Source organism: Nelumbo lutea, chromosome 1 (assembly GCF_056320005.1).
Source record: "Nelumbo lutea isolate HS-2025 chromosome 1, American lotus-T2T, whole genome shotgun sequence".
Taxonomy (NCBI): Eukaryota; Viridiplantae; Streptophyta; class Magnoliopsida; order Proteales; family Nelumbonaceae; genus Nelumbo; species Nelumbo lutea.
In genome coordinates, this window is record NC_142684.1 from 166,062,718 (window position 1) to 166,134,806 (window position 72,089).

The window sequence follows — 72,089 nt, forward strand, 5'->3', positions numbered from 1 at the left end:
TATCATTCATTCGAATTGGACAATCGAACCACTGGCCCAAAAACCAATGGCCAAAACAGTTCTAGTTCTGGATCAATTTTTAAAACATTGCTCTTAACCAATCAATAGGTATCATAAAAATGACAACTAATCAGGTGATATGTATCAAAATTCACGGGAGGGTTTTGATCGATCAAACCTCTTCCAGTATCATCTCTTTCCTGCATAATAGATTTCCCCTAAAATAAGATATGTCAGGTCAACCCATATTAACAAATTTGAGTGAACTAACTTCAGACCAACCAGTCCAACCCCATATATAATATTGGTCTATTGGATACTCCTGATTACCTTTTTCATTGAATTTGTAGTGAACATTGCCTTACGCAAGATGGGGACTGTAGCTGAGGTTCGCTGATATTACCATTAAGAGCCTGCAATTCCATATTTAGAGAATAACCATATCAACTGGGTCATGGGCCAGTCATGGCCTCTCAGCAACACCTATAATGTCTTCCTCAACTTCTTATTATATGCAACATTAGGGTTGTCAATAGGGATGCCCACAATTTGGTTAATCGAATTGTGCATTTATTTTTTAAATCAAATTGGAGTTATCGGTTTTTAGAAAACCAGTAGTTAAAACTAAACCAAAGCTGATCGGTTAACCGTTGGTTCGGCTCGTCTGTTTTTTTATTTTTTTTATTTACAATATATTATAGAAAAATATATAAATATATAATAAAAAAACAATGAATATATAATATTATATTAATTTATAATGTATAAAAAATATAAAATATATATAATATACATAACTATATGTAAAATATATATAATTATATGTATACCAGTCGGTTCGGTTAACCACCGGTTTTCTATTTTGGTTAACCGAAACTGAACTGACTGGTTCAATTATCCAAATTTTTTGTTTGGTTTCAGTCAGTTTTTCAATTCGATTCAGTTTTTCAGTTTTTCATGCTCACCCCTACCTGTCAAACAAAATAATCGATTCAAAACAAGCTAGAACCAAAGAAAAATCAATTATTAAGTGGGATAAAATCTCAGAATCAAAACCACACATTTGGTTTTATCGGAATTATACATCCTTTTATAGCCACTAGTAAGTGCACACGTGCTTTGCACGTAGTGGCAATTCTAGATGATGATAATTACAGTAATAATATATCCAAAATTTTCTATAAACTTCATTTACTTTTTATTTTTTTGTTTTTTATTATTAATTAGGCGTGTGCAGATTGCAAAATCCAATTCTGATTACATAAACACCTCATTCAAATATGTGATAATCAAAGCAAATTGTGAAGTTTCAAGTATCATTGACAAGTCATTCTACTTGACTAGAGTTTTCTTTTTGTAGTGTTTATCTTTTTGGTGTATCTTTTTTCTTTTGTTCATTTATCAAAAAATGTAATATTTAAATAGAAGTAATTGAATGAGGTGAAAAGTAGTAGTTCAATTTTACAATTTAAACCTTACAATTAAATATGGACTAAATTCAAAAATGAGTATTTTAGTCAATGTTGTAAAAACTAGACTAGATTGAACTGTCGAATTGTTTAGCCCAGGAACCGGTCAAGTCGTTGGTTCCATTTTGGCCCTGAACCGCTATTTTACCAAAAAAAATATTGAAATGGTTAGAGAATTGTTGGCTTGGATGGTTTAACCATTAAAATGTTCAACCTGGAAAACGGTTCTCGAGTTGCTTTCAAACTAATTTCAAATTTTTTATTTATTTTAAAATAGAAATTAGAAAATAAAAAATAAAAAAAAAAGAAACTTTCATATGTCATAATCTTGTTCGACTATTCTCAATGGAGAAATAAGTTAGGTTTTTAGTTTTTCCATTTTGAGTTTGAGTTTTCTTATTTCTATTACTTTTTTTTAAGTTGTAACAGCAAAAAAAATTGCAACTCCAATGAAGAAATCAAAAAATTGATGTAAGAGATGAGAAATTAAACATTGATCTTATATTAAAAGCTGAGGTACATCAATGAAGCAAGCAATCTGGGATTTGAGAGAAATTTAGAGAGATGAGAGATGTAAGAAGAGGGCAAATGGTGTTGTAGTGGTTATGATAATGAACATGGAGATAGTTGCCACTAGTTGTTCCTTCTTCTTCTTCTTCTTCTTCTTCTTCTTTCTCACTTCTCAGCTTTAACCAGTCGCTTCCTTCTCAAAGTCTCACACTCCCTTCCCATAATAATGTATATATGCAGTGGACTTTAACTTAATCCTAATCTAACATCAAAATAAAAAAAAATACATTATATTTTACATCTTGCTAGTTCAACCCGCTCAAACTGGACGGTTGAACCACTAACTTGGAAACCAAAAGCCAAAGTGGTTTTGTTTCTAAGTCTGTTTTTAAAACTAGATCTAATGTTATATTTTATAAAAAATATAATATTGGGTACATCTATAGTATTATACATTCATTATATTGAACAAAATAAATGTTATACATAATTAATAATTATTCATATTTTATATACTACTTTTAATAAATTTTTTATAATACAAAAATAGCAATAATTAATTTCAATTAGGTTTATTCATCAAACTAATGAAACCGACCAACCTGACCAACTCGACCCGAGTTGGTCGGTTTTCTAGTATTTTAGGCCGGCTTTGGTTCAAAAATTTCCCAATTTGACCAAGTTTGATCAATTTCACTCTGGCCATTGTAAAACCAACCAAAATTGAATGACCTAACCATGAATATATATTAATATTTTATATTTTAAATATAATTCTTAATATGGAAAAGTGGAAAGTTTTCCATATTTCTTAGTCTAAAATGTTTTATATCATAAACCTAATTTCTAAAATTATTTTTTAATAATTTCACTATAATTTTTAAATTTTAATTTAATTTTTAAGTTTAAATCTTTTTTATCCGATTGAACAAACCAAAAAATTGACCCAAACTAATACAACTTGAGTGGGTCGGTTTTCACAAAAGGTTAGTCGGTTTGAGCTAACCAACTTCTCAACCTGACCAAGTCAATTTGGTTGGCCAAATAGCCTACGACCGAACCGAACCAACTCATGAACACTCATAATTTCAGCTAAATTAATAGTCACATCTCTGATAAATAACAATAGTTTAATATCCAATAATTTTTGAAAATTTATAGCAAAAATACACAATTATTGAAAATATATTGATAAAATATAATAAGTACTAAAAATGTATTAACTTGGTCAATAAATAGTATAATATCAAATAATAGATTAATCTCTACTAAATATTAATCAATAAATTATAACAAAAATTCAATAAATACAATAATTACAATCAATTAAATTTAAAATTTTCACTAATAGTAGTTTAATCTCCAATAACTATTGAAAGTTTTCTATTCAATAACAAAACAAAATAAATTTATACACAACCATTGAAAATACATTTATCATAAAAACAATAAATAACTACTGAAATACAACAAATATTAATTTTAGTATATATCATTACATAATAAAAACATATTAAGAGATTAAAATAAATATTAACTTTTTTGGAAGTTATTTTCTCTAATAATTACTTGATATAAGTGAAATTAGTTATTTACAATATTATGTAAAAATATTAAATTCAAAATTATGTTATAGCTATTTTTCTACTTTTTAGAATTTTTTTAAATTTATTACATAATTTCTTTATTTCAAATATTTAAAATATAGTTATGTTAAATATTTTGTAATTTAAAATACCCAGTTATTTAAATACTTAAATAATATGTAAAATATTTAAATTTAATAATATTAGTTATTTATGGAATTTAGTTATCCATAAAATCATAATTTATACTATTATGACATAATTTCATTATTAATTTTATAATATATTAAATTATTATTAATTTCAATATTATGTTTTAATTATTTTTCTGATTTAATGATTTTTTTAATTTATTACATAATTTCGTTATTTTGACTAATTAAAATCTAATTATGATAAATATCTAGTTATCTAAATATTTAAATAATCTATAAAATATTTAAAAAAAAAATTTACTTGAATTTTATTTATTTAAATTTATTACATATTATTAAATATTTGAAAAGCATTTAAATTGATGATCTGGAGAAAACATAATTTAAATTATTAGAACATAATTTCGTAATATACTTTGTAAAAATATAAAATTATTTATTAGTTAATTTCGTTATTTTAACTATTTAAAGTATAGTTATGATAAATATTTAGTTATTTAAATATTTAAATAATCTATAAAATATTTAATTTTTTTGTTATTTGAATTTTATTTATTTAAAGATATTACATATTATTAAATTTTTGAAAAGCATTTAAATTGATAATCCATAAAAAATATAATTTAAATTGTTAGTACATAATTTCGTGATATATTTTGTAAAAATATAAAATTATTTTTTGGGGTTTTAATAAATATTTTAAAGTTATTAGATAATTTTGTTAGAATATTTAAATAATTCTAAATTTTTTTAATCCAAACTTTCATTAGATAGATATAGATAAAAAGTAGGGGAGAGGATAAATTGGAATTATAGATAATTTAGGAGAGAAACTATCTAGTAAATTAGAGTTGTGGAGATAAATAGGAATTAGAGATAATTGTGGAGAAAGTGGGGGAAGTAGTTTATGATCAATTTAAGGAGAAGAGATTATTTTGGTTATTGGGAAAGTGCATCTCATTGGTTGTTTCAAAACTGACATGGAATTAAAACAAAAAACAAAAAATTCAAAAAAAGGAGAAAATTTTTTACCACTTTGTTTTAATATATATATATAGATTTTATCAATGATATAAATGTAATTCAAAATTTAAAGTCAACCTAAAAATCAAACTATTTTCCTTTCTTTTCTAAAAAAAAAAACTATTTTCCTTTTTAGGTGGTGGGTTATTGGTTTGGGTGAAATGGATTAACTGATGACGTCATAATTAAATAATAAATCATTAAAATGTAAAAAAAGTACAAATAATCAAAAAATAAAAAAATTATAAAAAAAAGTATACATCTCTAATGTTATATATTAATTATATCAAACAAAAATTATGTAATAAGTAAAAATTATTTATATAATGTAGATTAAATATATAATTTAAAACTGATTTAAAAGCAAAGTTATTTTCGTATCTAGATGGTGGATCAATGATCAAACTTTTCAAATAAACACATGGTTAAAATTTAATAATAATAATAACAATAATAGTAATAGTAATAATAATAATAATAATAATAATTGTAATTTAAAATTTCCATGTGCAATCAACATGAAGTTGGAAGTGTATATTTTTTATTTTATAGGGTCATTTACTATAACACCCCCTATAGTTTCATAAATTTATTTAAACCTACCCTATAGTTTGCATTTTACTAAAACACCCCTTATAGTTTGCAACATATTCACTTAACTAACCTTTCATTAAGAAATATTTGTTTTTCCATTTGAATATAGTAACATGATCACTTAAACTAAGTATAAAATGTTCACCATGGCTGTTTAATCCAAAAAATACTCCTAAATTGAGTGGAAAATGTTCAAGGATACAAATCCATGTTATTTATTCCAAAAGTACCCTTAACACTTTTGCATAGAAAACAAAATTTGTTAAATAGAGAAGAACAGAGTGGTTATCCATGTTTTACTAGGGGAAAATGCACTTTTTTTTTTTTTGTTTAAATGGATGTTAGGATTCAAACTATCATTTTCCACTTTCATCTAATGGAAGGTCAGTTAAGCAAATTGATTGCAAACTATAGGTGGTGTTTTAGTAAATGACCCTATTTTATATTACATACACACACACACGCACACACACACACACAGATATATATATATATATAAAGAGAGAGAGAGAGAGAGAGAGAGAGAGAGAGAGATACTTCTGTGTATAGTATATTTATTTATACTATTAAAAAGATCAATGAGGGTGTGGAACTTTCTTTTTTTACTAAGCTACCCATATTTTTGAATTTAGTTCCTCTTTAATTCCAAGGGCTAACAATGTAATATCCCTTACAAATTTTCACCTTATTTAATTCCCTTCTTATTAAGCCTTATATTTAAGGAACTAATTTACATTCTCTCACATTGAATTTTTGTATTTAAGGTATTTTTTATTTAATAAATTCTAATAATTAGATCTTTATCAAATGCATTTTAACAATATGAAACCCAAAGGGTAAAATGCTAAAATCTCCCCTGAAATTTCTGACCATTATTGAAACTTCCCCTGAATTTTGGTAATTGTAATCACCTCCCCTAAACTTTTTAACACAGCTGCAAGTAAACCCCTTCTATTACAATCCTCTAACAAGAGGCACAAAAATGTCCAAAATAAACATTTTATTTATTTTATAAATTTTCCCTTCATATGAATCCCTCAAAAGTTGCAATTTTTAACTTTCTTTTTTTGTTGTTCATAAAGCTTGCATTATGATATGTAAAAATCTGCCTCAATGGTAACTACATGGGTATTTTGGATATTTCTGTGCCACTTGTTAGAGGATTCTAAGAGAGGGGGTCTACTTGCTGCACTATTAGAAAGTTCAAGGGAAGTGATTGCAATTGCCAAACTTCAGGGGGAGATCTCAGCAATGGTCAGAAACTTCAAGGTAGGTTTCAGCAATTTATCCTTTTCTAAAATTATACCAAACTTCAAGGGGAGATTTCAGCAATGGTCAAAAATTTCAAAGTAGGAGTCAACAATTTATCCTTTTCTAAAATTAACCAAAAAAAAAAAAGAAAATGAAACCATTCTTCCATCCAAGTGGTGGATAAGTCAATTCGACCATTTGGAGTCAATTGGGGAAATCCATGTGGGCCATGTCTTTGATATTTTATATTAATCATAAAAAACAAAAATAAGTGTCATTAGCAAGAATCGTTTATATTGATAATGGAAATGAAACATAAATTTTAAAGCCAACCAAAAAGTGAAATTGATTTCCTATTTGGTCCAGACCTATAGTTCAACTTTTAGTTGAAATGTGCCAATATTTGATGTCATAATTAAACAATAAAAATTAAATAATAACAATAATAATAATAATAATAATAATAATATACATAAATTTTGCAAAACGAAAACATTTGGGTGCATCTCTAATATTGTATATTCCTCATATTAAACAAAAATAAGTGTCATAAATAAGAATTATTTTAATGCACAAGGAAATTTAACAAATGTAAAAAATGTAATTTGAATTTAGTCCCTTTTTAATTGTGAGGGCAAAAAGTACAATTTATTCTTTACCCCATTCAAATCCCTCTCATTAAGTCATATATTTGAGGTGCCAACGCTTATCATATCTCATTAAATGATATATTTAAAATATTTTTTCATCAATAAATTCTGTTATTGGATCTATATCCAATACTTTTAACAATAAATCTCTTTTTTTTTCAAAATTGAACCAAAAAATGAAATTATCCTTCTGCCTGAACAATTCAACCATATAGGTCAAATGGGTCAAGTTACGATGTCATAATTAAATAATAAAAATTAAGAAAAACAAAAACAAAAAATATATGATATTTATAAAAAACATTTGAGACATCTCTAATATAAAATTATTTTATATACATAAAAATATATACAATATTTAAAATAATTTAGATGTATATTACTATCTTCATCATCTAAAATTACCTCTCTCTCTATAGTAAATTTTGATGCAATGCTAAAATATCACGTCCAGGCCCATATCAGATCTAAAAATTTCTGGGCCTGGCCTGCAATTTTTTTTCGGGCCTGCAACACATATGTGCTATAATGTCAAGATTTGCAAATAGTGATCTAATGGGGTCATTCTATTTCTAGTCTTGTACAAAAAATCACTGTCTTTCATCAGTTCATGGAACAAGTGAGAAACCTCAATTTAGTGGGACCAACCTAATGGAGCATGGGACTGGTGTCAGTCTCTCAGAACATAAGAGGGATTGTGTCATTGTGTAGTGAGAGATTCACAGTTGATTCTCATATCATAAATTTTCACTTACTAGCATTTGTCTTAAAATTTTTCAAAATTTAGATGTATTTTCAAATTTTTGCAAATAATTGTTGTCCAAATATTTTAAATATATAATCCCTTATAGGTGCTAAGACCAGCCCATCAACCGAAGATAGTAATTCCCTCTAAATGACAATTGAAGTCATGGCCAGTTGGCCACCAAATACCAATCACGACTCAACATCTCGGAGGGTGCTTTCGTAAATAAACAAAAGTATGGATGTATTTATCACCATTACCCTTAGAATACTTTTTTTTTTTTAGTACACGTATTGTTGGTTTTCCATTCCCACCTCTTCCACCACCTTGACCACTTATCCTGCCAACTTGCAGCCAAGGGGATTTGGCCACGTCAGAACAGGTGACTTGTAGAGTGCAAAGCCTTGTATTTCGTATTCTTTTGTGTATATATTTGTTTTTGTACTAATCATCCATGACAAATGAGCTCGCCATGTGACAGAGTTTAAAACATGGGTCAGACTGATTGACCCGAGAATCGATCATGAATCAAGTCTGATTTTAGACCCCAAAAACTGTTTGACCAGACTTAGGATCAGACGATCGGACTGTTTAACCCAGGAACCGGTTATCAAAATGAATCCATTTCCAGTCCGGTTTTCAAATTAAACTAAAGTTTAAAATTCCATGCTGAAATTGCCAAGATTCATCCATACCTACATACTCAACAACAACTTTTAAATGTCAAGATTTTGGTAAGACACATGTACTAACCTCCAATTGGGCCAAAAGTTGAAAGGTACCCCATCTTATCTTATATCAATATAAATATATTAAAGTGAAATTTATACGTAAGAAGGTTTAGGGTGAGGGAAATGGAATCTAACATTATTTTTTGTCTTTTTTTCATAAAAATTAATAGAATGTCATTCTCTACCAACTCTTTCTTTTGTTTTTTTTTTCTATCAAATTACAAGAATGCCACTCTCCTACCAATTCTTTCTCTCTCTTGCTTTTTTTTTCTTTCAAATTATAAGAATGCCACTCTCTCCAACTAAGGGAGACATCAGCTCGGCATCTCGGTTGCTAGGGACCTACAATCAAAGGTAGTCGAGTTTGAATTGAACTGAACTCGAACTTCTGAGCTCAAGCTCAAGTCTCTAATTCGAATCAATCTCAAGCTAGACGACACCTCAACCACTGAGGAAGACCTCAGCTCGGCACCTCGGTCACTGAGGAAGACCTCGGCTCGGCACCTCGGTCACTGAGCTCGGCACCTTGTCAACTAAGGGAGACCTTAGCTCGACACCCCGCCTACTAGGGAAACCTCAATTCAACACATCAACAACTGAGGGAGACCTCGATTTGGCACCTCGGCAATTAAGGGAGACCTCGGCTACTTAAGAGACCTGCAATAAAAGGTAGCTGAGCTTAAACTTCCGAGGTTTTGACTCAAGCCAAATTCAAGCTCGAGCTCAAGTCTTTAATTCAAATCGAGCTCGAGCCTAAAAGTTTAGGAGTGAGCCCTTGCAACACAGGGCTCCCTCCGCTAGTATATATATTAAAAGAAAATGGGTGTTCTCTCCATCATGAAATGGAATCTACTCGTGTGAGTAGATCCCACGTGCCAGCACCCATTTCCTATAGATAATAATAATCTTAATCACTGTAATAATAATTATTGATTATTACATTAATTTAAAAAATATATAATTAGTGATTATAATTAATAATTAATGTTATATATTGTTAATAACTAGATATTGAATTCAATTTTACTTTAAATTAAAATTATAAATATTGTTATTAAAAAATACTGTTAATAATTTTAGTAACTCCATTTTAATAATTACGGATTATTACAGTAATTTCATAAATATATAATTAGTGATTATAATTAATAATTACTATTATTATAAATATTGTTAATAAAAAGATATTTACTTTACTTTTACTTTAAATTAAAATTATAACTACTGTTAATAACTTTAGTAATTATTGTTATATTAAAAATAATTAAAAATGTTATTAAAAGTATTGTTATTGATTATTTAATAAATATTATAATTACTAACTATTATTGATAAATACTGCTAATTTAATTTAATTTTGGTAATTATTAATTTAATGAATATTGTTAATAAATATATTCATAAATTTAATAATTATTGTTATATTAAAAATAACTAAATAATATTATTAAAACTATCGTTAATGATTATTTAATTAAATAGTATAATTACTTACTATTATTGATAAATGTTGTTAATAATGTTCTACCAACCGACGGTTCAACCGTCCGATTCGAACAGATGGCCCATTATGACAACAAAAATTATAAACAAAAAATTATGAAACCATTCTGGCCACCGATTTTCGGGTCGACAGTTCAATCATCCAATTCGAACAAACAGTCCATTCTGACAAACAAATATTATAGGCAAAAAAATGGGTTTGTGAGGTCCACTAAGTAGTATCATACATGTTATGTCATTCGACCATGTGACTCATATGACACGAAAACAGAACTGTTCTAGCCACCAATTTTTGGGTTGACAGTTTGACCCTTCGGTTCGAATGAGGGGCCCCGTTCTCACAACAAAAAATTATAAGCAAAAATTTATGGAACCTCTGAACATTGGTTTTCAGGTCAGTGGTTCAGACGACCCACTCTGACAATAAAAATTACAAGCAAAATATTGAGTGTCTGAGGTCTATTGAGCAATATCATACATGTTATGTCATTCGAGCGTGTGACTCATACGACCCGAAAATTGAACCGTTCTGGCCACTGGTTTTTTGGTCGACGATTCGACCATCTGGTTCGAACGGACGACCCATTCTGACAACAAAAATTATATATATATAAAATAAACAACCAAAAACCATTCAACGGGTCAACAGGTTAACGGTTTGATCACTTAAGTCAATGGGTCGTTGGCCGATTCAACGGTTTTTGGCCAGGGATCGGGATTGAGCTAAAACGGAACCGGTTGCCTGGAAGGTTCCCAATTAAAAAAAAAATGGACAACTCATTCTTACAACAAAAATTATAGGCAAAATTTTGAGTGTGTGAGGTCCATTAAGTCGTACCATACGTGTCATGTTATTCAAGCATGTGACCCATACAACCTGAAAACGGAACCGTTCTGGCCACTGGTTTTCGGGTCAACGGTTCGACTGTTTAATTTGAACGGATGGCTTGTTCTAACAATAAAAATTAAAGAAAATAAAAAAATGACCAAAAACCATTGAATAAGTCAACGGTTCAACTGCCCGAGTCAATGGGTCGTTGACCTATTCAATGATTTTTGGCTAGGGACTGAGATTAAGATAAAATGAAACCAGTTGCTTGAATGGTTCTCGATTAAAAAAATAAAAAAAAATGCCAAAAACCATTGAACGGGTCAACGAGTCAATGGTTCGACTGCTCAGGTCAATGGGTCATTGACCGATTCAACGGTTTTTGGCCAAGGACCGGGTCAACGAGTCGATGGTTCCATTCCAGCCCCTGCAAAGGGCCCTCTACTAGTTTGAAGTTAAAAGGATTAGGGTAGAGCACAATGGACATGGATTGATGTAGAAAGAAATAATTTAAGTGATCCTATTTTAGCATTAAATAGAACAAAATATATAGTGAAACATTATCCATATATTGTATATGTTTGGTATCGATGATGCAGAAAATAGTGCTGTTGATGTGTGGGTTGGAAGCACCATTTTCTGAGAAAACCTTGTCTTTTTTGTTTGGAAGCATTGCTATCAGGTAGGACGTTTACTAGAGCAATAGCAACATTTTCTGTTTGGTACCAATGCTCTAAGAAACGTTTTCAGCACTGGTACCCATTATCCAGTGCCATGTCACTGTTAGATGCAATTCCAGGAAACGCCAAATTCGGCGTTACACCAAGCCATACCTTCTTGATTTCTAAGGCGTGGTTTGAAACACTATTTTTTATGGAAAAACGATTCCAAACAAACGGATGTTTCTTTGAATACCATTTTTTTTTCGACATGGCACTGATGTGGTGCTGTTTTCTGGAGAAACGGCATCGATGCCAAACAGACGCATAACTAACCCCATATAGTTGTTTAAGGCTTCCATTGTCTCATTTTTCAAACACCACGTACATGTAATAAGTTGATGCAATGGTAGAGAGAGAGATTGTAAACTAATTTTTATTTAGTTTTAATTAATGCATACAGATAACTATTCTGAGGATAACAATACTTGCACCATGATTCATGCAAGCGGGATATTTATTAATATTATTACATTACAGCAGAAAAGACAATCAAGATCTAGCCAATTTTAGGAACCTTTGTGACAGTCGCATTGGTATCAACCCAAATCCAAACCCTTGTGCAATCGAAATTTAAGATGACAGGTGTTCCTTCTAACACAATGATAGCAGTCACCGCAGGGTTCTCCTGCTCGATCGTCGCTTTTGCAACCTCCCCTTCAGCTCCCACCAGCTCCGGCCAAGAACTCTTACCTACATATTAACATGCAGCCCATTAGTAAGTATTATAGACATGACATAACAGTCGAGGTTTCATTTGGATAAGCTTCAAGGGTTTGTGCTTTCAAAGCCCAAGAGCATGAAGCCCTAATTTCAGGCTTTGTGTTATGGGCTTATAATTTGTTTTGGCTTCATATATATTATGATGCACACTCAAAAACACTTTTCGGTTCAACTTTGTTTTCCAAACAAAAAAAAATCAAAGTTTTTCAATATAGAGGCTTGCCATCAAAGAATGAGAAATTAAACAATAAACAACTTATTCAAAAACCCAATCCTCCTTTCCGGAACACTCTGAAGACATTTTGATCTTCTTTCAATAAACTTTGATTCACCTCTCTCTAGTCCTTTTTTCTTGTGATTTAGGAGGAATTTCTGGCAGAAGATGGATATATATCGAGAGAGATGAAAAAATCATATGGTCGTATATCCTCTGCCATCTCTTGAAAATTAAGCACGCCTATCTATCTGTGTTCTAATTTTGAAACGTTTAGTTCTGGATGGAGATTAGATTTTAACTTTTGACTTATTCCACACACAATGTATAAATGTTGGTAGGCTTTCCAAAGTTTTATGGTCGATCCTTATCCCAAAGGGATGGATGCTGTCGGCTCCTCCGTGTACATACTACATAGATTTGAGTTGAAATTAAATATGATGAGGTCAATCCTTGCATGTTGACAAATTTGAATGCACGACTTGAGACCATTCGGTCCAAACTCCAAACCCATATATAACACTGGTTTGTTTATTGGATAATTGGTTGCAACTCCTTCGATTTATACAGCAATCTGAGTTTCCAGCTATCGTTACGTGGTGTGTCGTGCGGCTATCGTATCGTCTTCTCCAACGCCAATTAATATTCTATGTTCGTGGTCGCAGGGGTGCTATAAAACAGAACAGCTGGGCTGCTCTCATTTTATACGCAGCTGTTGTTATTGGTTCTCCGTTCTATCATTTGAAGTTTATTTGACTGGGAGAAGAAGGTTTTTCTCCTTCATATCGCTTTCAGTTTGTTCAGTCTATCTCCATGGCCACTCGACAAGGAAATCTATACTCCTTTTTTACCGATTTCGTCAGACAAGTTGACACCGCGCCATTGTAAATAGAGAAAGAGGCGGCCTCGGCAGTTGATGGTGGCAAGGGTTTTTGGCCTCTTGTGCCTATATCTCGAGGTGAAGACGGCTCATTTGATGTTGTTGCTGGTACCGAGTTGATGTGTCTCTACAAAACCACAGAGGTTTCCATATCTTAGAAATGCTAGCAGCCACCGACCGACGCTTCAAAATCTCCAACCAACTATACTGCTTGGATGTGATTCATTTTGGAAAATCCTATGTACTGTCAGACGCTTCAAAATGCCAAGCTTTTGAGGTTTGTAGACTGCTATTCTGATCTTCTAGGTCGGGAGGGTGTTAAACATGTAGGGCACCTATTGAATCATTTGTGTTTGCGTAGCCATACTTTCGTGGGTGCGTTAGGCGAATTTACTATCACAGCGAAGGATGTGGTGACATTGCTAGCACTGCCGGTTGGTGGTGCAGTAATGCACCACTAAGGGAGACCTTGGTCACTTAAGTCTCTAATTCGAATCGAGTTCAAGCTAGACGACACCTCAACCACTGAATGAGACCTCAACATGGCACTTCGGTCACTGAGGGAGATCACGGCTCAGCACCTCAACAACTGAGGGAGACCTTAACTCGGCACCTTGTCGACTAAGGGAGACCATAGCTCAACACCCCGCCTATTAGGGAAACCTCAACTCGACACGTCAGCAGCTGAGGGAGACCTCGATTTGGCACCTCGGCAATTAAGGGAGACCACGGCTACTTAAGAGACCTGCAATAAAAGGTAGCTGAGATTAAACTTCCGAGCTTTCGACTCAAGCCAAATTCAAGCTCGAGCTCAAGCCTCTAATTCAAATCGAGCTCGAGCCTGATAGTTTATGAGCGAACCCCTGCAACGCAAGGCTCCCTTCGCTAGCATATATATTAAAAGGAAATGGGTGCTCTCTGCATCAGGAAATGGAATCTACTCATGTGAGTAGATCCCACGTGCGAGCACCTATTTCCTATAGATAATACAAATCTTAATCATAGTAATAATAATTACCGATTATTACAGTAATAATATAATTACTGATTATTGCAATAATTTAATAAATATATAATTAGTGATTATAATTAATAATTACTGTGATATATTGTTAATAACTAGATATTGAATTATTTTTTACTTTAAATTAAAATTATAAATAATGTTATTAAATAATATTGTTAATAAATTTAGTAACTTAGTTTTAATAATTAGTGATTATTATAGTAATTTAATAAATACATAATTAGTGATTATAATTAATAATTACTGTTATTATAAATAAAATTAATAAAAAGATATTTACTTTACTTTTATGTTAAATTAAAATTATAAATACTGTTAATAACTTTATTAATTATTTTTATATTAAAAATAATTAAAAATCTTATTAAAAGTATTGTTATTGATTATTTAATAAAATATTAAAATTACTGACTATTACTGATACATACTGTTAATTTAGTTTAATTTTGGTAATTATTAATTTAATGAATATTGTTAACAAATCATATTCATAAATTTAATAATTATTGTTATATTAAAAATAACTAAATAATATTATTAAAATTATCGTTAATGATTATTTAATAAATAGTATAATTACTTACTATAAACAGATCTACAATCATTGCTGAATTTATGATCTTTAAGCTGCTCTTCAAGTTCTAACCAAAAAAAAAAAATCAGATTTGAAAACTTAACTTTTGAGAACAGTCACTTACAAAAACTCCAAACCTAATATCAATAAGTAGGTCTAAAATCTGTTGCAGTTAGGTCTGAAATAAGTTTGATCCCAAGAGCTTAAGACTTCTCTTTCAAGTCCCAACTTAAATGTCTTGTATGCCTCAATTGATTGCAGAGACCTGAAATCAGATCTGCAATTTTATAATGAAAGCAGCCTTGATTCATATCTGAATACCATTACATCAAAAATATGAAGCTCTTTTTGGACCTCACAAACATCAGTCCTAATCCAATACAACCAATTCAGATTGGGTGCAAGTGATTTAAAAGATAACAAAACATCAAGTTCACAAAAATTTCAGATTATGTACTTATACTGCCTCTGATTCTCATGCACTTCAGAACTGATTTTACCATTCATGGCTTAAATTTTCATCAATGAGGCAAGTCTGATGCATCAAATTGTGAATTGGGTGCTGTCACTACCCGAATTCACATCAAAATAGAGTGGGTTCAGGTCTGAGTTTAGATGAACTCAGATCTGAACCTAGCAGAATGCAGTCCTGCAACCGGCTAAACACAGATCTGAACTTCAAATCTGAGTTTCAGATTTGAAAACTCACATGCTATTTTTTCATTGTTTTCTTTTTCTTTTCTTTATCTATTTTTTTTCTTTTTTTTAAATAAATCTAAAACAAAATACAGCAATGCAACTAAAATCCTTTTGGATGAGTGCAGGTCTGATTGATGAATGCAATTCAGATCTGAACTCATTTTAAATTTTTTTTTTCGGTTGAGTGCTGCAGTTCTGCTATAGCAGATCTGAGTGCCGAATGCAACTCAGATCTGCAACACTCATGATTTTGTGATTTTTTTTTCTTTTAGAGGGTAATAACTTCAAGATAGAAAACAAAACAGGTCTCCTTTTATTAAAATTAAACTGAAACAAGGAAAATAAAGTAATCTACTAAAGAGAAAAGAAGCATAACTACAGTAATACAGCAGTTGCATTCAAAGAAAAAATGAAAAATTAAGCAAATTAAACCAACTATGAATGCAATGCTGAAGAACTACATCTACCAGCTACACTAAATCAACAATCAAATATGAAGTAGATCATCAATGGGAAAGAGAGCTAACTAGATCAGCAGTGGAGTTTCATGCTAATTGTTGTACTGTAGCAGCCATGCTACAGCTCTGAATGCTAGTGGAATGCACTGCTGCTTTCATTGAATATTTGAGGCATCACAATTATTCAATCCAAACACACATCCTCAGCAAATTTAGATTGGGTACAAGTGGGTAAAGCCAAGAATTCAGTCCACCCAGAATTCATAGTATGCTCTGTATCAGTTCAGTCCTCACATCATATCAACTGCATTTCAGATTTGAATTTCTCTAATTCCTTGCTATCCATTCACCCTTGAGGCAGGTTGGATGTATCATAGGGTGGATTGGGGTAGTGATGGCACCCAATTCACCTCAAACTTGCATCGGTTCAGATCTGAGTTCAGAGGAATTCAGATCTGAAATGAGCAGACCTGTAACAGCAGAATTCAGATCTGAACTCAAGTCTGAGTTTGCATCTGAATTCTCAATTGCCTTACCTTCAGTCATTGCTACCAAATTGCCTTTGAGGAGTAGCAGAAGTGTCCTAGGGTAAATTGGGGTGGTTATGACACCCAATTCACCTCAAATTTGCATCAGTTCAGATATGTGTTAAGAGGAACTCAGATCTGAACTGTTGCAAATCTGTTGTAGCAGAATTCAGATCTGAACTCAGATCTGAGTGCTGATCTAAATTCTCAATTGCCCCTCTTTTTGTTCATATGATCTCTTTTTTTTCTCCTTTTCACTCAATAAATTTTTTTTCTTTTTGTAAAGAAAAAAAATAAAAATAAAAGGCAGAAACACAAACTAACTAAGTCTTTTTGTCTGAGTTCTGCTGATCTGAGTGCCGAATGCAATTCAGATCTGCAACACTTATGTTGTTATGAATTTTTCTTCTTTTTTTTTTTTTTTGAAGGTAACAACACCAAGATTGAAAGGAAATCAAATCTACCTTTATTAAAATGAAACTGAAACAAGGAAAGGAAGTAATCTACTGAAGAAAGAAGAAACAAATTAAATCAGTACAGCTGTTGCATTCAAAGCTAAAATATAAAATGAAGCAATTAAAACCATCTATGAATGCAATGATGACTGAGAGCAGAATAAGAATGCCCAATGTTTCCTAATATTGCTTCCCTAAATCCCCGACAACGGCGCCAAAAACTTGATGTGTGGCTCATTGTGACACTAGCAAGTGCACTAGCCGTTCAAGTAATAAATTAGTGAGTGAAGTATCGTTCCCACGAGGATTTAGGAAACAATTACCAATACTAAATTGAGCACTTCTTATCTGATCAACAAATAAATCAAAACTTTAATGAAAGCTAAAAAAAATCCTAAATTAAAATCTATCTAAATCATTGGCCCAATTGCCTTCAAATCAGGTTAGAAGAATAAGCAGTAAATGTCAATCTCAGAATTCAGCAATCTATCAATTTGGATCATTCGAATAAATCATGATTGAGCCTTGGTTTGGTGAAACCCCAAGGTCATGAACAGCCTCTCTCAAGCGCATGTTCATCCTATGCATGAGTGACGGTTCTTCTATCTCTAGCAAGAATCTAATCCCCATGCATGCATTTCTTCAAACACTTCTAAGGCATCAATTCAAATCTGAATTGATCACCAAGTGAATTGTGCAAGTTATCTCTAACATTGCACTCAATTCAGTTCTTGAATAGTAGATCTGAATTCCTAGAGTCTCTCTCAAGCACTCTAGGAATTCCAAGCTGTAGATTAATTCGGCCAATCTAAAAATTGCAGATCTGAATTCTCTTTCAAGCAATTCAGATCTTGCAATCTCAGATCTGAGAATTCAGATCTGAGTTTTGAAGGTTAGTTGGCCGAATTAATCTACAATAACACCCTTATTCAAGAAACTTCAAGTACAATTCATGACCATTTGAATGAATCAAAAAGAATTAGATTGCTGAACTGAAAATTTACAAGCTGAAATACATCAAGGAAGAATGGAAACAAGGAGAAAGAAGAAACAAAATATAACAAAGAAACTGAATTCAAATCAAAAGAGAATGAACTACAATTGATTTATTACAAAAGATCTTTGAATCACAAACCCTCAATTCGAACTCACCTTCTCTTCTAGCTTGCTTGTCTTGAACTTCCTTCAGCCCTTCTTCTTCTTCTTCCTTGCGCCTAGCCTTCTTCTCCTCTCTTCTCTCAAGGTGGCCGAACCTCTAAGAGTGGGAGAGCCTTACTCTCAAGCAATTGAACACCTCTCCCCCCTCCTAGAGGCCTCCTTATATAGTTTTTCAAGGGGGTTCTTGCCCCTTCTTGAAGCCTCTAGAATGGGGTGTATTACACCCCTTTCTTGAACTTTCTAGAGCTCTCTTGAAAGCCTCTTAAGGGCTGCTATTTGGGCTGCACTTAGGCTCTCTCTTAGCACATGATAGGTATACATTGAGCTGCTCTTTTGGGCTGAGAATGGGCCTTCCTTGCTGGGCCGAATTCTACTCATAGCTAGGCTTTATTTTCTTGGGTTTTCTCAAGGAATTCACTTGCTCTTCTTGGGCCGAAGTGCTCTCTCTTGCTTCCACGACCGGGCTGGACTGAAATTGGTCTTTTTGAACCTTCTTTTCTTGCCTTTTTCCATCCTTTTCTTGGATTAATTATCCCTGAACTTATTCTTAGCATTAAGCTAAATTAAGGCAAAAATTAATAAAACCGGCATAAAAATCCATGCTAAAGTCCTCAAAAATTATAAATAAATTGTAAGTTCGTCAACGAACGACCCATTCTGACAACAAAAATTATATATATATATAGATAGATAGATAGATAGATAGATAGATAGATAGATAGATAGATAGATATAAAACAGCCAAAAACAATTGAACGGGTCAACAGGTTGACGGTTTGATCACTTAAGTCAATGGGCCGTTGACCGATTCAATGGTTTTTGGCCAAAAATCGGGATTGAGCTAAAACGGAACCGGTTGCCTGGAAGGTTCCCAATTAAAAAAAAATGGACAACCCATTCTTACAACAAAAATTATAGGCAAAAAATTGAGTGTGTGAGGTCCATTAAGTCGTACCATACGTGTCATGTTATTCAAGCGTGTGACCCATACAACCTGAAAACGAAACCATTCTGGCCACTGGTTTTTGGGTCAACGGTTCGACTGTTCAATTCGAACAGATTGCCCGTTCTAACAATAAAAATTAAAGAAAATAAAAAAATGACCAAAAACAATTGAACAGGTCAACGCTTCAACCGCCCGAGTCAATGGGTCGTTGACCTATTCAATGATTTTTGGCTAGGGACCGAGATTAAGATAAAATGAAACCATTTGCTTGAATGGTTCTTGATTAAAAAAATAAAAAAAAAATGCCAAAAACCATTGAACGGGTCAACGAGTCAATGGTTCGGCTACTCAGGTCAATGGGTCATTGGCCAATTCAACGGTTTTTGGCCAAGGACCGGGTCAACGGGTCGATGGTTCCATTCCAGCCCCTGCGAAGGGCCCTCTACTAGTTTGAAGTTAAAAGGATTAGGGTAGAGCACAATGGACATGGATTGATGTAGAAAGAAATAATTTAAGTGATCCTATTTTAGCATTAAATAGAACAAAATATATAGTGAAACATTATCCATATATTGTATATGTTTGGTATCGATGATGCAGAAAATAGTGCTGTTGATGTGTGGGTTGGAAGCACCATTTTCTGAGAAAACCTTGTCTTTTTTGTTTGGAAGCATTGCTATTAGGTAGGACGTTTACTAGAGCAATAGTAATATTTTCTGTTTGGTACCAATGCTCTAAGAAACGTTTTCAGCACTGGTACCCATTATCCAGTGCCACATCACTGTTAGCTGCAATTCCAGGAAACGCCAAATTTGGCGTTACACCAAGCCATACCTTCTTAATTTCTAAGGTATAGTTTGAAATACTATTTTTTATGGAAAAACGATTTCAAACAAACAGTCATTTCTTTGAATACCATTTTTTTTTTCCGATACGGCACTGATGTGGCGCTGTTTTCTGGAGAAACGGCACCGATGCCAAACAGGCGCATAACTAACCCCATATAGTTGTTTAAGGTTTCCATTGTCTCATTTTTCAAACACCACGTACATGTAATAAGTTGATGCAATGCAAGAGAGAGATTGTAAACTAATTTTTATTTAGTTTTAATTAATGCATACAGATAGCTATTCTGAGGATAACAATACTTGTACCATGATTCATGCAAGCGGGATATTTATTAATATTATTACATTACAGCAGAAAAAACAATCAAGATCTAGCCAATTTTAGGAACCTTTGTGACAGTCGCATTGGTATCAACCCAAACCCAAACCCTTGTGCAATCGAAATTTAAGATGACAGGTGTTCCTTCTAACACAATGATAGCAGTCACCGCAGGGTTCTCCTGCTCGATCGTCGCTTTTGCAACCTCCCCTTCAGCTCCCACCAGCTCCGGCCAAGAACTCTTACCTACATATTAACATGCAGCCCATTAGTAAGTATTATAGACATGACATAACAGTCGAGGTTTCATTTGGATAAGTTTCAAGGGTTTGTGCTTTCAAAGCCCAAGAGCATGAAGCCCTAATTTCGGGCTTTGTGTAATGGGCTTATAATTTGTTTTGGCTTCATATATATTATAATGCACACTCAAAAACACTTTTCGGTTCAACTTTGTTTTCCAAACAAAAAAAAAAATTTAAGTTTTTCTATATAGAGTCTTGCCATCAAAGAATGAGAAATTAAACAATAAACAACTTATTCAGAAACCCAATTCTCCTTACCGGAACACTCTGAAGACATTTTGATCTTCTTTCAATAAACTTTGATTCACCTCTCTCTAGTCCTTTTTTCTTGTGATTTAGGAGGAATTTCTGGCAGAAGATGGATATATATCGAGAGAGATGAAAAAATCATATGGTCGTATATCCTCTGCCATCTCTTGAAAATTAAGCACGCCTATCTATCTGTGTTCTAATTTTGAAACGTTTAGTTCTGGATGGAGATTAGATTTTAACTTTTGACTTATTCCACACACAATGTATAAATGTTTGTAGGCTTTCCAAAGTTTTATGGTCGATCCTTATCCCAAAGGGATGGATGCTGTCGGCTCCTCCGTGTACATACTACATAGATTTGGATTGAAATTAAATATGATGAGGTCAATCCTTGCATGTTGACAAATTTGAATGCACGACTTGAGACCATTCGGTCCAAACTCCAAACCCATATATAACACTGGTTTGTTTATTGGATAATTGGTTGCAACTCCTTCGATTTATACAACAATCTGAGTTTCCAGCTGACTGATATCCTGGCTAACTCTTCCTCTATATCACCGTCATATAATACAAGCTAAGGATTCAAATTCTTCTTCAACTTTCCCTACACACGTTAACTCAGAAAAAAATATTGTTAAAACACGTCTTAAAAACAAACTAATTGGCCATCTGTTTCTATTTAGTCAAGGAAATCCAAATGAATATCTCTCTGTATTAAATAGTTGGACTGGATAGGCCTCTGGATTTGTGTAAAAGTAAATCTCTCTTGTTTGTTAGGGAGGTGGACCAGGAAGGAACCAGCCGATTCCACACAATAGAAATTGAGAAAAGATGGCTATCGTCACTTTCTTTATGGAGAGTGTAGTTCTCTCCAACATTTCTACCGGGCGACTGATGGGTATGGGGATAAGGTGGTTAAGTAGAGATCCAGTTTTGGAAACTGAGGAGTAGTTCCCAGTGGTCAAATTAAGTGAGGAGCTCATTGGCGAAGTTGCCCCCTACAAGGCGTTAGTGGACCGATCCTCCCCATGGGGCAAAATGCCATTGGATCAATGGATGGCCTACTGGTTCGAGTGTCGCGGTGGTGGGGATGTCATGGTACGAGGTGTGGGCTCTCAGTGTCACCTTGCTGCCTACATTCTCTATGTGGCCTCCCATTTCCTATTCCCATGGATACCGGACTCCGGCCTCCGCACCGCTCTAATCCCCCTAGCCGTTTTTTGCTACTAGTGGGTATAAACTCCCCTTGCCGTAAATGTTTCATGGTTATTTGTATGAACAGTTGGATGGCATGGTTCAGCAACTTAACGACCCTAGTTGTAGGAGGCGCATGAATTACGTCTTCGCTCCATTTATTTGGATGTTTATCTGTGAGCGTTTTGAGCTCAATGTGAGGCCGCGAAATCTCCATCCTCTCCGGTACCACATTGCTACTCTCAATGGTGATGAATCGGAGGAAAAGGTTCTGGAGGTATGTAGGGGGAAATAGTGGCTTCACGCGAAGAGGCACAAAAATTTTAAAATTAGTGAGATTAGCATGAAGTTGGCCTCTTTGGACGGATATGTATGGAGGCCGTATGCTTGCACGGTCCATCATGTCGTGCCATTCTGCATCAACGTGCCTGTCCCGGAAGGTGGGGATAGCCGGTGCGCTCTCGAGATGGGTAATGCTGTTGTGAGAATGGCACGAGTAATTTTGTCGCCTGGGGTTATTGGGTATTTAGACCGTTCTAGTGAATTGCAGTTCTCTGTATATCGGCCGGATCGGGTGCTCTAGTGGTTTGGATACGATGATTTAGGCGCTCAGTTCATGAGGAACCCCGGGGATGACGTATTTTGGGTTCGGCATCATAATCGAGCGTTCCTAGGGTGTATTCGGTATCCGATTGCCGAGTATAGTAGAATGCAGGTGTGTAAGTCTCTTCATTTGTCGTACCTCTACTTGCAGCTCGTCGGGTTCCAAGAATTGGTGGACCAATTCGCGACCGCGCCATGTGTCGGCCCCTCCCCCAAGTCACACTGCTTCCCGAGGGGTAGGGGTAGCTCCTCTGCGCCTTAATTCACCTAAGGAATCGCCGTCCAAATGTGTTGGGAAACAACCAGCCAATGATGGTGCAGGTTGTAGTTATGCTCCTCTGGTGAAGAGGGCTAGGTCTGCAAGGATGGCTCGCTCTTTTTGTCACCACCACCCTTTAATGCGGTTTCGGTGCAGGTTCGTAAGAGTACTCAGGTTTCCCCAGCCCCAGCCAACTTGGATGGGTCTATGGTCATCCGTGATATCGCGGCAACAGCCTCCAGGATGACCATTGTTTCGATGTTGGGGCTTGCAGGGCTGGCGGATGCGTCGCCTTCCTCATGTGGCGCTATAATTCGCTTCTCAAGCGAGCGATTAAAGAAAAGGGCTCCCCATCGACCGAGGCAGAGCCCGAATAACGATGAGTCGGTAAGTTTTTTTGAACGTTTGTATTATCACTAGACTATGATTAGGCAAAGTTACGTTGCTTTTATCAATTGTACGGTCCTTATCGCAGCCTGTTGTCAGCAAAGGTGGGCGAGCCGTTGTAGGCAACCAAGCAATTTGTGTGGAACCATCACTTGGTCAATTGGGGCTCCGGCAGCGACCTCGGTTAGGCGAAGTTTGGTAAGTATATAAGCTTGTGTCAGTACTCTGAATTTGTTGTATGGTTTGGTAAGTTGATGGCAATGAAGCTGAACCCGACGAAGATGTTGTCGAGGTCGGTGAGAGTGATGTCTACGTACGTCATGACTGCCCTTCGTTACTCCTCTATTTTTCTCATTATTGGGTTTTGCTACGTAGTTGCGAAACTGATTGGTTGTGCTCGCTTCATCACAGGTTTTATTTGTCGAGTGTGCCGATGGCGTACCAAACACGCCCTTTTTCAGGCGCCTAGTGGAAGAACTGAGGGCGATGCAGCCCCCCAAGGTTGAGTCCATGGGCGTAAGGGGTGTGGATAGTGAAGAGATGAGAGATTCATCGTACGGACGTCCAAAACTTGTGGAATAAGGTAGGCAAATTTCAAAAAAAAATTTCTCCCTTCAACTAGGAATCACATTCTCTATTTTAGAAAAATCATATTTTTCAATGATTAATCTTGAACCATGAATCGAACCAGATTTGAACAAAGACAATAGGAGAGGATTATACCTGATACGGAAAAATAATATCTCCCAACGGGGGTGTTCACGCCCAAGGAATGATCCAAAGCTACTTCCACTGAAAATGACGCAACGTAGGATGAAGCAGAATCAGCAGCGTTCACTCCAAAAACCTAATCCTTCGCAAAAAGTAGCAGGATGGCACGTGAGCACAACTTCCTATCAGTCCCTTCACAAGGAACTGATGTCAAGATCGAATCTTGATTTCTCTCACTGAACTGGAGATCGAACTGGCAGGTGAGGCAGCAACAGGAAGGAGGCGGCAAGAAAGAATTTCGCATGGTTGCTTAATTCTTCATTCTGTGATTTCAGCTCTGAAAATGATATGAATATGTGTCTTTAAAAGTTGTCGCCTCCTCCTTCTTTTGTAACCTTAAAAGGATCAGCTCCTAATTTCATTATGAGTTGCTGATCCAAATCATATTTGGATCAAACATCCCTTAAAGTGATAAGGGTAAACCCCTATCTTATCTACAGATTGGATCAGCATTCTCCTAATCTCACTAGGAGGTTTCCAGATCTGAATCACATTTAGATCTAGACTCTCTGAGTGGATAGGGTTAAGATTGGTACATCAAAGACAGTCCAATCCGACACCTAGCACAGTATCATAATCGAGTCTAAGGGTCAAGTGTAACTTTCCAGTTTTTTCCATTAATCTCCAAGGTCCAAGGCAATACTGAAAATCTGGTCCAATTTAAAGATTTAATTAATCCTACACTGCATTTGCCTAGGGTCTCACCCTAGCGGTTGCACATTAGTGTCAGCCTTATCAGGATAGATCTCCTCAGACCAACCCACCAGCTGTAAACATTCTAAACTAACACGAGTCTCATTAAGTGTCCAGTTTAAGAGTATTACACAGAAACACACCACAGGAACATGAATCAAATATGTACTTTATTCATTTACAATAAACTCATAATGTACATTGATGAAGGAAGATTTGGCCTGACCTCTCTATTACGTGACACGTGGCAGAAACAACAGCTCGGCAAAAGGGGCCAAGCCTAGGCGGGGACAAGGGGACATGAGCAGACTGAACTCCCTACCGGGGGCCCGAACTCACCCCTTGTAACAGCTCGGGATACACTTCGCCGAACTGACCTTGTAACAGCTCGGGATACACTTCGCCGAACTGACCCACCTTGTAACAGCTCGGGATACACTTCGCCGAACTGACCCACCTTGTAACAGCTCGGGATACACTTCGCCGAACTAACCTACCCTATAGATACCTCCGAGCTCAAGACCGCCTCGCTCAGCACTTCGCATCACTTGGCACCAAAACCAAACAAGTCATACCACGCCTAACACTAAGGAAGTTCGTACCCAAGGGCGCCACGCCTGACTGACTTGGGATTTGACGTTTGGCGGCAGCACCCTGAACGGCCACCTGCCACCGCCACTGACACCGCCATCTCTAGTTAGATGATGGTTAGGCAGTGACGGTTCTGTCTCAGCAGAAAGTACAACGGCCGAATTGACAAGCACAAGGGTAATCATACCTAACCTGACAAGGGCCCCGGGACAAGTGCACGAAGTGATTATAAGAGCCCCCTACCCCCCGACAACAGATGTATGCAAAAACTTTGCGCTATCTGGTATTACCTTGCTTTTGAAGGATTCTAACTTGAGCTTCGGAGCCTCTACACCGGGTTCCCCCTGGAGCTTCCCCATCTCCTCCGTTTCAGGTTCCCTGCTACCCCGTTCGGAAGCAAGGCCGCGGACAACTAAGACCGGCCGGATCACGCTCCATCAATTGGCGCCGTCTGTGGGAACACGCTTCAAAAAGGCTCCCTCCAAACTTCGATAACCCCTTTTCTTCAAAAAAAAAAAAACCCAACACTCATGGCCTCCTCCAGCAACACCGGACGTGGCACGGATACAAACGCCACCGGGGAACAACTTCAAGTCCCCGTGGTGTGCGTTGGACAGTTCACCATCCCCCTTTCGGCAGATGGGATCCCTAGCTTGAACGCGCCACAAGCAGTGGCACCCGTAAACCCTCCTACCACAAGCATCCCCTTTCCTCCCCCCATTGAGACAACCTTCACTGAACCGACTACCGTCCCCCTGGCAGCTAGCCAAAACCGGTTGGAGGACTTGATGCAGTGCATGCGGGCAATGCAAGCCCAAATGCAACAGTTCCAGCAGCACAAGCTTCACCAGCACCAAGTGCTTCACAACATCTCCCAGTATCACTATCAACAGCAGTTCCCCCAACTGCCACTGAACCAACCACTACTTCCACCTCGCCACCCCGCTCCGAGGCCGGTCAAGGCCTCCCCGCAGGATGGACGCCCCCACCAGGCGAAGGCTTCCCGGCCCCAGAACCACCCTAACAGCCAGGCCTCATCCCCAGGCCGAAGAGAGAAAAGTGTCATCCCCGCCTCGCAACCCGTAGGCGGGTCGGGAACCTCACCCGCGAGGTCGGCACCCCGGCGCTCCAAGCCCGAGCTCCCGCTCACCGAAAACCGATTCAGCGCCATGGCAGCGGACTACCAGCATTCCAGGCCCATTGAGCTCAGTAACATGGAGGCCAGCAACGCCAGTACAAGGCCCGCTCAACGGCGAAGGCGCCGGCGAAGTCGTCGAACCGCCACCCCTGCCTTGTCGGAATCCAGAGGCAAAGACACGAGCTCAAACGAGGTAGGGGCTGCCCCGGTTCTCTCGGTTCCTTCCCCCCTCACATCGGAACTCCTGGCGGTCCCCTTACCCAGAGACTTCAAACTCCCACCTCTAGACAAGTACGACGGGTCCTTCGACCCCAACGACCACGTTGATGCCTTTCAGTCCCAAATGCACCTCGCCAGGGCCAGCGAATCATGCATGTGCGTGGCCTTTACCACCACCCTCAGGGGGTAGCCCGCACTTGGTACAGGAACCTGGCCCCCGAGTCGATAAAGTGTTGGGCCCAGTTCGTGCAGGTCTTCACCGCACACTTCGTCACCAGCCAACGGTGCCCCAGAACAGAGGAAATCATCTTCGGAGTAGTCCAAAGAGAAGGAGAATCCATTCAGGGCTACATCAAGCGATTCAACGAAGCATGCCTGCAGATACCGCGGTTGGACCCCGCAGTGCAGCTCGCGGCGGCCAAAAGAGGGGTGACGCACAAAGAATTCAAATGGCACATGGTGGCCAACCAGCCTGCAACCGTGGCCGAATTCCTCAAACCCGCGGATAAGTTCATGAGGACAGAGGAAGAAATCAACCAACGAACCGAAGGCGGGAACGAGAAAAGAAAGAAAGAAGGCGAGCTCTCCAACCCGGTGAATAGAAAAAACCCGACCCGGGAGCTGAAGCCAAACCAGTCGTTCCGGGCCCCCCTAGCAGTTCGGACGGACTACACGCCATTAAACACGAGGCAGACGGAGTTCTTAATGACGGCAAGGGGAGCACGAAAAGGATGCCCCCGAATCTAGCAACAGACCTGCCGAACCGTTGCAGAAGCAGCCTCCGGAAGAGAGGCCAGTTCGGGGAACCATCCATGTAATAGTGGGAGGTTCGGTGGTAGCGGGGTGTACCTTGGCAGCAGCCCGGACTTCAGTTCGCGAAACGGCCCTCGAAGAACGGAACCCCCCAAAGAGACCAAAGACCGAAGAACCAATCTTCTTCACGGAGGACAACACGCGAGGAGTCCACTACCCCCATGATGACGCGCTTGTCATTAAACTAAGGATCAGCGACTTCGAGGTCAGGCGCGTACTCGTAGATTCGGGCAGCTCAACGGACATCCTCTTCAAATCAGCATTTGACCAATTGCAGTTACAGAGGAGCGAGCTGAAGCCCGCGAACACTCCCCTGGTGGGTTTCAGCGGAGAGGAAGTCAGGCCCCTCGGAAAAGTAACTGTCCCTGTGGAAGTCGGCACATGGCCTTGTGCGGTCAGACTCAACCATGATTTCCTGGTAGTCGCGACCCCCTCCCCATACAATGCCATAATAGGGCGGCCAATCACGCATATCCTACGGGCGGCGGTCTCCACCTACTATTTGGCCATGAAGTTCCCTACGGACTTCGGTGTAGGGGTAGCTCGGGGCGACCAGCTCGAGTCCCGCAAGTGTTATGTTGTCGCCCTGAAGGGAAAAACCAAGGCGGCCGACGACCTCGAACTGGAGCGGCCTGCGGAGCAAGGTGAGGAACGAGCTTCGCCCACGGAGGAAACTGTCGCAATCCCAACTTTGGCTACGGACCCAGCTCGCACACTAAGCATCGGAGCTTCCATCGAGGATCCCCTACGAACCGAACTGGTGAGTTTTTTACTTCAAAATTTAGATATTTTTGCCTGGTTCGCGGCTGACATGCCTGGCATTAGCCCCGGACTGATAACTCACAAACTTAATACTGACCCTGTAGTCAGACCCGTTAGACAGAAGAAACGCAACTTAGCCCCAGAACGCTGGAGAGCGATCGACGAGGAGGTCGAGAAACTCCTCGCAGCAAACTTCATAAGGGAAGTCCATTACCCGAGCTGGGTGGCCAACCCAGTATAGGTAAAAAAGGCAAGCGGCAAGTGGCGCATGTGCGTCGACTATACCGACCTGAACCGAGCTTGCCTGAAAGATTGCTTCCCCCTCCCCAGAATTGACCGCCTAGTGGACGCGACCTCGGGAAACGAGTTGCTAAGCTTCCTGGACGCCTACTCGGGCTACAACCAAGTTAGGATGGACCCATCCGATGAGGAAAAAACCAGCTTCATAACCGGGTTCGGCCTGTATTGCTACAAAGTCATGCCCTTCGGACTAAAAAATGCCAGAGCGACTTTCCAAAGACTTGTAAATAGGCTATTTCGGCCCTTGATTGGTACGAAGATAGAGTGCTATGTAGACGACATGGTCGTCAAGACTCAGTTTTCACAAGAATTAATACAAGACTTAGATTTTGTTTTCCAAATCCTGCGTCAGTTTAGCGTGAAGTTGAACCCCAACAAATGTATCTTCGGCATCACCTCGGGCAAGTTCCTAGGCTACATTGTCAATCGGCGCGGTGTTGAGGCCAACCCGGACAAAATAAAAGCCATTCTAGATATGAGACCACCTCGGAAAGTAAAAGAGGTTCAGAGGCTAAACGGCTGCATAGCCGCTCTAAGCCGCTTCTTGTCCAAATCAGCAGACCGCTGCCTACCTTTCTTCAAGGCGATCAAAGGCAAAGGGTTCGAGTGGACCCAGGACTGCCAGCTCGCATTCGATGAACTAAAAGGTTACCTCGCTAGTGTGCCAACCTTAGCCCGGCCCGAATGGGCGAGGTCTTAGAACTGTACCTCTCGGCAAGCGACGAGGCGGTCAGTTCGGTACTAATAAAAGAAACAGACCGGGTCCAGCGACCCATCTATTATGTTAGTAAAATTTTGCAGGGAGCAGAGGCAAAGTACCCGGAGATAGAAAAACTAGCATATGCCCTAGTAATAGCAGCTCGGAAACTCCGCCCATACTTCCAGGCTCACACCGTCATCGTCCTGACTGACAAACCTCTTAGACAAGTTTTACTCAAACCCGAGGTTTCCGGTCGACTGACGAAATGGGCCATCGAACTCAGCGAGTACGACCTTCAGTACAAATCGAGAACCGCTATCAAGGCCCAAGCTTTGGCAGATTTTATCGCTGAGTGCACTTTCAGCCACAAAGCCCCACAGGTCGAGCCCGAGGTCCCCAGTTCGGGCGAACCCGGAGCTCCTAAGCCCATAGAGTCCGAACCCCGTAAAGTAGCAACCAGTGTGGCATCTCTCCTGGTCAGGCGAAGCGCGAACTGGAATGAGGAGCCATGGATCCTTCACGTGGATGGTTCCTTGAATCAGCAAGGCAGCGGAGCTGGAATAGTCTTGTGCAGCCCGAGCGGCACAAAATTAGAATACACACTACGCTTTGAGTTCGCGGCATCCAACAACGAGGCAGAGTATGAAGCACTGATCGCCGGGCTGGACCTAGCGCGAAAGGTAAAGGCAAAACACTTGGTCATCTGCAGCGATTCTCAGCTCGTGGTGAACCAAGTTACCGGCGAGTACGAAGCACGCGATCTCTCCATGATCGCATATTTGGCCAAAGTAAAAGAAGCCCTGCTCAACTTCCAGTCACACATCATCAGGCAAATCCCGAGGTCAGAAAACACTGAGGCCGACGCCCTGTCCCGGTTAGCCAGTACAAGTCACAACAATATGAGAACTGTGTACATAGAGGACTTACCTTGGCCTAGTATTCTCGGGGGGACAGAAGAGGTCGCTCCCGTCTTGGAGGCAGAGTCGAGCTGGATCGATCCACTCGCGAGCTTCTTGATAGACAGAACCCTCCCTGCAGAACGCAATGCGGCCAAGAGGGTGCAGCGTCAGGCAGCCAAATACGTCATAATAGACGAACGGTTGTACCGACGGTCGTACACGCTCCCCTATTTGCGTTGCCTGCGACTTGCCGAAGCCGAGTTCGTACTCTGCGACACTCATGAAGGCCTGTGCGGCGGACACTTGGGGGGCAGAGCACTCGCCCAAAAGGCACTTCGACAAAGATACTACTGGCCAACGATGAAAGCAGAAGCTATCGAGCTCGTTAGAAAATGCGACAAGTGTCAGAAGCACGCTAATATCCACCATCAACCTGCCTCCGACCTCAAATACCTCGCCAGCCCGTGGCCCTTTGCACAATGGGGCATCGACCTCCTAGGGCCATTCCCACCAGCAACATGCGGAAGAAAATTCTTAGTTGTTGCAGTAGATTACTTTACGAAGTGGATAGAAGTCGAACCTCTGGCAACTGTTATGGCTCGAAACATACAGAACTTCTTTTGGAAGAACATAGTATGTCGATTCGGGTTACCTCGGGTACTAATCTCCGACAACGGAAAACAGTTCGAGGATATCAAGTTCCAAGAATGGTGCCAGAACATGGGGATTCGGCAAAATTTCACGTCAGTCGCGCACCCGCAAGCAAACGGTCAGACGGAAGTAATGAACAGAGCCATTTTGCGCGGACTGAAAGCACGTCTGGATCGAGCTAAGGGATTGTGGGCCGAAGAGCTACCAAGTGTCTTATGGGTTCACCGAACTACCGAAAAAGCAGCCACGGGAGAAACCCCCTTCAACCTCACCTACGGCACTGAAGCAGTGATCCCCGGCGGAAATCGAAATACCAACATTGCGATTAGAAACATACAATGATCGGACGAACGGAGACGAGTTACGTACCAACCTTGACCTACTGGACGAGGTAAGGGACCTCGCGCACATCCGAATAGTGGCATACCAGCAGTAGGTAGCTCGCTACTACAATAGCAGAGTAAAGCAACAAAACTTCCGAGTCGGCGACCTGGTCCTTCGTAAGATTATGGTGCCCGAACCCGGCATGGGCAAGCTTGGACCTAATTGGGAAGGGCCCTATAAAGTAAAAAGAGCGCTCGGGGGCGCATACGAACTCGAAACCTTGGAAGGCAAACGAGTACCTCGAGCATGGAATGTTGTGAACTTAAGGCGATACTACCTATAAACCACCAAGCGAAGTAGACGAAATCAGGTCCTAGGTGCCACGAGGCAAGCCAAGAGGAACTTCAGCGTAGACAAACAAATAAGAGCATATTATCAGCTCGGCAAAAAACCAGTTCACGGCATAAAAGACCGTGGAAATTTAATAACCCGGATAGTGGTAGACAAAGAAACAGTTCGGGGAAGATGAGCAAGGGGAAAAAGACATTCCATTGCAAGAAACAGTACATTGACAAAAAAAAAATTACATGCCCGGAGCCACTTCTTCGCCATCGGAAGGCACTTCAACAACACCCGAAGGCCCTGCCTCTCCTTCAGAGTCCGGCTCGCTATCGGCAGCATTGGCCATCTCCTGAGTTATACGTGAAGTGGTTATGGCACTTACATCGAGGTCGGGGTACGTATTCCGGATCATCCACCGGCTCAACTTGAACCCCCTCCTGTAAGAGTACACCATCAGATTGTCAAAACGCGGAGAGGCAATGTAGTCTTCAACTGCCTTCTTCTTGGCGTCTTCAATGCCTTGGGAAAAAATCTGTGTTCTCTCCCTGATGTCCTCTTGAAGATATTCGACTTGATGCTGCAAATCCAACTTCAAGTCCGCCATATGCTTGACAACTACCCCCATGGCCTCGGCGTCACACTGAGACCTCGCCTGCCTGGCCATCGCGACGCGAGCAGCCTCTTCAGCAGCATAAGCAGCCGCCTCAGCAGCTCGGGTATTTGCCTCTGCAGCACGGAAGGCTTCTTCAGCAACATGAGCGGCAGCCTCAGCAGCTCGCGCCTGTCGCGAGCTCCTCTCCCCTTGGGCCGCCAAGGCATGAATTGAAGAATTCACCTACCAAAAGAAACAAGTGAGCAAATGACAATAGAAGCAACAGAATAAAAAAAGAAGACGAAATCTAACTTACCACCATGGCATGTGTTACGGCACGGCAAGCGACCTGATTCAAGGGAAGATCGGTCCATGCCGCGACCTCCTCAAGGAAAGTAGCGTCCCTACTCTTCTAAAGAGTGTAGTTCGGCATCAACACGCTCCTAAACTCCCCTTTAGCTCTTGAGCCTGAGGGCCCAACTCACGTATGAGCAAACCCGGAGTGAGCAGGAGCACTTGAGTACGCAGGAGCGCCCGTATGAGTGGTCTCAGCGTAAGGCACCCCGTGTGTTTCGTGCACCGGTGGAGTCACTTTGGGCTCCCTAGGCAGATCCTCCAGCGTATGGCCTGGAACTTGGGGCTCCTCATCCAGGGGCAGCTCGGTATGAGTTCGCTTGGCGACCCGCTTCCTCCTCTTCATACCTTGAAACAAGCGCCCCCCACGAGTTCTCTCCGCGTCCATGACACCTGTAGAAACGAGTTCGACATCAGAAAAAAAATGAAAAGAACAGAGCAAGCAAGAACCGCATAGCTAGAAACCTACCCGAACTCAGGCCGGCTGCAATAAGCTTGGCCTCCGTTAAGTAGTGGTGGCACTTTAAGCCTTGTCGTGCCCATTGCCGGAGGCCCTTCACCGTCTCTTTATCGAGAGTTATGCCTAAATCGGGAGTGGCCTCACCCCACCCGGTCTGAAAGGGCCATCCTTGTGCACTTCGCACGCCGAAGTAGTCTCGCTTCCAAGCCGGGACCTTATTAGGAAGATCGTGCAGAAGCTTAAAACCTTGGTGAGGAGAAAGGTAATACGCCCGTCTCCCCCCAGGAAGAGAACCCACCTGTCTCTTGAGCATCAAGATAGAGGAGAATATCTCTAAGTCCAAGGGGAAGTTCTGCTCGCAAAAAAGGGAAACTGTCCCCACCAGGTTCTGAATAGAGTTCGGATGAAGCTGACCAATGGTGACACCAGAGTGGTTTATGACTTCAACGAGAAGGGGATGGAAAGGAAGTCGCAACCCCGCAGCGAGCTGCTCTCGAAAAATCACGATCTCGTCAGGACCGTGTTCCCAAGGAAAGTTGCCCGAAGGAATAAAATATGTGTACCCGCCAGGAAGATTGTAAGACAGAAGTATGGATTGAAGCCCCTCAGGCATCATGGTCGAAGGACCAAACCTGTCTAGCATCCGACCTCGGCGGGAGGTAGACGCCAAACTGCCCGAAGCGACTCGGCCTACTGGTTCATAGTCCTCAAGCTCCACCTCAGGATCACTGAGGCAGTCTGGGGACACGGCTCGGTTGGTGGAACCTACGTCGGCCCTACTCGAAGAATCGTCTGAGCTATCAAAGCTAGACATTGGGGAAAAGATGGATTCAAGAAAGTACTCACCGGAAAGTTTGAAGAACAAGCCAAAGAACCGTGAAGACTGTATAACCAGCCTTGACGCGAGCTGGAAAAGACTTGGACGCGAGCTGAAAGGTTGGACGCGAACTCAATAGACAAACTGCAGAAGTGACAAACCAACCGGGGTCCCCCACTATTTATAGCTACAGTAACCAAGAATCGACCGTGCAGACCGAAGACGATCCAACGGCCCACGTTCTTACCGACCGCACAACCCTTAAGGTCGAGACGTGATTGGCGCACGTCTTTCTGAAAAGATGAAATGTCAGCGCACGTCTTTTTGAAACCGACGTCGCTTCGACACGCGGCTTTTCCGAAATTGACGCGCCACACGTCTCCCTTACAGTCGCCCGCGCACGTACAATAGTAGCACGCCTTTTTGAAATGACCCGCTGTCACGTCCCAGCGGCGCGAATTGGTTTGAAATTTAAAACGTGCGCTGTCACAACCACCATCGTTCTTGAGTAAGCACGTTTCCAACCTTCTCGGAAACCGAAAGAACCCTAGAAAAAGCATCTTGCGCAGTGAAGGTTCGAAGGACGGGACAAATCCACCTGCTACCTCGCGAAACTCCCCGCACCATGGCAAGACCCCCGTCGCAAGGAGTGGGGGGCACCTTGTAACAGCTCGGGATACACTTCGCCGAACTGAACTTGTAACAGCTCAGAATACACTTCGCCGAACTGACCCACCTTGTAACAGCTCGGGATACGCTTCGCCGAACTGACCCACCTTGTAACAGCTCGGGATAGACTTCGATGAACTAACCTGCCCTATAGATACCTCCGAGTTCAAGACCGCCTCGCTCAGCACTTCGCATCACCTGGCACCAAAACCAAACAAGTCGTACCACGCCTGACACTAAGGAAGTTCGTGCCCAAGGGCGCCGCGCCTGACTGACTTGGGATCTGACGTTTGGCGGCAGCACCCTGAACGGCCACCTGCCACCGCCACTGACACCGCCATCTCCAGTTAGATGATGGTTAGGTAGTGACGGTTCTGTCTCAGCAGAAAGGACAATGGCCGAATTGACAAGCACAAGGGTAATCATACCTGACCTGACAAGGGCCCCGGGACGAGTGATTATAAGAGCCCCCTGCCCTCCGACAACAGAGGTATGCAAAAACTTTGCGCTATCTGGTATTACCTTGTTTTTGAAGGATTCTAACTTGAGCTTTGGAGCCTCTACACCGGGTTCCCCCCGGAGCTTCCCCATCTCCTCCGTTTTAGGTTCCCTACTACCCCGTTCGGAAGCAAGGCCGCGGACAGCTAAGACCGGCCAGATCACGCTCCATCATATATCATTCTGATTGAAGCTAAGGGCATACAAAAAACTATCTAACAGCTCCCACTTGTACTTAGGTCCAATCTGGTACAAGCTGAAGTCCCATGCTTTCCACGTGTTTCTCAAACACTTTCTGTGATAGTGGCTTCGTTAATGGGTTTGCTACATTTTCTGCTGATGCTACCTTCTGAATCAGGACGTCCCCTCTACCAACAATCTCCCGCAGTACGTGGTACTTCCTCTCGAAGTGCTTTGACTTCGAGTGGGCTCGTGGCTCTTTAGCCTGAGCAATTGCTCCATCGTTGTCACAAAACAACGGGATGGGTGATGTGCTAGATGGAACTACTCCCAACTCGTGAACGAACTTCTTCATCCACACGGCTTCTTTAGCAGCCTCGCTTGTGGCAATGTATTCGGCTTCGGTCGTGGAGTCTGCAGTGGACCCCTGTTTGCTGCTTTTCCAGCAAACAGCACACGATCCTATCATGAAAACATATCCAGATGTAGACTTTCTATCATCTGGATCCGACTACAAATCAACATCAGTATACCCCTGGATCTGTAGTGAGCTACCATCGAATACCAGAAAAAACTCTTTTGTCCTTTGAATGTACTTAAGTATGTTTTTCACAGCAGTCCAATGCTCCTGCACTGGGTTGGCTTGGAATCTGCTTAGCACACTCACTGCCTGAGCAATGTCAGGACGAGTGCACAGCATGGCATACATGATGCTCCCTACAACTGAGGTAGAGGGAACGTCTTTCATGGCCTCAATCTCCTCAGAGGTCTTGGGAGACATCTTCTTGGAGAGAGTGACTCCGTGCCTGAAAGGAACATTTCCATTCTTGGAGTTCTCCATGCTGTATCTTTTGACTATTTTGTCAATGTAAGCAGATTGGGATATCCGCTTCGATCTATTTTTATAGAGTCGAAGACCCAGTATATAGGAGGCTTCTCCAAGATCTTTCATGGAGAATTGCTATGAAAGCCATACTTTCACCGTAGTTAACATTCCTACATCATTCCCAATGAGTAAAATGTCATCTACATACAGAACCAAGAAAGTAACCTTATCCTCACTGGACTTCCTATCATCCGAATTCTGCTTGAAGTCAAACGATTTGACAGCAGAGTCAAAACGAATGTTCCAACTCCTAGAAGCTTGCTTAAGTCCATAAATGAATCTATTAAGCTTACATACCATGCGTTCCTGACCTGCAGCAATGAAGCCTTCAGTAAAATTTCCATTCAGGAATGCAGTTTTGACATCCATTTGCCAAATCTCATAATCATGGTATGCTGCTACAGCTAGCAGGATCCTAATGAACTTAAGCATGGCCACAGGCGAAAAGGTTTCCTCATAATCGATGCCCTCTTTCTGAGTGTACCCTTTCGCCACCAGACGAGCTTTGAAAGTCTCAACCCTACCATCGGGGCCCTTCTTTCTCTTGTAAATCCACTTGCATCCAATTGCTTTTACCCCGGAGGGTGGATCTACTAGAGTCTAGACTCCATTGGTCTTCATTGAATCCATCTCAACTCTCATGGCCTCCACCCACTTCTAGGAATCCATGTCCAACATAGCTTCCGCATAAGTCACGAGATCCTCCTCACTAGTCAAGGTTCCCACCAGGTACATATCCTGGTCATAACCATAACGGACTGGTGGCTTGGATACCTGAGTAGATCTTCTAGGTTGATCACTACCTGGACTTGTGGGACATCTCCCACTGCTCCTGAGCTCTCTTCATCAAGAACCACTTCCTGACGATGGGTGTCCAGGATGTAATCGGTTTCCAAGAATTGTGCATTTCAGTTGCAGAACACTTTCTGCTCACTTGGGTCATAGAATAGGTAACCCACAGATCCTTTTGGGTAGCCTATGAATAGGCAACGGCTGGTCTTCGATTTCAACTTGTCTGCACTCGTTCTTTTAACGTGTGTTGTATAATCCCCAATCTTCAAGTGTCTGACGCTTGGTTTTTTTCTGGTCCAAAGTTCATATGGAGTGTTCGGAACCGATTTGGTTGGCAAAGCTCACAAATGGGAAAGAAAGGCTCATATGGAGTGTCCAAAGTTCAAGTGTCTCACATTTTGTCATCTTACCTTATAGGCAAAGCTCACAAATGGGAAGATTATTAGATAGTTTTGTATGCCCATAGCTTCAATCAAGATGATGTACTTTATGAGTTTATTGTAAAGGAATAAAAGTGCATATTTGATTCATGTTCGCTTGGTATGTTTCTGTGTAATACCCTTAAACTGAACACTTAATGAGACTCATGTTAGTTTAGAATGTTCACAGCCAGTGGGTCGGTCTGGGGAGACCTATCCTGACAAGGCTGACACTGTGGTGCCACCAAGTCGGTTGGGGTGGTCTGTCTCAACTGCCAAAGTGAGACCCTAGGCACATACAGTGTAGGATTAATTGAATCTTTGAACTGGACCAGATTTCCAGTATTGCCCTGGACCTTGGAGACTGATGGGCAAAACTGGAAAATTACACCCAACCCCTAGACTCGATTATGACACTACACTAGGTGTCGGATTGGGTTGTCTTTGATATGTCATTCAGTGAGATCCTTAGCGGAGGTCAAAACCTGGGTATGTTGGGACAGTCTGAGAATTCATCTGAGTGGGTGATCATAGTGACGGGATCAGCCCCTTTGTCGGACAAAGGTAATGATCGGGGATGCACTCTCATTGATGGAAATCAAGACTGTCGGCAACCGATTTCAACCGTTGAGATTTGTTTTGCAAAATATATTTTATATGAGATATAAAAGTATATATTATGGTTTCGAAATGTTTGCAAGAATGTTTTAATTCCCGGGATCCATATGAGCAGAGAGTGCAATATTGTTCCTTGCAGCCAGGGGAGAGGTCCTCTCTTGTCGGGTAGTGTATGACCATTATAGGCTGAGAGGTTAAGTGTAAGACCATTGAGAATAATACCCGATGGGCTAGTCTTGCATCTGCCCACAATCCCTGGGTGTTACAAGGTGGTTTGGCCCAAGGACCACTTAGGGTAAGTGTTGGGCACATAGAGACCATGAGATGATTTTTAGGAGGTGCACTGTCCATAACAGTGTATTCGGCTAGGCCTTGTAACAAAGGCTGGGCCGAACCCATGTGGCTAATGTGTATATCAATGTTTGGGTCCCACGCCATACAAGGAAGCCCAACTGGGCAGCAATTTGGAAGGCTAAGTGAATGCATAACCTTAAATGGGCCTTAAGCCCATTTCGAACTGGGCTAATTTGATTAATCACTTAAAGGGGCGAATTCTTAGATGGATCAACTGATAGGATTGGGCCTGACCCTATCCACTTAGAGAGTCCAAGATCTAAATGAGATTTAGATCTAGAAACCTCCTAATTAGATTAGGAGATGGCTGATCTAATATGCAGATAAGATAAGGGTTATCCCTTATCACTTAAAGGGACTTCTAATCCAAATATGATTTGGGTTAGCAACTCCTAATGGGATTAGGAGCTGATCCCTTTGAGATTATAAAAGGAGGAGGGGACGGCAGCCTTTATACATGCAACCAACACACTCTTGTCTTCAGAGCTGAAATCACAAGAAGAGAGAACTCTGCACCCTACAAATACTCTCTTGCCGCCTCCTTCTTGCAGTCGCCGCCTCCAGCAGTTTGATCTCCAGTTCTTGGGAGAAATCAAGATTTGATCTTGATACCAATCTTTTGGAGAAAAGATTGGTTGGAGTTGTATTCACAAGTCGTCCAGTTGATTCTTGCGAATGGTCAATTTATTTTGGAAGAACATTGTTGATTCTGCTCCACCCTGCACTGTGCCATTTTCAGTTGGACCAGATTTTGGATCCTTCCTTGGGCGTGAACACCTCCATTGGGAGATACTACTTCTCCGTATCAGGTATAATCCCTCCCTACTCCTTTTGGTTCAGATCTTGTTCAGTTTCTGGTTCAAGAATGATCCTTGAAAATATGATTTTCTAAATAGGGAATTCGATTCCTAGTTGAAGGAAGAGAAAAATTTTTGAAATTCGCCCCCTTATTCCGCAATCTTTGGACGTCCATGTAATGGATATCCTATCCCTTCAAAGATCTTTTATAGTTAGAAAATCTAAAAAACCATCATTTACCAATCTTGTGATTCGGTCAACACCGATATGGCCAAGTCGATAATGCCACAAGCACGTGGGATTAACTATATCACGAACTCTTTTCTTGGGGATTTCAGTCGACGTAGTTCCAATTATGTTAGTTTCTAGAGAATGATGTAGAACATAGAGACTATTCTCTAGTTCCCCATATGCGGTGAATCTGTTATTTCTTTTAATAGTAATTTTATTACTAAAGAAGATAGAATAACCATCCGCACACAATTTTGAGACAAAAATCAAATTTCTTCTTAAATTTTGTACATAAAGGCAACCTTTCAATACAATTGTTCCTTCGATAAAAATTAACTCCACAGTTCCTATGGCCGCAGCTGCAACACTTGCAGAAGTCCCCAAGTAGAGCATAACTTCTCCTTCACTCAGCCTTCTGCTTACCTTGAACCCCTGCAGTGAGTTACATGCATGAGTTAAAGCCCCAGAGTCAATACACCAAGACGCAAAAGCTACCGATAAATTGGTTTCTATAACACAAGATTCGAAATTACCTTTCTTGGATTCCAAGTAAGTAGAACAGTTCCTTTTCCAGTGGCCGGTCTTCTTGCAGAAGTGACAGGCATCTGATGCTTTGTCTTTCTTATGCTTCTTACCCTTAGTGGCTTTCTTCTGAGTCTTCTTTACCTTCCTCTTTCTCTTACCTGTCTTGCTAGCTTCAACAAGTATAGTTATAGGCTCATCCTTTTTAATTAGTTCTGCTCGTTGCAACATATTGCTGAGTCTTGTAAGCTGACATTCAGCTTGTTCATGTTATAATTCATGATGAACGGATTAAAGGAAGGAGGCAAAGAATTAAGGATGGCGTCTACCGAGGTCGCAAGGTCCAACCCGGATCCAAGAGCTTCAAGCTCATTGATGTAGCCCATCATCCGAAGACAATGGTCATAAACTTGTTGCCCTTTGGACATTTGAGCGGTCATGAACTGTTTCAAGACCTTTTGTAGAGTAGAATGATTCTGTTCTTCATACATCATCTTGAGACTATCTAATATGTCCTTGGCAAGTTCGATCTGATCGAACTACCTCTGTATTGGATTGTCCAAGGAGGCAATGATGTAGCACCGGGCAAGAGAGTTTTCTTTCTCCCAATCCCGACAGTCTCTCCTTCGGACCTCAGAAGCCCTATCACTCGGACGCTCCGATGCAGGATTTTTAGCCACTTTGACTAACTTTTCAGAAGTTAGGACCAGCATAAGGTTCCTATACCAGTCGGCATAGTTTGAGCCCTTCATCTTGTTGTCATCAAGAAACTTTGCAAATTGTCTGTTTGCCATTTTCTGATAAAAGAGCAAACATTAGTCCACAACCTAATTTGATTCATGTTCATTACATAGATATGGCTTTTAATCTACGTTCTATTCCCATTTATTCATCTCTGAGATTTCCCTCCCATCTCAGTGACAGAGACTACGAGTTGTCTCTGGAAATGTGGGAAATCACATAGGGTGCATGAGCCAATTGTTTCAGCTGCATAACTCCACCACCTTTCTGTGAAGAATCATATCCACTCATCACATGAGCTTTCCCTTTGACCTCTATCAGACAAGGTTCAGAGCCGTTTTCAGATAAACCTTTCTGTCCAGTGAGTGCTTACCCATCATATTCGTGAACGCCAAGGTACCATGAGAGAGTTCCCATTTTCTGGTGAAGCCCCTCCCACATCGGTCTATGACACCCCTATCATCTTATGAAACACTCAGACAAGCCCAACAGCAAATGGATAGCCCATTTTCTGGTGTGTTTCCTCATTACTGAAGGACCCATCCTCATGCTGATGATGGAAGGCCTTTAGAGAGTTCATCATATGAATCTCCCTATCACATGCACTCATATTAGCTGGAGGGAATAGTTATTACGCCCTAGATTGATCTAGATCAAACCAAAAGTGGCTCCCACTGACATTCATAAAGCCAGATTTCGGTGGGCCCAAATTGGCTAGGGTTCCGCACGTATCCTCTCCATGAGGTGTGGGGCCCACCACTGAGAGAGGTCATCCAATGACCAAAAGGGACACCATGGCAATGATGTGCATTCAGCCATGGGTGCGCAAGAGCCACTGTCGAAATTGCATGGACCATGTTCTTATGGTTCATACTCGAAGCACATCACACATCCATACATCACATGCAAGGATAAATTGATCCAATCAATTAAATATCTGTAAAGCCCATTTGAAGCCCATTTTTAATCCATAATATTAACCATTAATATTATCTAGGTATATGGGCTGAATTACGGTTGATTGGTTTGGCCCATATAGTTTTATCCGCGAAGTGGGCTTTTAGTAATTTTAATAACTTAAAACTGGGCTTTTACAGGTTGGGACGAATTAAACATTTAATTAATTATCAATCCTCGGGCCCATTAGTGGGAAAAATAGGGCTGACATTCAGCCTTGATCGAACCCTAGATTCGGTCCAACCAGTTTGGACCAATCTGGTTGAAATGGGTCTAGGGTTTGATCTTTAATTAAAGATTTTAATTCAAGAATTAATCTGAAATTAATTACTGAAAAAGAACAAGCAAGAAACAGTCAAATAGGGTTGTTCGCACAATCCATCCTACAAAATAGAGGTTAGATCATAGGTTACAGTTTCATAAACTACAAATCGCAGATAGCGATTCTCCCATCTACGAAATCTCCTTCGTCGCGCCGCCATCTTCGATCCAAAATAAAATAAATAGAAAACCTAATTTCTATTAAAAATTACATCAGATCGAATGCCTATACATTCAATCTAAAAATAAATAAAAATATATATTATTTTACAGACCAAATGTAGAAAAAAAATAAGAAACTACAAAATCACAGGTTCCCTACGCCAATCAAGATTTTGATTTCCATGTGTACGAACAGCCCATAAATCAAGAAAATTATAAAGAATAGTTCTAAATAATAATCATATTTATAAAAAATTAATTTCAGATTAATCACCCATTAATTGGAAACAAATTTTCCAGAAAAACATCATATCTGCGCAAATCGGGTAGAACACCTTCTGCCTATTTGCGCAGGTTCAGATTTGATCAAATGCGGTTCAAGACTTGAACCTGGCTCTGATACCACTGAAAGGATGAGAGATCCAGTGTATGGACGCCCAAAACTTGCGGAATAAGTGGGCGAATTTCAAAAAAAATCACTCCCTTCAACTAGGAATCGCATTCCCTATTTTAGAAAAATCATATTTTTCAATGATTAATCTTGAACCATGAACCGAACCAGATCTGAACAAAGACAGTAGGAGAGGATTATACCTAATACGGAGAAATAATATCTCCCAACAAATGTGTTCACGCCCAAGGAATGATCCAAAGACTGCTCCCACTGAAGATGGCACAGTGTAGGATGGAGTAGAATCAGCAGTGTTCTCTCCAGGAACCTAATCCTTCGCAAGAAGTAGCAGGATGGCACGTGAGCACAACTTCCTATCGGTCCCTTCACAAGGAACTAATGTCAAGATCGAATCTTGATTTCTCCCACTAAATTGGAGATCGAAATGGCAAGTGAGGCGGCAACAGGAAGGGGGCGGCAAGAAAGAATTTCGCAGGGTTGCTTAACTCTTCCTTCTGTGATTTTAGCTCTGAAGAGGATGTGAATATGTGTCTTCTAAAAGCTATCGCCCCCTCCTTCTTTTGTAACCTTAAAGGGATCAGCTCCTAATCTCATTAGGAGTTGCTGATCCAAATCATATTTGGATCAGACATCCCTTTACCCTTATCATTATCTACAAATTGGATCAGCCTTCTCCTAATCTCATTCGGAGGTTTTTAGATCTGAATCACATTTAGATCAGGATTCTTTGAGTGGATAGGGTTAAGACCCTATCCTATCTACTAACCCATGTGGCTGATTAAATTAGCCCAGTTCGAAATGGGTTTTAGGCCCATTAAGGATATGTGCTCACTTAGCCTTCTTAATTGTTGCCCAGTTGGGCTTCCTTGTATGGCGTGGGACCCAAACATTGATCTACACATCAGCCACATGGGTTCGGCCCAGCCTTTGTTACAAGGCCTGGCCGAATACACTGTTATGGACAGTGCACCCCCTAAAAACCATCTCATGGTCTCTATGGGCCCAACACTTACCCTAAGTGGTCCCTGGGCCAAGCCACCTTGTAACACCCAGGGATTGTGGGCATATGCAAGACTAGCCCATCAGGTATTATTCTCAATGGTCTTACACTTAACCTCTTAGCCTATAATGATCATACACTACCCGACAAGAGAGGACCTCACCCCTGGCTGCAAGGAACAATATTGCACTCTCTGTTCATATGGATCCTAGGAATTAAAACCTTCTTGCAAACATTTCGAAACCATAATATATATACTTTTATATCTCATATAAAATATATTTTGCAAAACAAATCTCAATGGTTGAAATTGGCTGTCGACAGTCTTGATTTCCATCAATGAGAGTGCATCCCCGATCATTACCTTTGTCCGACAAAGGGGCTGATCCTGTCACTATGATCACCCACTAGGATGAATTCTCAAACTGTCCCAACATACCCAGGTTTTGACCCCCGCTAAGGATCTCACTAAATGACATATCAAAGACAGCCCAATCCGACACCTAGTGCAGTGTCATAATCGAGTCTAAGGGTCGGGTGTAACTTTCTAGTTTTGCCCATTAATCTCCAAGGTCCAGGGCAATATTGAAAATCTGGTCCGGTTCAATGATTCAATTAATCTTACACTACATGTGCCTTGGGGCTCACCCTAGCGACTGAGATAGGCCACCCCAACCAATTTAGTGGTACATCAATGTCAGCCATATCAAGATAGGTCTCTCGAGACTGACCCACCGGCTGTAAACATTCTAAACTAACACGAGTCTCATTAAGTGTCCAATTTAAGGGTATTACACAGAAACACACCACAGGAACATGAATCAAATATATACTTTATTCATTTACAATAAACTCATAATGTACATCATTCTGATTGAAGCTAAGAGCATACAAAAAATTGTCTAACAGCTCCCACTTGCACTTACACTTAGATCCACTTGCACTTTTTATTATTATTATTATTATTATTATTATTATTATTATTATTATTATTATTATTATTATTATTATTATTATTATATGGGAAGAAGTCTCTCCAGTACACCTCAATTGCACCCATCATTGGATCCACCACTAACACTTTAAAGATTTCCTCTATTGACAGTCTGGTTCCAAGATCCTCCACGTAAATGGATGATTCGACTTCGTTACCCAGAGCCTATAAGTAATGTATAAAACATATTGTGAATGAGAGAGGGTGTATCCAGAGACGGGTTTTCTAGTGAGGGGTTGTGTAGACTGCAACCATATATAATCTTTGCTATATATTTTTTTACAGTGCATTTCTTCTCTTCTTACGCTCGTGCTGTGGTTTTGTTTCCTTCCATCATTCCACAATTTTCTTTTTTTTTTTTTTGATAAGTTGAAATTCATTTGAACAACTGAACACAATTAACACCAACTTAGTCAATAAATACATCAGCATTACAAGGATCAGGATCCTAATTAGTGGATATATTATCTGTTTGTCTGTTTCTACCTTCTACCCAATCCCAGCTACTTTAATAACCATATTGAATATTGATGTGATTGACCAGGACCTAGGGCTGCCAATTGGACTGCATTTAATCAAACTAAGATGGGTTCCTAATAAGAGCGTAGAAATGAAAATCCAACAAATGTATGTGCGCAGACAAGCAGTGATAAAGGCCCTCATTGAAGAACAAAGGAAACGGATTTCCATGGGAGAGGTAACTATTTCAGTATTTCTCAATCCAGTTTCTTTCCATTTTGGAAGTTTTTGTAATTTTGATGGGTTTGGAATAGGAAATAAACTGTTACCTTGACTTCTTGTCATCCGAAGCAAAAACGCTCACAGATGAACAACTACTTATGCTAATTTGGAGACAATTATTGAGAGCTCTGATACCACCCTGGTCACTACAGAGTGGGCGATGTATGAACTTGCCAAAGACCCAATGCGCCAGGTCATCATCTTCTCAAAAGAATGCTCCATTATTTCTTTAATCACTGCTTGAATGCCACATAATTCTCATTCCATCTAACCTACAGGATTGCTTGTATCATGAAATAAAAAATATTTGTGGGTCTGACAAGATTGCCGAGGAGCATTTGTCACAGTTACGTTATTTGAATGTTGTTTTTCATGAAACTTTGAGGAGGCATTCTCCGGTTCCAATAGTTCCGCTGCGTAATGTGAATGAAGACACTCAACTAGGAGGGTACCATGTCCCTGCTGAAAGTGAGGTGAGTGCTGTTGATACTGTTGTTGTTATATAGTTTGTTGATACCTCTCAGGCTTTCATCACTCTTGGTTTTGTTGGTGAAACATTCACAAATTGCAATAAACATTTATGGGTGCAACATGGACAAGAATCAATGGGAGGATCCCGAACTATGGAAGCCTAAGAGGTTTCTTTCGAGCAAGTATGATCCTACGGACCTGTATGAGACTGGCCTTTGGAGCTGGAAAGAGAGTCTGTGCAGGTTCTTTGCAGGCAACATTGATTTCTTGCACGGCTATAGGCAGGTTGATAAAAGATTTTGAGTGGGGACTTCAACCAGGAGAGGAGAATGTTGACACACTTGGATTGACCACCACCAAACTCCATCCAATTCAAGCAATCATAACACCGAGAGATCAGTAGGAGATAGCTCCATGCTGCTCATATATGGTTTGGTTCATTGGGTTAAGTAACTTTTGATTATAGATCCTACAGCTTGAAGGTGTTATTTTTTTCAAAACAGAATAAAAAATGAAAAGAGAAAAGAGCTAGTGTCTTTTGATTTATGCTCTTGCAACTTTAATCATCCCCAACCTTTGAAAAAAAACGCAGATGAACGCAATAGATTTTGGATTGGATGGAAGATTTTGGATTGCCTGCAGTCATTGTTTAATTCTGTCATATGTATTTAGAACTGCTGATCTAACGTAAAGATCAGCAGAAACCTCTGAAAGAAGCTTTTCCTTGATTGTAACCGATTAGGTAGTTCAAAAGGACAGTTTGTAATATTATTAATCAATCATTTAAATTTACAGTTTATAATATGATTGGTGATTAAATTTACAGCATGAATGTTTAGGAAAGCAATGTTTGGAGTCTTTAGTCAACTATATATTTATATGAACTAGATAAGCAAATTGTTTAAACTTTAGGAAAACATATGTAAGTTTATATGAACTAGATAAGCAAATTGTCAACTATATGTTTATATGAACTAGTAAGTTTAGTGAACTCTTTGTTTATATGAACTCAATTTTTTGTGTTTTTTTTGTAGTTTTACAATTTTTTGTATTTTCTGAAAACATATGGTTGACCACATATCACTAAAACATCCTACTTTCTTTTTTTTATGTTTTTTTCTGTATTTTTTACAATTCTGAGTTTTTTCTGTAGTTTTTTGGATTTTTTTGTATTTTCTGCACATGTATGAGTATGACTAAACACATCCTAATTTATGTTTAATTTTTCTGTATTTTTTTTTATTTTTTTGTGTTTTTTTCTGTATTTTTTTTATTTTTTGTGTTTTTTTCTGTATTTTTTAGAATGTTTCTGTACTTTTTGTATTTTCTATGTATTATGTACTTTATTTTTTTTATTTAGATAGTTTTATTTTTCTGTATATTTTATATATTTTTTGTGTTTTTTCTGTATTTTATTTGTGTTTTGATATTTTCTGTGTTCTGTACTTTATTATTTTTTGTATTTACACAGTTTTATGTTCTGTATTTTTTCTGTATTTTATTTAATTTTATGCTATTTTTATTATTTATAAATATTTTTTATTTTTAATTGATTTATGACATCACGGGTCGAACCGTTCGACCCAGACAGTTGAACTGCCAAACCAGAAAATGGTCCCCTGACCGGTTTTAAAAACCTAGCAAAAAGGTACTATTATAAGCTTTTTTTTTTTTTTTTGAAATAGGTAAAGTATACTATTATAGGCATTCAGCTTCATGTACAACATATACATCAATCCACTCCTTCCAAAGGAAATCTCCAAATCTATCACATTACTGAATTCCCAAGGTTCAAATTGAGTCCCTATTTCCAGTAGGTCTGAATATATATATAGAAATTGTAGCCCCTTGACATTCTCTGAATGCACCTAATATGCCTAATGGCCCGGGTTTCCTGAAGAGCAATCATCAAATGGACTTAGATGGGTGCACTTAGGAGGTGGGCACCATTACTGAACTGATGGGTACATTTAGTGTCCTTGAATTATTCCCTGGCATGGATCCAGTAAGCCACTCTGATAGTGATCAGCTTGATTAGTATATCTGAAGGTTGTTCCCTTGTTAGGGCCCATCAGATACCAAGGGAACCTTGGGTACTCATACCAGGCACAGGAACTCTTTGAAGCATGTGTATTCACGTAGCCCATGCCAGCAAGGGCAGATCTGAGTTAGTTATCAGATGTGAATCAAGACCACTGGAAGAATCAGCTCTTGTAGTAGTGCTTTGTATGTGAGTGAGTCAAGATAAATAGATCTTACCTCACTTCTTTCACACTGAACAAGAATAACCATTCTCCATTTTCCTTCTTAGGAGGCAGAGCTCCCTAGAAGCATCTCCTGAGTTGGGCAGATCCCAATAGGTTTATTCTTGTACCCAAAGATTCTAATACACATCTCTTCTTGGGCTGCTCAAATAACAGTTTCCCTCAGGGATCTCCACATAATCATACCATTCTGGCCAAGAAATGGCCATCTCAAGTGACATTGATGGTTTGATGCACTTGCAAGTGGAATTACTTATCCAAACTTTACTTGACTTCTGAAATTTTTAAGAATAACCATGGATGGCACGATCTATGGGACGGGAAGGAGTGATGAACGTGTTTTTTTCCAACGATGAGTGGGAAGGAATGATGAACTTATTCAGGTTCCAAATTAAAAGTCCTGCTTTAAGTTTTGAACTAGATCATGGTGATTTATGTACCCATTTCCTGTTTCTATTTTGATTGTAGACTACCTTAATTCCCAGCAACAGCATTACATTTAAGATTTCATTTAACTTAATTTTATCTATTTCAGAATTCTCAGAGTCACTGCTGGAAATGGGTGCTTGTTTGCTCGAGAGAACTGCTTTGAATGATGATGAAGACAATGGTAAATGAATCAAGATTTTATTTTGTTGCAACCTACATGTGAACATTTGAATGATTAAAAGGTGAATCAATGTGATTGAGGATCACATCTGGAAGATTGCTACCTTAGAAAATTTGGTAAGAGAATCCAGTGAAGCTTTATTTATCACGATTCAATGAAATATTGATGATGATTATAGTGGTTAACCAACTAATATAATCAAGTCCATTAACACACATCTCGAAACATTGAAATCCAAATGTTGTGTTCATATTTATTAGCTAACCAACTAGTAGAATCCATGAAAAACAAACAACTAAAGATAGGGATGATGATTATAATGGTTTGGGAGTTCAAGGGAATGATTGTAATTCAGAGGATCATGTATCATTTCCCAAGCAGGTTGGATCATCACACACATACAAGAGTAGTTTGGACATTGAACCTTGTAAAATGGAGAAAGCAAGTATATGTACTGTTTCAAAATAAATCTGATAGTTCCTGCTGATTTCTTTCAAGAAATGGCATTGCCACAAAGGTATTATGTAGTTCTATACCTACATATGTTTGAAGTAAATGCAAGGTGGTCCTACTAAAGTAAAAAAGTTGCCTGCCATCATAGAAAAGAAGCTTTTTGTAAGTAATTCAATTTACACATGCATTCATACATCTTTACAAAGATAACTGTCTAATAATGATTCACATTTGAGTAAATCCAATACCTACCAAATCTGCAAACAAGTATTACTCTAAGATACATTTCTTTTTCTATCAGATTAAAAAGCTAGAAGCAGATTAAAATATACATCTTTTGAATTCCATATAATCTGTCGGCAGCTCTGATAAAGCCAACTGCCCTTACAAGTACCAAGTAGTGCATATAAAAAGCTAGAAGCAGACCTGTAGTGGTATGGCCCCTACAGCTGCAATTAGCAACTTAGCCCAATCTAGGCTTGTTGACACTTTTAGGTTAGAGCTTGGTCCATGCTTACTTCAACTGATCAGATTAAACATCAAATCATGTGGATGGATTGAGTTTGCTAGTAAGGAGCTTCCCAGTTCCCACAGATTTTCAAACCAAAAGGAAGGTGTGTGTCCACGCAAGTTATACAATAGTATCAAAAAGTATCAATGTATATTAATCCAAACTTAAATGCATTGAAAGGAAACAGTGAAATTCTTTAAATTCAATATTGGGGTCCCACCTCTTATCATACTGTCCAAAACATATCTTACAGTATAGAATCATAGCAGAACTAAGGAAGGCTGTAGACTAGTATATGATCCGTAGGAGCTTTAGCAGAACTTGCAACAAGGTATATTATATAGGAGGTTTTGGTGGTTCAAACACCAAATAAAGCTCACGTCAGCCTATTGAAAATGAAAATTAACATGTTTTTTGTTTGAAAAGCGTCATTTTGTTGATTTCAGAAATAAGGTTGTTTTCTGAATCAAACTGAAAATTCTCACTTTGTTTAGAGAATACATTTTTCCCTTTTTTCTAGTCTGTTATCTTCTAGAAATAAAAAAACAAAAATTATCCCGTTGGTGAATAGGGATGGCAATTTCTATCCTATCCATCTCAATGGGGTGTGTTTTTTTCTTGAGAAATGGATTTTGGGACAGAGACAGCTTTTGGGATTTTATATATAACCCATACAGGTACAGGAAAGATGCAGTATTAGGCTAAACCCAACCTTCCCCAACCCATATATTCTTTAAAAGTATATGAACTTATGTAGTGACTGTTGAAATTAATAGTATTTTGAATTTTATGTGAAAGATAATTGATTAGATTGTGCATTTTTTACATGTTTTAATCAAATAATTGAAAAATCTGTTGTTTATTCATGTTGTTTTACTTGTTTATTTCTTATATATATAATAAGAAATTAGATGCGGGTTTTGAACCCAACCTACCCCACCCTTAAATGTGGACAAAGTAGAGTTTGGGCAGGTTTTGCATCTTTCATGTGCAGAGAGGGTTTGGATTCTTAAAATCCAACCCATTGTGTCTTTTGGTGAGGGTACAGGTTGGGAGGTCTAGCCGTCTAGGGAGGAGGATAGGGTCTGAAATTCACAGAACTCTCCCTAAACCTGCCTTGTTTCCATCCCTATTGGTGAAGACCCCCTTGGATAACTCTAAACCACTATAGAATTTTCCACATTGAAACATGGTTTGGAATCCAAATGGTCCAACACATTTGACTCTCATTTGATCAACCTTTCTATCAGATTAGGTTGGAACCTTAGCTACCAAATATATAAATATATGCATAAATACACAATATCAAATTCATCAAGCACACATATCACATACAAATTGATACAAAGGCATCATTTTCTCTCCCCCCCCCCTCACAAATAGGTGTGAGCATTATTCGGTTAAAACCAAAATAATAGACCGAAAATTTCAATTTCAGTTATTTCAGTTATTGGTTATTGGTTTTCATATTTGAAAAATGGTTAACTAAATAAACCAGATTAACCAAATTTCATTGTGGATTTAACCAAAATGATAAATAGATAGAATTTTGTTGTTTTTACTGAATTCCATGGTGTCAGATCATGGGCCTCTTTCAATAAGGTTACAATTTGTTAGGCTATAGTGGTTGTGCAAGAGTTTTATTAATCAGCGATTTAAGTAGATTCACAAACATTAATATAGTTACCTTGCACCAGAACCTTCAAATTTCTTTACATTTGACTGCTGGCATCTTTTGCAAAATTGAATCAGGGTAATATGAAGTTTTAAGGTTAACTCTGAAAAAAAAATGTTAACTAGTACAGTCTTCTAAGCCAAATTCTTTGAATTGTGTTGTTTATGCAATTATTAGAATTGAATTAATTTATTTTACCTTTTAAAAAGTCAGCATTGGTTTGACATATTAGACTTATAGAAAAATAGGAACTTGATTTAGGGTAGCTTGCCCAATTATACCTCCTCATTGTTGTTCCTTGCCATGACTGATCGTTGGTTAAGCATTTATGCTTAATGTTGTTGGGTGCTGGTATTTGGGCCACTTTGAAGGATCCATTTAACATAATTATTCAAACTAGGAGGATTTTACATGTTATGGTGGACCCAAATTTACATATTATCAGATGATGGTAGTTTTCTTCCATGCTAAGAGTTAAATAACATCACTTGTTTTATGACATGAGATTGCAAATGACTTTCCATAAAATCAACTCTAGACTAATATTGTAAGGTAGGTGTTTGTGTGTGTGTGTGTGTGTGTGAGTGAGTGAGAGAGAGAAAGAAAGACTTTAGATGTATTTAGGTTTTATCCAAAAAAAGGTTTTCTTCAAACAACTTAGTCATCTAGTCATTATTAACAAACAATTTTTGTAAGGAAATCAATTAAAGAAGTCTTGGATGTAATGTTGTCTACTGACCAATGTTATATCTAGCTCTTAACAAAACACTGCATATGGAGGACAAACTACCCCTCATTTGAGACTTTCCAACCATTTACAAAGAATATAAAACTAAAAGCGGAATAAGTCTGGAGCATGGATAACAACCTAAATTTAAAGAAAAGAACTTGGTAAATCAAAAGCAGGATTGGCACATGGAATGCACACAAAGAATGATCATAGAAAATAAGTGTTTCATCATTTCAGTCACTAGGATGAGTGGAAGTTCACTCATTCATTTTGCTAGTTCATATATGTACTATAATAATGAGCTTTCAAAGACACAAAACATAGAGGTAGAACCAGTTGAAGTTAATTAAACACCCAAAAACACTTATATGCATTCATTGTCAATTAGTGACTTTTTCATTTACACATTCATGACTTTATAGAACGATTTTCAGTTCAAAGGAGTGTTTCATCATCTGCATAGTCATTCACAAAGTATTTGATCTAAAAGCCGAACTTTTATTTTTGGCATTTACAGCACGAGATTGTCTTTTCAATAGGGGTGCTCACAGTTCATGGCCTAGGGCCTTCAAAACTAAAAAAAAAAGGTGACCTAATTACAAACTTACAAATTGATTTTGATTTGGACAGGCTCCAACACAAAACTGTTCAATTGAGACCCCTAGGTGTATTTGAGTTCAAGGTGGAGCTATAAATAGATGTGGCAGTTTGGACCTCAAGGTAGGCCGGTTGCTATTTGAACATATGAGAAAAGCTGAGGTTGACGCCTGAGGGTATAGGGTTGATTTTGATTTTGGAGGGCAACATTATTTGCTAATTTTTATGGCTGATTGGGTTGAAGTTTATTTTGGCGGTGTATTAGGGTAGAATTGAGTGCTACTTCTTATCCCAAGAATCCAGGATGTGACTGGGGAAGAATTTCTAATTTCGGTTGTTGAATTCTATAATGGGGTGGATTTACCAATAGTGCTGGTTTGTAGGAAAAGGCGTAAAGAGCCCAAAGTCTGCTTCCAAAACTAGTGACGGGGGCTACTTGAGCCATAAAGTAGGCTTTTGTACAAAATAAAAGTCTCAAGATCCTTACTCTGCAGCCCTTGAGCAGGTTATCAACCACTGTTAGATGTCTTATGCAGGTTCAAATTCTGAATAGGATCTATTGATCTTTATAATGGTCCTAACATCAAAAAAAAGGAAAAAAAGAAAAAATCTGTTGTTGCCCAGATATGCCAAGGACTAGAGAGTTCAGTATCCAGGATGTGACTGTTCTTCACAGTAAGGAATATACATTCAAGCATCTGGTAACATTGATTTTCTGAAATTTCTTGAAGCTCAGTGTCATACAACAAGATCTCTGACTGTTCTTAATTTGTGGCTACTAGTTATGAGCTACAACTTATGTGCAGCAACACCCTCCTGAATCTAGGTAGCGTATGGTGCAAATATGATGAGACAATGACAAAATAAAAGCTTGAGTGAATAAAGGATGTTTTTCGGTAAGAGGTTCTAATTTTGAAAAATGCATAGAATGTTTCTTAACCAACATTAATGGATTGGACTTTTAAATTACTATAGTAAAACTAACAAACATATATTTAAAAAAAAAAAAACAGAGTTTTCAATGAAAAGGCTAGTAGCCACATACCTGTAGCCAAAGTTTTCTGTTTGAAACTTGGGATTTCAAAGACAGCACAATTGTAGATGACAATGAGAAAGTCTTCGGTCCTCCAAAATATATATATATATAAAAAAAAAAAAAAAAGATAGAAAAAGAAAGATGAGATATACAAGGAGGTTAGCTGAACTGTTCAAGTTGCTGCTATGTCGTTGTTCAATAACAAGTTTGAATAGAAAAGTAAATAAAATAATAAAGAAGAAGAACACAATTCGTTTGAGCTGCTAACAAATAACAGAGATACAGATGACCGATAAAGAAGAAGAAAACAAACCATACCTATAATCCAGTTCGTCTGAGATTAAGCTCTGCAATGCTGAAGGAATTTCTCCATCTTCATTTTCTCTTCCAAGATAAGCGTCTCTTTCTTTTCCCTATTTCCTTTTGTCACAGGGGTTAGAAAGATCAAATGGAGGGCTTTTTCCCTCCCTTCCAAATGTAAACAAAGACCACAATATGATCGTGTCCCCGCCTCTTAGTCTCAACCCACCATTGGCCTAGAGTAGACCTGTTCATCGACCGGGCAGGGCCGGGCTTTCAGTCAGTATTAACAGAATTTTTTAAGGCCCGAGCCCGAGCCCGGCCCGACGATCGGGCCTACAACTTGGGCCCGAGCTCGAAATTTAGCCCATACTGTTAGCGGCTGAACAGAGAGAGATTATAAAGAAAAGAATAAAAAATGTATATATTAAATTATAAATATATATTTTAATAAATATTATATTATTTATATATTTTATATAATATATAAAATACATATTATATATTTTATAAAATTTATAATGTTGAGTCGGGTCAGACTGGGCTTTTTTGACAAATCCCGAACCCAGCCCGAAAATAGTCGGGCTTACTATGTTAGGCCCGAAGTCAGGCCCGCAGGCCTAATTACATGACCAAGCCCGACCAGGGTGCAGGCCGGGCTGAGCCATCGGGCTACCCGGCCCATGAACAGATCTAGCCTAGAGCTATCAACGGGTGGGGTTGGACCAAAAGGACCCAAACCGGTTGGGTCGATTCTGATATCAAGAACTAGGGGTGTAATTTGGGCGGGACCAACCCAAGCTCGAACTAGCACAAATTGAATTTGTACCAGAGTTGGGCTTGGATCTTAATTCAGTTTTTTATCTATAAAAAATATTAAAAATTACAATTTAAGGCCAAAAAGGGATTTTTTTTTGCGAAAATAGAGGGGCAATGGCGCATTGGGATGCATAGATCTCGAAAAGTTACCCAAAATCAAAAAAAAAAGCACCCCAATCGAACATCAGAGTGCAAAGTTATGGCCTCCGAAAGTTTGCATGCATTGAGTGTGCAACTCGTAACCCATAAACTAGGTCGAACCAATGTTTTAAAAACCAACCCAGAGGCCAACCGTTTTTGCCTCCAGGTCACGGGTCACCGGTTCAACTGGCCGAGTCGAACAGTTTAGACTGTGTTATGTCATCATATATATGTATTAAGTATATATATTTATATACATATATATGTGTATAAATATATATTTAATCTATAAATAATGTATAAATATGTTTTACATATGTTATATGTATTTTTATATTTAAGTTATGTATTTTAATTCAGTTTTTAATTTTTTTATTTATAACAAATATTAAAAATTGCAATTTGAGGCCAAAAAAGGGGGTTTCTAAGAAAGTTTGCAAACATTGAGTATGCAACCCGCAAAAGTTTTTGACCATCGGACATCAGAGTGCATAGTTATGGCCTCTAAAACTTTGCATACATTGAGTATGCAACCCGCAACCCGGTGACCGGATCAAACCGGCTGGGTCGAACGCTTCTTGACCAAGTCAATAGTTTTTTACCGCCTAATGGGTCTTGACTGAATCGGACCTAGAATCTTGGCCAAGTAATGGTACAAATGGTTCAACCGGTTGAGTTGAAAACACTAGGCTGAACGGGTTGACAGTTGAACTGGCAGAGTTAGATGGTTTTTGACTGATTGACCGGTTTTAATAGAACTAGACCCCAGAACCCTGGCTGGGAGATAACTCGAATGGTTCAACCGATCAGGCCAACGGTGGGTTGAAAACACCGCTTATTGGATCGGAACCAATTCCACCTCGTCCCAGATCTATTCAAACCTGACCCAAGCGATATATGAAATTATATATATATATATATATATATATATATATATATATATATATATATAAATTAATTAAGTATATATAATTAATATATAATTATACATATATATTAATTAAGTATATATTAATCTGTGTATAACATATATACACAGATGTATTAAATGTATAATATATTAAATAAATTAATATTATATATACAATATTTTCAATAGGTTTATTATAATTAAGTCCATCAGGTCAGACCGATTGTCCCGAGAACCAATCGATCTGGGTTTGTGTCTAGAATTACATACCTTATCATGTCTGGTTTGGTTCTGGGTCCTTAATAATTCTTGTCAGATCGATTCCAGTTCTACTTGGATCCAACCCGTTGACACCCTAATTGCCCTGATTGCTTGAACTATCTAAACTGTCACACAACCATGATTTTGGGTCTGATTCTCCTAAAATTCGGTAATTGATAAAAAATTGTCTGACCCGAATGGTTGAACCATTGACACTTTCAACCCAAGGATTTGATTCATTGGTTGCACATTAAGTGTATGCATAATTCCAAAGGCCATAGCTTTGCGCTTGGATATGAATTTTTTATTTTGGGTAATTTTATGAGATTTATGCATCCCAATAGGTCATAGGCTCCTTGACACAATATTTTTTCAAAAAAAAAACTTTTTTGCCTTAATAATAAATTTTTATTTTGTAAAAAAAATAATAGATTTTATGTTTTCAAAATATGTTATAAAAATAAAATTAAAAGGTTGTGGATTGGGTTAGGTTGAAATTAGGTTAAACCCTTTTGAGTTGGGCCAAGTTAAAAAAATGCATGTTATTGAGCTGGCTCAAGTTTGGTTTATGTAGGGACATTAGAGAGAATTAGGTTAGGGTAGGGTTGTCAATGGGTCAGACGTACTCAACAAACTTAAACCAACCAAGCAGATTATAGTGGTTCCGATTTCATGATTTTGTCATGATTAATAATTGGGATGATTTCGGTTTTTTCTTGTCCCGAATCGATTCATATTTTATGTTATAAATGGTAGATTTGATAGATAATAAATAAGATAATATTAGTTAAAAAGTTTAGCTTATTAATATATAAATAATTCAGGCCTCATTTGGCATTTTTTTTTGTGTGGCCTATTGGCTATTTACAAGCCCAACAAATTGTGATTCAATCTTTTCTCATTTGGTTTGCGGTAGATCTAGCCGCCAAAAGCTGATATGCCAAAAAAGATGTGAGAAGTCCAAATTGGGCGATTTGGAGTTGTTGTGTTTTTTCTATTCGTCCTCGCGTGAAAGGACGTGCGGAAAGACATGCCTTAACCAAACGAGCTTCAAGCTGCTCAGATCTTAGTGCAAGAGCACAATATGTCTTTTGACTGTCAAAGCTACAAAAAGATCTTCCCAAAAAGACTTTTCAAACGGCCTCCTAGTAAATTTTATAATTTTTATTAAGGTTATATTATCAAATTTTAAATTTTAAATTATTATTTAAATAAACAAATATAGTTTTTAGTATATTCAAATCTATCAAATTCAAACCCAATAGACCCAAGTATCAATTGGAGCGGTTATGGGTCTACAATTTTTCTCAATTAACAATGTGTATGGGGTTGCTTCTACCTAGATCAAACTTGTTGACAACCTTAGGTTAGTTTGAGGCAAACCCATGCTAAACCGGACCTATTATTGAGATCTCTAGCTGCAAGCCATCCTTCAAGGTTAATTAATTGGTTAACTATTTTTGAATAGTAATCAACTATCTAGTTAATTAATTGATAATTACTAATAAAATATTAAATATATATTGTGTAAGTTACTATTTTTATAATATATATATATATATATATATACACACATTCCTAGTATTTATATTATATATTTATTTATTTATAATATATTATAAATATAAAAAAACTAAAAAATCAAAGAACTCAAATAATATATGCAATATACAAGTGTGTATATATGCAATAATAAAACGAAATAATATAATAAAATTCAAAATAAAATTATATGTTCAGGATTAAAAATATATAATATATATGATGTAAAAAATATATATATAAGGTAAATCTCTTAAACTACCCCTACTGTTCACGAAATGAACAAACTGTACCCTCACTATTTAGATATTGTATTGCGGTACCCTTAACTTTTATGACAATTGTCTAAAACCTCCCTTACCGTTAATTTTCCGTCACATTCTATTCACATGTGATATCACGTGAGTGGTAATTAATTTAAAATTTCTAAAATACCCTTATTGTTTATCACTGTTGTTGGAAGTTGCAACCGTGACGGTGATTTTGGTATCGTGATCGCAGGCAACAGCAGCCACACGGTTGCCAGTGCTAGAGTCGGCCCTCTTTCCTTCTCACCAACACAGAACTGGCCTCTCTCTCTACAACAGACATTCTCTGAATATGATGATGCCAGTGGTAGTTCTCTATTCACCGTTAAGAAGACGATGAATAGAGATGAAGATGGAGGAAAGAGAATCAAAGGGAGAATGAGAGAGAAGAAAACTTAGCCATTTGTATCCGAATGTGTGGAGGTCTACCGCTGCTGCAACTTGCAGCAACGGTGGTGATGAAACAGGGACAAGAGAGAGAGAGAGCGAAGGGGAGGAAGAGAGAAAGAGAGGGAGGGAGCCCTTCGCCGATGGCTATCGCCCCTGTTTCATCATCACCCATGATCCCACCAAATCAGTGCTGGAAAGCAACTCCCGCATGCGCTGCTTCACATAATCCAAATTCCCAGTCATTGTCCCTCCCGTCCCACACAAGTACTTCAGTAACCAAGACAGACAATAATGCTGCCAACCCCAAGGCACCCACCGCAAGTAACCCCATCACTGCTAAACAAATGGTGATAGCTGAAGGGACCAACACAGGGCTGAAAATTACGAAGAGTGGTGTCGCCACCCTGATGCCAATGATCGTGCTAGTTAGGGTTAGTTCTACAAGGGTAAGTCATAAGTAGGAAACCACCAATTGGTAATAACGTGGCCATGGCTAGGACTTTGGAGTTTGAGGGTCTTCTATTAGGGAGAAGGCCCTTGATGGTCTTAACCGAATATTGGGAATTGAGTAGGAGTTGCGCCATTGATACTAATTGATGGTTCTGTGAACCAAAAGATCAGAGATTGGGTTACAATACAAGTCTTGGGGAAGTTGGGTTTTCTTGTAGAAAGAGAAAAAACAACTGCCTGAACCATGGTTTCAAATGTTGCAAAATTTCGCTAATGTCGTCTGATATATGTCAATGTCGAGGCTCACCCACATGAAAATGGATGGTAATATAAAAATTACATTATTTTGGTTGACATTTCCTATATTTTGGAAATATCGACCAAATCAGTCCAAATAACCAAAAAGACAGTTTTTCCTATTATGGCAACAGGATGTCGACTAATGTACATTAATAATATAATATATTAGTATATCATATTAATATAATATAATAAATTAATATAAATTATTCCATTAATAATTTCTATTTAATATTTCGAATAAAATGTTTATAAAAAATAGTTAACAAAAAATAAAAACAAAAGAATAAATTAATTACTTTATAATATAAAACATAAAATATTTTTCAAGTAATAAAATATTAACTAGTTAGTATTTTTTAAATATTTATTAAAAACAAAAAATGTTTATTAAATTTTATACTAAATCATAATTTATTATAAATTTAGTATTAAAAATCATAATAAATTCATTAAGTTATAAGAAATCAAAATTTATCATAATCTTAATACTACAAAAAGGATAATCAGTTTATTAATTTATAATAAAACATAATGTATTATAACTTTAATATTTAAAAAATCAGAATAAATGTATTTGTATTTACTAGTGTGAAATAAATATATTAGAATTTATAATAAATCAGAATTAAAAATAAGAAAAGAAAATATCAGTAAAAACATCAAAATGAATAAATTAGTCGTCATTTACTAATTTGTTATTGATCTTAGTTTCTTAGCTTTATATAATGGTTGGGAATAAGATAATAGTCTAGAAATATGTATTAATGCTTCTTTTATCGTTTTACAAAATCATTGCATATTTTCACATATTTCATAATATTTCTACAATGTCTCTAATTTTTACAATATTTTCCCTTGATATTTCCGACATATGTCCTATATTTTGTAAGCGACATTTTCCATTGACATCGACATTTTAAACATTGGCTTGAACGACATCCTCGATACTATATCTCTCACTGACGAGGAGGTCCCATCAAAAGATCTATGAGCGGCTGGTCATTTCTGTTTGTCATTGTGGGGATTATTCATTGTAGCTTGACCAGTCATAAGACCCAGGCAATACATTCACCTTCTGAATTGCGGAAGACACCTTTTGAATTGCCTTCTGTTGTTCTCCTCGGTTTGCCCCAATGATCATTTCAGCCCAACCCAACCCAAAAATTTTGGGCTTGAGCCTGGGTTTTGTGTTCAGGCCCGGCCCAAGCCCAGGCCCACATCAGGCCGGTAAAATTTAGGGCTGGACTTGGGCTTAATACTTCAAGCCCAGCCCGGCCTGCATATATTTAAATTTGCACATTTTGTGTATAATGTATACATATGTATACATGTTACTTTACATTATATTATATATTTTATATATAAATATTATAACATAACATGTATAATTTATATTATATGTAATATTTTATATTATATAATGTATAAAATAAGTTTATATGCATGTTATGTCCTTTAATATATAGATATGTAATATTTTATATATGAGTGACATTGGCCCAGAATTAGGTCCAACCCGGCCCAGGCTCAGGCCTAAGCTATAGCCCAGGCCCGGGCCTAAGCTATAGCCCTTATCATAAGTGCAAAGGCCAGCCCATGATACCCTTAACCCTAAACCACTATTGCAGAGGATTTTAAATCCATATAATTTGACAGAACCTTGTTGTGGGTACTAAATCCAAGTTCTAGCTCCCATGCATGTCTGCAAGACTGCAACCCTTGGTTCTTTTAGCAGTGGAAAAGATTACAAATGAATCCTCTACAAGGCTGTAACCCTTCAAAAATTAAACGTGTCTTCTACTTCAAGTCACCGTCCGGTGTCTTCCACCAAAAAAGAATCCCCCAACTCTAGTCTCCCCATGAAACAGATCAGATGAACATCTACAACCGTTTCAGAAATGTTTTTCAAGTTCTCTTTTATTCGAGGTGATAGGCTGTGACGTAAAGATTCTTACAAAGTTTTCCACATCTCAACCCAAAGCGGGACAGAACCTTGTATTATCAACCAAAAGGGGTTTCGGATTAATACATTGAATCCAAACTCAACTTTTGGATGGTGGTCCTTACAGGAAGATGCCAAAGGAACCCCAAAACCACCATTTATGATGTTTTTACCATTGTTCTGAACGACAGTTGATAAGGGTACTTTTGGTCGACAGTTGAGAAGAGTATTTCTCCGACAACGAATTTTTAGGGAATAAGGGTACTTTGCACAAAGCTGAGAGCCGGAGGCGGAGGGGAGATCTGAGAATAGAGCAAAAAGGAGAGAGAGGCGAGTGGGGGAGAGGGAGGTCTGAGAATGGAAAGAGAGTATCAATTGTCAGAAAACTTAAGAGTGACACAAGACAATATCTAAACAATAAGGGTATAATTTGTTAATTTCATAAACAATAGGGGTAATTTAAGAGATTTATCAAAAATTATAATATAACGCTTGAGGGGCCAGATATGATAGTAGGCCCACTTCACATAAATTTTAATTTTAATTTATTAATATATATATATATATGGCAAATTCTATCAACCACAAAAAATGTGATAAAATAGATAAAAAGAAAAGAGATTAATACTTGGGAACCATTGTTATGTTCAGTGGATCTTATCCACTTCAAAAGAACTTTCAATGGATTAATTCCATTGTCAATGGATCTTATCCATTTAAAAAAGGGACAAATGTATTACTGTTGCAGCCTATTTTGCCATTTGTAAATAGAAAACCTCTGGGACCCACTGTCAATACATCTAAAAATGGGATAAATGTGCTATTTTACCACCTGTAACAGTACATATTCCCCCTATTGCAACACTGTTATCTACTTGAGAAGAGAGACAGATGTATTGATTTGCTACCTATAATAGCACATGTTGCCACTTGTTACTGACAAAATTTTGAGATCCATTGTTTTCAGTTTTCTGCCAGCTGTTACAGAGGGACCCACTATCACATGATGTGGATATCATCCACATTGAGAAGATAACTCAACCGGTGGATCCTACCAAAGTAGGATCTGCTCCTCACAAATGGGTGCCGCACAGGCACATCCATCGTGCATCAAGAACATCTCATGTGAATAATAACTAATAAATACAGGAGGTATTCCCAATACATGGTAGGATCTGCGTGTGAGGAACTTGTGAGGAGTGTGAGGAGCAGATCCAATCTCGATCCTATCCACCTCTGCTATATATATATAATATGGCCCCCCACTATTGACAGCTGTGAATTTTTATTAGTTAATGGATCCCCATCAAATTACCTTGCAACAACAGTTCACAGTGTTGAAATCGGTGGATCCTGTCCACCAAATTCAAGTATATCCGCTGTTATAACAGTTACGCTGGTTTAGTGGGTCCCACCCGCTATAAACTAAAATAAAATTTAATAATTAGAGTATAATATTCGATGGATTTTATCCGCCTCTAAGAAAAATTAGCGGTGAATAATCCAATGTTACAAAATTCTAAGTTTCTGTTTTTGCTTGCTGGGTCCCACCCCTTATAAACAAAAGCAAAGCTTAATAATGAGTAATAAGCTATATCTATAACAAGTTTTAAGTAACTAGGCTTGGTGGAACCCATGCAACATAATGGTCCCACTATCAAATCAATATAATGGGGCCCACTGTTTGAACATTTAAGTTTAAAATGGGTCATGCTTAATATATATTATATATATAGAGAGAGGATTCTGTCCACCAAATTCAAGTTTATCCGCTGTTATAACAGTTATGCTGGTTTAGTGGGTCCCAACCACTATAAACTAAAATAAAATTTAATAATTAGAATGTAATATTCGATGGATTTTATCCACCTCTAAGGAAAATAAGCAGTGAATAGTCCACTGTTACAAAATTCCAAGTTTCTTTTTTGTTTGGTGGGTCCCACCCCCATTAACAAAAGCAAAGGTTAATAATGAGTAATAGGCTATATCTATAACAAGTTTTAGGTAACTTGGCTCGGTGGAACCCATGCAATATAATTGGTCCCACTATCAAATCAATATAGTCGGCCCACTTACATTTAAGTTTAAAGTGGGTCATGCTTACTATTTAAATATCATATATCAGTGGGGCCCACTGTTTAAATATTTGAGTTCACAATCAACGTAATGGTTCCCACTTGGTAGCGGGGCTATTATTAAAATATTTAAATTTAAAACATTAAAGTAAGCCACGTTCACTATCGAATCAGTATAGTGGGTCCCACCTATTAGTGGGGCCCATTGTAATTTTTTTTAATTTAAAATATTCAAGTGAGTCACATCCACTATCAAACCAACATAGTAGGTCCCACCTATCAACAAGGCCCATTGTTAAAATATTCAAGTAGAAAATGTTAAAGTAAGCCACACCCACTATCAAGTCATCATAGTGGCCCCACCCATCAATGGAGCCCACTATTAAAATATTCAAGTTTAAAACATTAAGAAGAGCCACACCCACTAGCAAGTCATCATAGTGGGTTTCACCCATCAGTGGGGCCTACTATTAAAATATTTAATTTAAATATCAAATTAGGTCATGCCCACTATCAAATTAGTATAGTGGGTTCCACTTATTAGCAAGGCTCAATGTTAAAATATTAAAGTGGGCCATGCCCATTATCAAATCAGTATAATGGGTCTTATTTTTTACTGATTAACAAGACTCACTATTAAGATATGTACGTTTAAAATACTTAAGTGTCCAATGGTGTATGGATCCCATGACCTATCTACCAATTGTGGAGCCCACTCATGGGTATAACTCACTAATCTCTAAGTTGATGAGATTGTTTATACCTATTGTTGAGTTTAACCCTTACAAAGTAGTTCTTTCACATAAAATCAAAATCAAACAGTGTTTTCTGTAAGGAATATAAATAAGGGGTTTTAATAGATATAATGCATACTTAATACCCTAAGTAGAGAAACCCTAATTCTACTCAAGTTCTTTTTTTTTAATTATGATCGAAATTTTATATATATATTATAATTATTATATATTATATATATAATATATACGGGTCATGCTTAGTACAGCCTATACAATCATGTCATGCTTACCATGGCCGAAGTCCATCATGTCGAGCCAAGTCAGGTCAGCTCAAAATCATGCTAGCCCAATTTATACCTCTAGGTAGAGATATATTTTTTGTGACATTTGTAAAATAAACGTCACCAGATATTCATTTTTAGCGTCATTTAGTTTTACTTTTTTGTGACATTTGTAAAATAAATATCACGAAAAAAATCTTTTTTAGTGACATTTATTCACTTTTTGTGACATTTAACTCAATTGTCACAAAAATATTTGGCGGGAAAGATGTTTAGTGACGTTTAAGTCGAATGTCGCAATAAAATTTAATAAATGTCACAAAAAAAAGGTTATAATGACATTTAAGATAAACGTCATGAAAACTAAATATTCCATGACCTTTATTAAAACGTCACGAAAACGTTGAATTTTAACGACGTTTTTTTTAAATGTCACAAAACAAACGTCACCAAAAACTGTTATTTTTATAGTGGAGGATCGTATAAAAATACTAAGCTCATTGGTTCTACTGAGAGACCTAGCCATCAGTTTCATCCAAATGCATCTAGTATTGAGGTGTGGTAATATGAGCAATTCGGTATCCATCTTTTGTAGAGAAAACATGAAATAAAAGAAACAAAGAAGTTCGATCTGTAGAAAATTCTGGAAAAAATATTGTCTAAAATCACTATAACCAAGTAAAATCTTGAACTATTTGAATATACAATGGTTGTATGTTGGTTGACAGAAACCAACCTTAAGAAGAGTCAAAATCACCAACTATCTTTGCACACAAATACTACCCCTTCTACATTTTAATCACTTACTTTTCAAAAAGGAATTACAAGAACCACACTTGCACTCTATAAGCAATCTAAATAAACCAAGGTAAAGAAGAAAAGCATGACAAATGAAAGAACCAACTCCATTAGAAAATAAAAGAAAAGAAATCCCAAAAAGAACACCTCAATGCTTGATACCAAACTCCTTGGGTCCGCCAATTATCAGGAACAACCAAGTTGGTAATATTGTATATACAATCTTCTCTTTGATCATTGAACTCCTCGCCGCCTCAGGCAAAGTCGTGGATGCAAGATAACAGCTTCCCCTCTTTAGACATGTTTTGACTGATAATTTTTCACTTTCTGTCTTCAGGAATGTCAACTCCCATCTTTCACGAGGTATCTGAAACATTAAATTTTAATCTATGAAATGTTTACACAGGTGATTCATTATATCCGTGTTAATTGAATGGGAACACAAGCGTAAGTAAGACGGGGAAGGCAATCCAGGATTGCTGATTATTCGAGATTGCCCCAATGGCACAGTGATTTTTTATTTTTAAGAAAAGGTGATGTATTATATTAAACTGAACAAAAAATACAAAGCCCGTTCAATAAGATACTGCACGGGGGATAAACATTTTGAAGCTGATTACACTTAAGATAAAGATTCCTAATATCAACAAAAGAACTGTAAGATGTATCCTTTAGCTGTCTGTTTACTAATTCCCAGGAGTACAATTTACCCCATAAGCTTTTCAAAATTGTATCAACTGTATTGTGTTTATCTTCAAAAACTCTCCTATTTCTCTGTCCATGACCAAATCACTGCTGCCAGAATTACTCCCGAGTCCCAACAAGACTTTTCATCTCTTGGACAAACCATTCAATTGCCAGCACCACAACAGGGATTTCAAATCTTTAGGAAAGCAGAAACTGACTTCAAACAGCCCCAAAACTTTCACCTAAACCATTCTTATGAGCTTGCAATGGATGAAGAGGTGTTGTGCATCCTCTGAAGCCACCCCACACATGCTACATCCACTTGATTCCACCACCACACCTCTTCTTGCAAGCATATCTGCTGTTAGGCATTTTCCAAGGGTGGCTGTTCATAACAAAAAGGCTACCTTGAATGGAGAAACTATTTTCCAAACTCTCCGCTCTGGGAAACTCTCCTCCTCCTCAATGGCATAGTGATATAATCTCAAACCATTAAAAAGTAGAAGGATTGTAAGATAGCACTAGTTATCCATGCCTATCAACCAAGAAATTGAGTTCACTTGTTTAAGCACAAACTTATAAATATGATCTGGCACTGAAGTTCAGGTTACTTTATCTTTGTTGAAGTGAACATGTGAACAGAGGTCTCATGAAATACCCACCCAGACAACAACAGATCTCTGACATGGTTATTCAAGAAGCCTTGGCCCTTCCATAATTCATTCTCTTCACTAAGAACTGACCAAAAAAGGAGAAACATGCTAGACATGAAAAAATAAAAGACGACATATCTTCAGTCATGCTATGATATTTGGTGAAGACAAAATTGGTTACCAGCAATTGTTCATAGCAAGAAGATAAGTAAATATTTGATGTCATTTCTTGGAGAAGTTCAGGGTTCTCTGATTGACCCTAGAGATATGATCAAGTTCAACTGTTCAAGTAAAAGTTGGTAATTCACTCTTAAGAAAAATATCTGACAGAGATGTTTCTTCATTGTTGTTTCATGCTTGTCATCACTAGGGCAACTTCAATAAATATCTTCAAAGTCAGGCCTCTATTGTTAGACAGTGTATGCCCTTAGTTCCAATCAGATTGATGTACTGGTGCACTTATTGTAAATGACTAATAGTACATAATTGATTCGTGTTATATATTGGTTTGTTTCTGTGTAATACCCTTAAACTGGATACTTATGAGACTCGTGTCAGTTTAGAATCTTCACAGCTGTTGGGTAGATCTAGGGAGGTTTATCCTGCTAAGGTTGACACTGATGTGCCGCCAAGTGGGTTGGGGTGGCTTGTCTCAGCTGCCAGGGTGAGACCTGAGGTACATGCAATGTGGGTTTTCTTGAAACCCTAAACCGGACAAAATTCCAGTATTGCCTTGGACCTTGGAGATAGATGGGCAAAACTGGAATGTTACACTTGACCCCTAGACTCGATTATGATACTGCACTAGGTGTTGGATTGGGCTATCTTTGATATGCCAATCAGTGAGATCCTTAGAGGGGGTCAAAACCTAGGTATGTTGGGACAGTCCGAGAATTCACCTGAGTGAGTGATCATAATGACAGGATCAGCCCCTTTGTCGGACAAAGTGAATGATCGGGGAATGCACTCTCTCCGATGGAAACCTAAACTATCGGCAGTTGATTTCAAACTTGTTGAAATTTGTTTTGCAAAATATATTTATATATAGATATACTTATATATTATGGTTTCACAAATTGTTTGCAAAATGTTTTAATTCCCGGAATCCATGTGAGTAGAGAGTGCAACACGGTACCTTGCAGCCGAGGGAGAGGTCATCTCTTGTCAAGCAGTGTTTGATCATTATGGGTTGAGAGGTTAAGTGTAAGACCATTTAAGGATGATTAACCTGATGGGCTAATCTCACATCTGCCCACAGTCCTTGGGCCTTCATAAGATGGCTGGACCAAAGGACCATTTAGTGTAAATGTTGGGCCCATTAAGAGCCCATACTGATGGACTCAAGGATTCACTGTATTCAATAGTGAATTCGACCAGGCCTTGTAACACAGGCTGGGCTGAACCCATGTGGCTGATGTGAAGATCAATGATAGGGTCCCACGCCATACAAAGATAACCAAACTAGCCAACACTTAAAGGGATGTGAACCAGAAAGCTTAATGGGCCTAAAGCCCAATTCGAACTGGACTTAATGTGATTAATCAAATAGGGGACGAATCTGGGTATGGATCAACATAACAGGATAGGAGGATAACCCTTATCCACTTAAAGAGTCCAAATCCAAATAGAGATTTGGATCAAGAAACTTCTAATTTGATTAGGAGTAGGTAATCTTGATTTGTAGATAAGATAAGGGATTACCCTTATCACTTAAAGAGTTCAGATCCAAATAAATATTTGGATCAAGAAACTCCTAATTAGATTAGGAGGTTGACTCTTTAAGGGTTATTTATAAAGAGGAGAGTGAACTGGAGAATGGTTACACAGTTCTACTACTCTCTGCTTCTAGTTCTCTCTTTCTCTGCTCTTACCGCCCTACCTTATTCAATCTCCACATATTGGAGTGATCAAGATTTGATCTTGATATTGTTTCTTGGTAGAAGAATCAATCTTGAAGTTGTGCTCACTCCTTGTCCGATTCTTGCTAAAGAACTCCCTGCTGATTCTTTCTCACCCTAAGTTGTGTCATCTTCAGTAGAGGAAGGATTTGGTAACCTCTTTGGGTGTGAACACCTACGTTGGGAGGAGCTTTTTGTGTGGATTCCATATCAAGTATACGTCTCCCTAATCTTGGTTCAAGAACTAGTCTGATTTGTTTCAAGAACGGACCTTGAAAAATGTAGTTTTTCTAAATCAGGGAGTAGGATTCCCGGGAATCCTACATGGTTCGGCCATCCATATGATGGATCTCCCTTCCCTTCGGATAATAGTATCTGATCCCAAGGCTCTGTTTGTTTGCAATACAAATCACCAAATACAAATTTTGCACTCGATTCAATTGTGCATCCATTTGTTTGTAATTATGGTTTTCACTCTTATCTGATAAAAAATTTGTACTTTTGGCTCAGTTTGAGAAGAGTACAAAAACAATTATGTACAATGCAAAACCTTGTATTTTCACTGTACATATTTGTATTTGTACTCTTCCCAAACTGGGCTTTTGTCTTATTTGGCAGTGAAAATTGTGCATCTTAAAAGCTGATGCAAATTTTGCACTACCTTCCTCCTAGCTCCTACCTCAATTCTCTCTCATATAAAGTGGGGACCACATCATCCAGATTCCTACCTCACTCTTGAACAAATAACCCTCCTCCTACCTCCACTCTTTTGCATATAAGGTGGGAAACACATCATTTAATTTCCTATTTTACTTCTCACAAACAAACAACACGGTCAAATCTGAAGCAAAAGTAAACAGAATTTACATTCAGCCTAATTGCACTCCCATGCATTTATACTAATGCAAATGAATGCAACCAAACTGAACCCAAGTTGTAAAACCATGCCTTCATTAATGTGAAGTCATACAACTTGGAGTCATGTTAGGCTAGTGGTTATTAGACTGAACCCTGACAGCTATTAACTTGGAAACCTAGCCAGATAAGGCATTGGATGTGCATTGTAAGATGGTGGGAGAATTATCATCTTTTTGTTTTCCCTGGTCCATAAGTAGAAAACAATTTAAACAGAACTGAGCTCCTTTTCCTCCTTAAGGGGCTCAAGCTGTCTCATTTTCTACAATTTAGTTTCTCACAACCTATGTGGCTATGTAGCCTTATTTCTCTCTTTATTTTCCAAGCCTATTGTTTGGATGCAGAGCTTTTATCTCTATCCCCCTTTCTTTTTCAATAAATCCTTGTTATTGGTAAAAGAAATACACTTTCATCCAAAATTCTCTTAGAATGTAGTTAATTTCATTCATCCCAAGAAAAACCAGAACTTCACTAATTCCTGCAACATAACAATCTAGATAAGCCACTACCCATGGGGGCACTGTTGTCATTTCCTCTTATTTGTATTTGGGCCCCCATATAGGGGCATAAATGTAATTCCTCTCTTTAATATAAAAAGAAAAATTTTGGGTGTAAACAGTGACACCCTCTTCTCCCATAATTCTTCTTCTTCTCTTCTTCTCTTCTTCTCTTCTTCTCTTCCTCCTAGGGCTGTACACGAGTTGGTTTGGCTTGATTGTACCAGATTTTGTCAACCAAACTGAATATCTTGGGTTGACTATTATGCCAACCAAAACCGACCCAAAAACTGATCTTTGATAATAGCTATTGGATGCTCTGTTTGGTCGGTTTAAACCAAACCGGGATCTCTTTTTTTTATTGATTTTTTTGTTTATTTACTTTTTACATTCTCAGGACTTGTGAAAATGACCGTTGAAAGATTTTGACTTAAAAGAAAAGCCCATTTTCAGACGTTATGCAGTATTTTTTATTAATTATTATTTTCTGACTGTAGAGTTAAAATTTCTAGGAGAATAGTAATAAAAAAAAACTTTATTTGATGTGTTGATATTTTATTCAAAAATCAAAATATAAAGAAATAAATAAATTAATAAAAAAATAAAATAATGGTACTAGAGGAATTTGATTGACATTTAATAATGGATATTAAAAAATGGTTGATAGATACTATTTAATGAGTACTTCAAATTTGTACTATGCCTAGGAGTAGGATCTAGGTGTAGGGGCTAGGATTAGGAGTATAGATAGACATGTAGTGTTTACTTTTCTTGTGTTAGGTTAAAACAGAGGTTTTGTGTTTTTATATTTTTATTGGACATTGGAAAGTGGGACATGACCAGATGTGAGAGAGAGAGAGAGAGAGCATTTTCCTTTTTAACAAGTTAGGCTACCTAACGCTCTACACTGATATGTCCTCGGTTCGGGTTGGTTTTACTCGGTTTACAAATTCATGAACCAAAACCCAAACTGATCAACTGGATTATATTATTTCAAAACCAAAACCAATTAATTTATTTGAAAACCGACCACCATCGGTTCGAGTCGGGCTGGTTTGATCAGTTTTTACCATTTTGTGAACAGCCCTACTTCCTCTGACACTCTTGCAACTTTTTACAAGAGCGGGAAGGAATATTGGAAGAGCCTTTTTTGTCAACTCCTGAGCTCAAGAAGACCTGATGGCATCAGAGCGCCATCAGATGACGTCAGCAGTCCGTATGGGTATCAGCGGCAACCCTTGAAACTGGTTTACCTTGGTGCACCCTAATTTTAGGGATTTTTGGTATGATTCTTATCTTTATCTGATGCTCCTATGATTTTTCCTAGATTTCACAATCAAAAATTACAAAAAATTATTGGTTCGATGTTTGGATTTTTTCCTCTTCATCTGAGATTGGTACTTGCTTGAAACTTGTGTTTGATTCATTTGATGTTTTTGAAGAAATGGGGAGTGGTTCCACAATTTTCTAAACCCTAATCTTTTTTCAAAGATTTTATTCCCCTCATATATTGCTGTAAGTTCAGTTTTGGCCTCCTATTGGACACCAACCGAGTGTTGCCCTGTTTTGGTGGGTCTAGTTTTTGTTGGTTGGTTGTTGGAGTGTTGTAGAGTTGTCAAGAAACCTATCCAAATTAATGGACTTGCCTGAGTATAGACTATTTCTGGAGTGCTTCTGGCAATGCTGATGTCTCTAGTGGTACGATAATCCACTATGAAATTTGATGGAACCAACTTTGTAGAGTGGTCCCAATCAGCCAAGCTTACTATAGGAGGTTGGGGTAAGTTGGAATTCATTACTGGTAAGGAGGGGAAGCCAAAACCTGATAAATACAAATTTTCCAAATGGGAATAGGATAATTCCTTGGTTATGTCATGGCTGGTGTGTTCGATGCAGCCACATATTGCCCGTAACTACATGTTATATTTGGGGTCGTATTACAACCACATACTCTTAGGCAAAAAATACAGCCCAAGTCTACCAACTCCAAAGAGAAGCCTACAATATGCATAAGGGGGAGAGGACTGTAGCCATGCACTTCTCTTCTTTATAGTCTCTATGGAAGAAATGGACCAGCTACATACATACATAGATTATATATATATATATATATATATATATATATATATAATGATCAGCAATACAAAAAGAGTCATTAGATTATCAGAATGTGTACAACAAGAAGTTGTGGATAAACATAAAGTCCACCTAAACCCCCACTAATTTTTTTGATAGAAAACGGTAACACTCATTACATAATTGAAAAGATTGCAGGCTTACCACCCACAAAATGGGTGGAAAAAGAAAATAAAAAACCTACAAACAGGCCCAAAACAAAGCCTCCCTAGTAACTCCTTGCTTAGCTAAAGTGTCAGCTATTCCATTTGCTGACCTTCTTACCCAATTAAAATGCACCCCAATAACCCTTGCTAAGCTAATAATCTCTCTTAGAAGCTGTCTAAGAGACCAAACTCCCAAATTTCCAGTTCGCGTCCACCCTATTACCAGCTTGGAGTCTCCT

General features: G+C 38.3%; 1 protein-coding gene and 5 long non-coding RNA genes across 8 annotated transcripts in view; 3 read left to right on the forward strand and 3 right to left on the reverse strand.

Moving 5' to 3' along the window:
- Positions 1–20,508: 20,508 nt before the first annotated feature.
- Positions 20,509–23,484, reverse strand: LOC148878946 (uncharacterized). The gene is made up of 2 exons (XR_016106790.1): positions 23,087–23,484; positions 20,509–20,839 (listed from the first exon to the last, which is right to left on the reverse strand). It is a non-coding gene; the product is annotated as an uncharacterized LOC148878946 (long non-coding RNA).
- Positions 23,475–24,578, forward strand: LOC148878947 (uncharacterized). Its single transcript, XR_016106786.1, has 4 exons — positions 23,475–23,593; positions 23,682–23,791; positions 24,005–24,176; positions 24,285–24,578. It is a non-coding gene; the product is annotated as an uncharacterized LOC148878947 (long non-coding RNA).
- A 20,575-nt stretch (positions 24,579–45,153) lies between these two features.
- On the forward strand, positions 45,154–45,810 carry LOC148878948 (uncharacterized). Its single transcript, XR_016104055.1, has 3 exons — positions 45,154–45,270; positions 45,347–45,507; positions 45,593–45,810. It is a non-coding gene; the product is annotated as an uncharacterized LOC148878948 (long non-coding RNA).
- A 1,186-nt stretch (positions 45,811–46,996) lies between these two features.
- LOC148878949 (uncharacterized) lies at positions 46,997–54,153 on the reverse strand. Of its 2 annotated transcripts, none has more exons than XR_016104057.1 (3): positions 53,980–54,153; positions 53,671–53,750; positions 46,997–49,248 (listed from the first exon to the last, which is right to left on the reverse strand). It is a non-coding gene; the product is annotated as an uncharacterized LOC148878949 (long non-coding RNA). The 2 variants fall into 2 exon arrangements; XR_016104056.1 differs by having other exon boundaries at positions 53,671–53,742; positions 53,980–54,151.
- A 10,622-nt stretch (positions 54,154–64,775) lies between these two features.
- Positions 64,776–72,089, reverse strand: part of LOC148878950 (myosin-binding protein 1-like) — a 16,063-nt gene continuing 8,749 nt past the window's right edge. For both annotated transcript variants that reach the window (XM_088960296.1, XM_088960295.1), the window contains exon 4: positions 64,776–65,285. The gene's annotated coding sequence lies outside the window, so the exon portion shown is untranslated. The remainder of the gene's footprint in view (positions 65,286–72,089) is intronic.
- Positions 70,715–72,089, forward strand: part of LOC148878951 (uncharacterized) — a 4,237-nt gene continuing 2,862 nt past the window's right edge. Inside the window, exon 1 of the long non-coding RNA XR_016104060.1 lies at positions 70,715–70,851. This is a non-coding gene — a long non-coding RNA (uncharacterized LOC148878951). The remainder of the gene's footprint in view (positions 70,852–72,089) is intronic.